General features: G+C 44.3%; 2 protein-coding genes across 2 annotated transcripts in view; one reads left to right on the top strand and one right to left on the bottom strand.

The window, feature by feature from the left end:
- Positions 1-20,603: 20,603 nt before the first annotated feature.
- On the top strand, positions 20,604-56,826 carry JAG1 (jagged canonical Notch ligand 1). The gene is made up of 26 exons (XM_024218341.3): positions 20,604-21,063; positions 21,803-22,108; positions 32,851-32,902; positions 39,099-39,353; positions 40,581-40,641; positions 44,549-44,679; positions 44,943-45,062; positions 45,542-45,655; positions 46,161-46,274; positions 47,127-47,240; positions 47,604-47,650; positions 48,176-48,349; positions 48,766-48,916; positions 49,248-49,412; positions 49,918-50,031; positions 50,807-50,920; positions 51,008-51,121; positions 51,256-51,372; positions 51,880-51,907; positions 52,028-52,113; positions 53,007-53,120; positions 53,317-53,426; positions 53,508-53,741; positions 54,053-54,184; positions 54,602-54,752; positions 55,523-56,826. The coding sequence occupies exons 1-26, from the start codon at positions 20,998-21,000 to the stop codon at positions 55,978-55,980; spliced, it is 3,642 nt and encodes a 1,213-aa protein (XP_024074109.2). The 5' UTR covers positions 20,604-20,997; the 3' UTR covers positions 55,981-56,826.
- Positions 56,827-68,584: 11,758 nt separating this feature from the next.
- Positions 68,585-71,848, bottom strand: part of SLX4IP (SLX4 interacting protein) — a 125,683-nt gene continuing 122,419 nt past the window's right edge. Inside the window, exon 8 of the mRNA XM_026653203.1 lies at positions 68,585-70,440. Coding sequence (XP_026508988.1) covers positions 69,618-70,440 — 823 coding nt within the window. The 3' untranslated portion in view covers positions 68,585-69,617. The remainder of the gene's footprint in view (positions 70,441-71,848) is intronic.

Below are 71,848 nucleotides of genomic sequence, written 5' to 3'. Positions count from 1 at the left end.
GTCAAAATGAAACTAGAGAGTTTCATCCAAAGAAGTGGGTATTCACCCACGAAAGCTCATGCTTCTATACGTCTGTTAGTCTATAAGGTGCCACAGGACTCTTTGCTGCTTTTACAGATCCAGACTAACACGGCTACCCCTTTGATACTAGATAGTTCTCCTATCTTCTCAAGCCCCTGAAGTCTTGTCTTCTCTACTTACAAGCCCTATCTCAAGGCTTCCCTTGCAGGAACCTATACTACCCCTGTAGCATTCTGCCTACTTGTCTGTCTTCATACCCTAACCCTGGGCTTTACTCAGCTAGAATATGCTATCTCCCATATTATCTCTCTCTTCCAAATGAGCTCATTCAGTCTATTTATTATGGCTTAGCTCTGCCCCATCTGGTCAGGAGCCAATTAGCTACTCTCCTCCCCAGATGCAAAGCATTACTAGTTGGGTGCATTTGCTAGCCTCACAGGTGATGGGTGTTAAATCCCATCACACCATCACTCAAGGATTTTTCAGCTTGTTCTGACCTAGTAAAAGGTGCTTTGGGCCTACCTCTGACCTACCAGGTTCAGTGACCTGATCTCCGCAGGTAGAAGGAAAAACACGAAGAGGAGACTTTGCTGGGAAATAAAACAGAACTTGGGAGGGAGGGTGAGGAAGAGGAACCTCAAAGAGAGAAGGAGGAAAAGAGAATTGGAGAGAAGAGGTGAAGAGAAGAGAACTGGACGCAAAGGGAAAAGGAAGGGGAAGCTGGAGAGGTGGAGAGGATAGCATTCCCCTGTTGGCACACCAAGATGGGGGGTAACAGAAGAACTAGCACGTAAGAAGGCAGAAGGGAGACGTAGAGAGGAAACTGGGCAGAATGGAGATCTGATTTCCTCTTGAGTCTTTCAACTCTGTGCATTCAGGCCCCTCCCCCGCAATGCTGTTTCCACTATCCCGCTGACACCACGTCTAAGAGGGGAGCATATGTGGGGTGCTCCTCTTTCCCAAAGATCTTTGGTCATAAGTGCTTCTCCCTCCGTACCTATTTGGAAACAGACCGCAGTTATGCTGCGCCTCTCTAGGAACAGATTGGAAACGTAGGGCTCCTGGTTTTGAGGAGGAAAGGATATTTGTCCCTCTAAAGGATAGCACATAGCTCTTATCCCCAAAATATAATCTAGATGTCTCCTTCAATAGTTTGCTTGTCGAAAGTCCCCTTTCCTCCCCCTAATGTAAAATGTCCTGCTGCCCAGGGGTCTAGTGACAGTAAAGATGGCTGGTTATGTATGTAATTTTCTCCTGTACTGGAAAGTATTACCCTGAGAATAAAGAGAGTTGCAAAAATCCTTCTCTTGTGGTGAGTTTTCCTTAGCAAAGCTAACTTGGGCTGTAGGGGAATCTTCCTTCAACAAAGAAAACATTTTTTGCAACCTGAAGTTACATAAATAAAAACCACATTTAAAAAACCATAAGTCAAATCATTTTCTGAACACACACACACTCTCTTTCTTTTATGCATTGACCCTATCTTGCTAGTCATGGCCTTTTGTTGGGGAGAGACATTGCTATGTTTGACGCAGATAGTTTGAAACAACCTAAAACCATGCTGTGTACCACTTTCCTATGGCTACAAATCTCTCCAATCCCTTCCCATTAATGCCTGCAATGCATTCACAATGCCTACAAAACATCTTAAACACTGTTTCTAAACGAAACACCATGCTTAGAATCACAGTATAGGGGAACTGTCAACACTGATTTCCTTTCTTAATGTTTTAGTTAAATGGTCTAACTTTTTTTTTTACAAGCATCTAACTTGTTAATCGATAGTGTTTATTGGCTATTATTTTTAAGGAAGCCTACTTTGGCCCCAGTACAAATATCCCATTTGCTGGAGGCTTCTCTTTTGTCTCGCAATCTGATATACAGAGTCCATTGACTGGTCCACTGCTCACGCAGAGATGATCTTCTCCAGATACAGAGATCAAACTTTCACTGGACTCCATTCATGCCAAAGGGCTAGTAACCGCTTTGTAAAAGAAATCTCACCCCATCCAACATGCTGGAGAAATTAAAAATCAAAGGGCCACCTCCTCAGCTGGTGCAAATCGGCCTACCTTGATTCAATGGAGCTATACCGGTTTGCACCAGCTAAATATCCGGCCCATTGTGTACTGTAGTCCAATGAAAGACATGGATGAAGTGATGCTGATTTACACCACCTGTGGATCTGCCCCCCAGGTGCAGTTTTTTTTCTTTAAAATACAACAAGGTCATGAAAAAAACCCAATTCTATTGCTATGGAAGACGACGACAAAACTCCTATTGACTTCCGTGGAAGCAGGATCAAGATCTCTGAGGCAAATGATAACTCCAAGCAGTTCATTTGCAGATTGAGTCTGGGAGGTGCTGAGCATCTCCCGAGAGTTACCAGTTACCCTGCAGTCCCACAGGGTTTTGATGGTGAGCAGTACCTTGCAGGATCAGACCCAATGGAAAATGAGGGCATGCAGCATTTCATCCTTGGGTCTTGTGCAAACAGCACACACTGGGCCAGATCCTCAGCTGGTGTAAACAGGTGTGGTTCCCGTGAGGCAAATGGAATGCATAGGGGCCAGTCCATTGAAGTCAATGGAGCTGGACTGATTTCCACCAGCTGAGGATCTTGCCCAGTTTGTGGATACAGCTAACAGCACTAGCCAGCCTTACTCCTTATTTTAATTCCATGTCTATAGTAAACTGTCCTTGGCAAAGTGCAAACAAAGCTATGGGCTTGTGTAATCTTGTGCATAGCCAACGGAAGGCTGGGCAGATGCCTGGCTGAAAATTGACCCCAGGAACTATGTGGACCAGCCCTTTCTGAGATGAGATTGCCGTGGAAAACAATGGGAACTGGTCCAGAGTAAGGACTGCAGGACTGGCCTTTATCCACCTCTCCACTGCAAGAAAAAGGAAAACGGGGCAGAATATCCCCAACCACAGCAGATGGGGGAATGGAGTCAACACAGCACATGTCCCCCCACTTACCTGCCCATGAGCCTGGGGAACCCATTCTGCGCTGACTCCAGTAGGGCTTCGAGGGCATAGGAAGCAGAAGAGACCAGTCGCTCTTCTCTGCATACTCCCCGAGTGGCTGTGCATAAATTAATGCTGCTCAAAGAAGTGTTGACTTCACGTGTGCGCCTCTGTGGGATTGAGAGGCCAACGTGGCAAGGAGCCGAGCCACCTGCTGCAAGGGACAAAGCATCTCCAGTTCCTATTAAAGTCAATGGGTGTTGAAGACACATGGAACTTCCCCCAGAATGCAGGGACAACCGCAGAGCCAATAGCCCTGCTGCATCAGAGCAGGGGCGACAGAGCAGCAAGGAGGCTCTGAGATCCATGGGACAGAACCTGGATAGCCCAGCAGATTCTTCAATGGCTCCTCGGCTGCGCCCCTACCCCCTGCAAAGACCTCTCCCTTATACTAGACTTCTGGGACGTGAAACTCATAGCAGTTCAGGAATCCTTTATCTATGTTTAATCCCTCCCTGCTCATGGGTTTGTTTGTGGGACAGGACATAAAGGTCTTGGCTATGTTTTCATTAGGCTAATGAGTGTAAATCTACTCCAATAATATTTTAATAGAATTGATAGACACATATATATATGTATCAATTCTATTAAAATATATATAATAGTATATATAATATATACTATACTATTCTAATTATTATATACTATTTTATAAGTATCATATATATTAGTGTTGAGTACATAGGCTATTATTATAGCACTATATATACATATATATTTCAAAATATTTAAAATTATTATTGGAGTTTTAAAATTTCTATTTACATTTCTATTTACAAATATTATTGGAATAGATTTATTGTCATTATCCTAATTATATATATAAACACATACTGATTTACACCAGCCAAAAATTGTATTGTCCTGAAAAAAAAAATATATATATATATACACACGCACACACACACATACATACACATACAAACACACCCATTTGACTGTGCTTACATATGAAATACTTTTAATTTTATTTTAATTTCAGAACTAAATTATTAATTCATCTCCCCTGTTTTAACAGAATAAGGCCTTGATGCTGCACCCCATGAGGTCAATGGGAGTTTGGCCATTGCCTTCAATGGATGCAGCATCGGGCAATAAAAGGGGGAAGGAAAATAAGAAGTAAATTGCAAAACGATGAGCAAGTATTAGAGACAGGTTTCAGAGTGGCAGCCGTGTTAGTCTGTATCAGCAAAAAGAACAAGGAGTACTTATGGCACCTTAGAGACTAACAAATTTATTTGGGCATAAGCTTTCATGGGCTAAAACCCACTTCATCAGATGCATGCAGTGGAAGATACAGTAGGAAGATATATATACACAGAGAACATGAAACAATGGGTGTTGCCTTACCAACTCTAACGAGACTAATCAATTAAGGTGGGCTATTATCAGCAGGAGAAAAAAACTTTTGTAGTGATAATCAGAATGGCCCATTTCCAACAGTTGACAAGAAGGTGTGAGTAACAGTAGGGGAAAAATTAGCATGGGGAAATAGTTTTTACTTTGTGTAATAACACATCCACTCCCAGTCTTTATTCAAGCCTAATTTAATGGTGTCCAGTTTGCAAATTAATTCCAATTCTGCAGTTTCTCGTTGGAGTCTGTTTTTGAAGTTTTTTTGTTGGAGAATTGCGACTTTTAGGTCTGTAATCGAGTGACCAGGGAGATTGAAGTGTTCTCCGACTGGTTTTTGAATGTTATAATTCTTGACATCTGATTTGTGTCCATTTATTCTTTTGCGTAGAGACTGTCCGGTTTGGCCAATGTACATGGCAGAGGGGCATTGCTGGCACACGATGGTATATATCACATTGGGAGATGTGTTATTAGAGAGATTTCTTAGCACCGAGGGCATCCTTTGTATGTCACTTTATAAATACAAAAGGGGCATGCAAAAAACAATCACTGAAAAAACCTCTAGCCTCATATGCCCCTCTCATGTATCGTCTTTAGCACTCTTGCATTCAGCGTGAGTGTAATATGAACAGACCTATCCATTTACAAAAGCTCCGCTCTTCCCACCCGCCTTGTTTGTTATTTTATGTGTTTCTGCATCATTTGCAGAGTTTGCTTTGATCTACATTCCTCCTGGATGTGCGGTTTCCTTTTCGGCTACCAAAAGGAAAACCATCGGGTTTGAAAATGTGCTTATTTTGAAGCTTTGCTGGCCCCAAATACCTATAAACGAGCAAAGCTCAATGTTTGCCACTCTCCATCACCGGCTGCCTTCCCTTGAGGGAAGCCCACTTTGAAATAATGAGAGGCCTCTTCATACATCTATAAATGGTGGGGCTAAATTCTCAGCTGTTGTAAATGGGAGCAACTCCACTGACTTTGACTGAGGTTCTCCCTTTTACACCAGTAGAGAATTTGACCCGTGATTTTTATTTAAGCGCAATCCTGAAAAGTCCAGATTTCATTCCAGATACGAAACATTACAATGTATATGTAGTTTATTGCACTAAAACACCAGCAAAATAGGCAAATAACCATTCTCTCAGCATGTCTCTGTTGTAGGCCTGATCTTGCTCCCATTGAAGACAATAGCAAAATTCTTATGAACTCAAATAGGAGAAAGACTGGCCCTATATTTTTTGCAATCTGATCCATAAACCCCTCGGCTCCAATATGTGACAGTCAATATAAAAGCCTGAGCCATTGTAATCCTTACTTCTTTTCTAATAAGTATTGCATGTTATCAACAAACTAGAAATAGTCCATAGACAAAACATAGCTCATAAATAACAGGTAAACAAAATGAGAATAGAAGGCAGGGCACATCCTTGGAGTGACTCTTTGACTGGAAAACAGGATACATTCCATAAGGACCTTGCAGGACTATGGTCTCCAGGGAGAGCAAGAGATTAGACCTTCTTCTCTATGGGTTAGGCAGCAGGAGTCAGCTTGGGAAACTGCTTAGACAAACAAAGAGCTCGCGAGAGGAAGGACAGTAAGAAATTGCCTCGGGGTCTTTAACAGAATCCTGACTTCCTGTCGAGCTTTGCTGCGGGAACTTTGTTTGAAATTGCACATAAACATCAGGCAACATGACAAGATAGTGGCAGTTCAGGAGCAACCCCTCTGATGAGAGTCTATCCGACCACTCTGAATACTCTCAGCCAGAATATCCTTTTGAGGCATGTTCCCGCCAGTGAAAGTGACCAAAACCATGGACATTTCTACACACACACACCTGCAGCTGATCGATAATCCATTTTATCCCAGGCTAGCCCAGATACTGGGGTGGGGGGGAAGCTATCATTTAACAAAAAGCTATCTAGTTTTCTTCTTACGAGGGTGAGGATGATAAAAGTGTCTCCTTGTCAACCTGCAATCAAAGGGGGTGGTGTTCCTTGTTTAAAATAAATTTCTTCCGAGAAACATATTCATATTTTATGTGGAGGAAATGTTGGTCCACGGGGAAAGAATAACCCTTCTGGCAAAATGTCTTTGTGAGAAACTTTCCAAACAAAAGAAGGCAAAGTAGAGTGGCTGGCCACGCAGGCTAAACCCCACTGAAGACCCATTGCTACTAAAATATAGCTTAGTACACTTCCGAAGAGTAACTAGAGAAAAACACAAGTTCTCATGGATCAGTACCTGAATGATAAGTACTGTGTTAGAATAGCTCCCCTTCTCGCAGGGATAAACAGGGCAAAGTAAAACAGAAGTAAATCTATTCAGAAATGCATTCATAGCCACAAAGGGGCTATTTTCATTGCCAAGTAGCTTTGCTTGCCAGAGGATGATATGCATAGGTAGGGCCCAATCCTGAGCTGTTCCGTTATGAACATTTTTCACAAAACGATCACTCTATCTCTGGCCTCTCAGGTCTCGTCCTCAAAGGAAACCTGAACAACACCTTCAAAAAACGAGCCTGGGAACTTACATAGACCTTTGCTAGACACTAAAAATCATGGTCTTAATAAAGACACTGGATTAATGGCTTATTACAACAATCTGTAACCCACTAGCCCCCCTTTTTGGTCCTATGACTGGTGGTGTTATCAGGCCACTTCACCTTGAAGGGTCTCTTAGAATACGTGAGAGGCAAGGGGGAGGGAGGGGGAAGGTAATATATTTTATTGAACCAACTTTTGCTGGTGGAAGAGACAAGCTTTTGAACTTACACAAAGCTCTTCTTCAGGTCTTAGAATACGTGTTAAATTACTTATGCTAAGCAATCTGTCCCACCTTGTATTTAGCTGCGATACTCTGAGTGCGTTTCCCAGACCTGAAGAAGAGCTCTGTGTAGCTTGCAAACTTGCCTCTCTCACCAACCGAAGTTGGTCCAGTAAAAGATATTACCTCATCCACTCATTCTGGGTCTGATCAAAAGGCCACTGAAGTCAATGGAATTTGACTCTAAGGGGCTATGGATCCGATTGTTTCAAATACTGATATATAATAACTTGTGTTTTTTTTGTACTTACTCTTCTAATGTGTATTTAACTATATCTTAAAAAATAAACTTAATAAAGAATATAGATATAGATAGAGATATATAAATACTGATGATGTTCTATGCAAAACATGCTGTGATACAGACATATTTAAAATCCAAAAATATTTCCATTAGTTAAAGCACCATATTATATGTCCTGACGTGACTTGTTCTGCCCTGAAGAGTTGTTACAACTACCCACGAACTGACTGGTAGTCTACCAATTGGATTTGTGAAGCGGCAAAAGCTTTGGTGTTACCATGCAAAGAATGCTGATAAAACTCATCCGTTTCTGCCAGAGCTGTCATTCTTTCTCATATCTACATGATATATGCCATTGGAAAGCACAGGCCTGGAGACTTAGACTGTAAGCTCTTTGGGGCAGGAACCGTCTTTTTGTGCTATGTTTGTACAACATTCAGCTCAACCGATTTGCATCCAGGACTGGAGTACTAGGCACCATGGTGATATAAATAATAAGCTATAGTAATACGGAGGAGCAAGAAGGTTTTAAACACAATGATGGTACTGTAATCAGAGACCATCTGTCACATCCATGCCTCTGGATACTGCTCCATATCAAAACAAGATCTTTATTTGGCCTATTGAAACTGGCTTACCAAAATAAGAGACAATCCTTGCCAGTGGACAGTAACCACTGACCAAGGCTTAGGTGGACCCGTACCTTGCTTCATAAAGACCCTATCTCCTGCAAACTTATTGAAAACTGCTGGGAGGAAAAAAGAACTCTGAAAACCGAGCCCTGAGCTTTGCCAGTTAACCTCAAAGCATTTATGAAATCCCAATATCGTGAACAAATTGGTTTCCCTGGATCATGCCCGCAGCTTCAGGCCCCACTTTATGGATGGTCAGTCCAGCAAGCTTCAGAGTCGTTATAAATAATTTAGAGCTGTTCTCAGACGTTCCTCTGAGAAGGTGCATTTATTTCTCAAAAAACACATGGAGTTTTCAAAACATAGCATGTCCAAATCCCAGGTGAGCCACCCCGATGAACTTACCTATGACAAGGGGCTGGCATCAAATTCAAGTATCATCAGATTTCGTGGACTGAAGCAGAGAGAGCTGTTCAGTTCGGATCTTTCATCTGGACTTTTAAACTCAATTGTTAGTATTATAGTAGTACCTACAGGCTCCAAATTAGGTCCAGGCCCCATTGTGCTAGGCACTATACGAACATATCGTCAAAGACAATCACTGCTCCACAAAGCTTTCAATCTAAATAGACAACACAGACAAAGGGTGTGAGGGGAAGCAAAGATAAAGTGACTCACGGCAAGTCAGTGGCAGGTCCAGGGCCTACTACTGGATCACAGTGACTCTCATACAAAAACATCCCCTCTCCTTTCTCTCTCCCTTTCCCATCCAGTCTTCTGCCTTACTCACATTCTTCCTTCTTGCTTCCCCACATTCACAGGCCCCCACCCTGTTTTCTCACCCTTTCCTTTCCCAGTCTTCTACCCCACACGTTCTCCCTCACAGTCACACCCTATCTTGTTGGATCAGCTCACGCTCTTCAGTCTCTCTCGTGCTTCCCCCCTCTTTGCGGATCCCCTCAGTCTTCAGTGTCTTTCATGCCCCCTCAGGCCTAAAAATACACTCTGTGTAGGCCTTGGAGTTCTCTGGGGGATAAAAAATGGCCAGCCAGTAGAGTTGACCCCAACTGGGCCTACAGTTGGGTTCAAACCTGACAACTAGAATCCTCCACAGATGAGGTAGAGGAGAACCACTGGACAGGAACATTTCAACGGTGTTTTCAGTTGCTCTCATTTGGTAATATTAATTATTATTATTTATCTTGCGGTCACCCACTGAGGCCCTCATCAGGATCAGAGCCTCATTGTCGTAGGCATTGTAAAAACACATAGGGAGCCATAGTCCATGCTCTTCAGATCTAATAGTCTAGGAAGTTGAGGGGATGGTGGGGATCCTGAAAATGCACACGATCGGCGCCCCCTGCCCTGGTCATCTCTCTGAGCCAGTGGTTCTCAACCAGAAATACGTGTACGCCTTGGGGTACTCAGAGGTCTTCCAGGGGGTACATCAACTCATCTAGATACTTGCCTAGTTTTACAACAGGCTACATAAAAAGCACCAGTGCAACCTAAAATGTCACACAATGACTTGTTTATACTGTTCTATACACTATATACTGATATGGAAGTACAACATTTATATTCCAATTGATTTATAATTATATGCTAAAAATGAGAAAATAAGCAATTTTTCAGTAATAGTACTTTTGTATTTTTATGCTTGATTTTGTAAGCAAGTAGTTTTTAAGTGAGGTGAAACTTAGAGGTACGCAAGACAAATCAGACTCCTGAACAGGGTACAGCAGTCTGGAAAGGTTGAGAGCCACTGCTCTAAGTAGTGTTATTTCCCTGGAGCCAAGGCCGGCTCCAGGCACCAGCTTGGCAAGCTGGTGCTTGGGGCGGCCACTCCGGAGAGGGGCGGCAGGTCCAGCGATTCGGCGGCAATTCGGCGGACGGTCCCTCACTCCCGCTCGGAGTGAAGGACCTTACACCGAATTGCCGCAGCAGATCGCGATCGCGGCTTTTTTGTTGTTGTTGTTGTTGGCTGCTTGGGGCGGCCAAAACCCTGGAGCCGGCCCTCCCTGGGGCTGCCCTGTTTCACTCTGGGAGCTCTGCAAATGAACAATGCCACTTCCTTCATGGACTTTATTATTATTATCTGAATTGTGGTAGCCCTTAGCGGCCCCAGTACTGGAACAGGGTCCCATTGTGCTCAGCACTGTACAAATACAGAACGGTCATTGCCCCAAAGAGCCATCTCCTTATATGATCAGGGGAAATTTCTGGTCTCTGGGCAAGAGTTAGGATCTCTTGAATTAAAAAAACAAACAAACAGGGGAGGGAAACATCTCTAAGATAAGGAAGCTGACAGCATGAAACACCATGGGCCACATACATAAAGAGCAGTATCTTCCACCCAGGCCGCACCTACCATCTTCTGCACTCTCAGTACCACAGCGTGAATCATTAAAACGGATCCACTTCAGTGATTAGGCTGATCCAAGGCAAGGGACGGAGGAGCAGGATTTAAAGGGGAAGGGAGGGGAGAAAAGTCTTTTAACACTTTAGAACATATTGGCTTGGCAGAAGGAATTGGTTAGGTCAGGGGATTAGTAATGGAATACTGAGCCCGTCAGCTCTAGGTGACCAGAATGAATACGACCCCAGGTCAGGAGAGATCAAAAGCTGTTGCTATTTGGTGGCCTTTATGCAATAAGTTGGTGGTCTTACTCCAGTTCCAACTAGACAAAGTGTCCAGGCCCCTAAAACTGGCAGTAGCTAGCACCACTTACTAAAGAGGCCAAGGAATGAATGGGTGTAGAAACTGAATGACTTGAGGAAGGATGGCCCAATGCTAGCCTGGGATTTGGGAAACATGGGTTCAATTCCTTGCTCTACCACAGACTTCCTGTCTGAGACGTCACTTACCCTCTTGATGCCTCAATTCCTCATTATCTGTCAAATGGGGAAAGTGCACTTCCCTCACTCAATGGGGTGTTGAGAGGATAAATACCTTTAAGATGGTGAGATGCTCAGTTAGTGCAGTGATGGAGGCCACATAAGTATCCGAGACAGCTCTCCGCCTGGCCCTAGAAGTGGTGCACCAGGTCAGGGTACAGGGTGTGTGTGTGTGTATGTTCTGCGACTGCATGTGGGATACCCCTCCCCAAGGCTGTCCATCCAGCCCCGTTCAAGCGCACTAAATTCACTTAGTAAAACTTATCTTCCACAATGAAAGTTCTGACTCTGTGCTTCAGTGCCGTGGTAACGAGGAGTCAAGCTGCCACCAGCTTTTACATGAACCGTAATGCACACGAACCTCTACGGCCTGTGTTAAGCAACGTGGAACTAGATGATTATAACAGTCCCTCGTGGACTTGACATCCATCAATCTATGAAATCGAAGAGTGAATCGTGAGGTATCGGTCACTGCTGAAGGCAGGATATCAGACAGCACAGCCCAGCGATGGGGCCCGATGTGGAGGAGCAAGAGTAATCCCTATGGTCTTCTACCACATGAGGTTGGGAAATGGACATTTTGCCTTCCTTGTGGCGCCTTCGGGATACGGCGGGAGGTGCAGGTGACTGTAATAGCAAACCCAGTCCACCCTCCGGGCTGCCTCGGAACATTGGTGCTGACGGATGCGAGCGCGTGAAGGATTCAGAAACACTAACGTTTTCAAACTGGATTAAGTCTTTCAAACGCTAATAGGTTTCCAATGAGCCGCAGTGCTGCTGCTGCTGCAGCTGCTCTAATTGGAGAATAAAAGAATGCAGGCTTTGTGCCTAGGGACCTGCTATTGATCCGAGCAGGAGGTGGGGGTGGAGGGTGGGGAGAGAAGGAGGTGGAGGTTATCCCCCTTTGAGCTGGGGGGGGCCCTGCGTTCTTTTCAAAGTCACATTAGCTAGTAGTCACAACAAAGACGACGAGCTGCTCTATACAGGATTGCACTTGTTGAGGACTAAAAGCATCGACAAAAGAAAGTCTCTGTTGCCTTGTGCAACTCGCAGCATTGTGGGCCCGCGAGACTCAACAGATGGGTCTCGAGGCTCCCTGATTGGGAAACAAGTTCCCTCCCCTTGCATCTGGTCCCCGACCCCGCCTTGCGCTCTTTAGCATATCAAGCTCACGGATTCCTTAGCATGTGCTCCCAATAAATATCCTGGGGAGCCACAGACTCGAGTTGCAATAAGAGAGGGTTGTCTGCTAGGCTGATAAAGCCTTCCCACCCACACATCCGCCCCACCCCACTCTCCCCAGGGAGGAGATGGGACAATAAAAGGCAGCCAACCAAAACCACATTTTTTAAAGGGGCAGGTGTGGAATTGCTCCTATGCAAATCGGGGCAGAGACCCATTTGTTCCCCTCTGCCACCGTAAATAAAAATAATCATTATGGTTATCAAATAAAAGCAACACGCCGATTAGAGAGCTGGGAGATTTGGGGGCTTGACGTTTGAGTCCTGAGCCCTGATTCTAATCTCGTGTACATCCATGTAACCCCACTGTCTTCAATGGAGTTACTTCTGATGTAAGCCCTGATTCAGCCGTCCATCACTATTCAGAACAGCAGGCTGTCTTGAATGGGGGTGGACTTAATCATGGGTTTAAATGCTTCCGTAAGTTAGGGCCCTGGGCTAAGCGAGGGGAGAATCAGCTCCCATGTGTTTATAAAGACAAAACGGCCGACAGGGAGGAATGAACACAAAAGGTTCAAGGTGTTGCAGGAAGATCAATTGAAGACTGTCGAACAAACAGACTGGTTGGCACTGTTTTGTCATCTCACCCAACCCTCCCATTTCAGAGGTGAGGTCCTTCCCCTGGTGCCACCAGTCCTTTCTCCCCTTCTCCATTTCCCCTCAGTCATTCTCACACCTCAGCTCTTCTGCTAATGTTCATGCGTATGCCCAGGCACTTTGATCCCAGCAGCCTCCAAAGCAGAGCGAGAAAAGGTGAATAACAGATTATATTGGCATCCAGAAGAACTTTTACGAACTATGCTTTACAAATTCTGGAGCTGCTCCCATCAAATTCAATGGCAAAATTCCCAGTGAGTTCAATGAGAACAGGATGAGGCCCTACTGAATGCAGCTGGCTCTAGGATGGAGTGCAACAGCCAACTAGAACACAGCATTCTGCCTATCAATGGAGGTGGGGGAAGGGAAATGTTAACTAAGGACACTCAGTGAACCCCTCCTGTTATGAGGCCCTGGTGTCCATCCGTATTATGGCATTTTTAATATCCATTCAGAATGGACACAGTTTGGGATTTTAAGCTCCCATTTGAAGGACCCACATCGAGTAAGCTGCATGGAACTCAAGTTATCTACCCGGGAAGGAAAAACGACTGAGGCCAACTCCAATGGGATTTGGCCAGTAGTTCCAGGCGGTCTAAGGATCATTATGCCTGAGGCTGAGACCACTCACATACTCCACTCACTTTGAAGTTTCAGTGCACATTGGAAATGGTACAACCCACTTGTAAATGATTCCCTCTGCAATGACGGGCTTTAGCTGAGTATGACATTCAGAACAAATGCTGGCCTACAGCTGTGGCATGCCGTTTTTCAACTCTTTGCCCAACATTCAAGCGCTGGCCATGCCACTATGGATGCTACGTGCCCTTTGGGGCCAATGCTTTGTTCAAAACATTTAACTCATCCAAAAAGTAGCTTCCGCCAGCCAGCTGCATGCAGCCAATGACGAAGGACTAGGTAACCATATGCCATCATGCCTCTGTGTATGTTTTTAATTTCCTGGGGAAACATTTCCAATGCAGCCTGGCAAGGGCGTTTGTTTGGCAAGAGCGTTTCAGGATCTGGGCCTGGATTACTTAAGCACAGGCCTAACTTTAACTGGGATTACTCTTATGCTTAAATGTTGGCACCAGGGCCTTAGTGATCATATTGTTCTAAATACATCCCTGGGGCAACTCCACGTACATCATTCATGAGGAATAAATGTCACCGGTGTGTAATATTGTATCAGCCACGGGTAGAAATATCCTGGAAAAAAGAGCGTAAGCAACAAAACAAATACTGCATGTAAATTTCAAATTGCTAGCTACAACCCTGTTCTTTATGCTCATTCCCTCAGCGTTGGGAAGCACTCCAATATTGTTCAGGTGAACTGCTCTCAGGATCTTCTGAGATGACGAGAGCACACAACAAATATACCAAAACGCCTCAATCAAACAAAAATTCAACATCAGAAAGAGAGAGAGAGAAAATATGAAAACACTGGAACATTTTCACGCTTCAGTTACGAATACAATGAAACTTGATCTCAACAACTATTGAAAGAACTAGTAGGATTGGCTAATTGAAGTGATCTTCAAATAACAAAGGAGAATTAGAAAACTGGAAAGCCGGAGGTGTCTTAAACCAGGGCACTGCTTATTGGAGATGGTCTTTAGCGCAGGTTTCACTGCCGTCACATTTGCAATGGACCAAGAATAGCTGAGGTTACAGTTTATCAAATGCAAGCGTCATCTTGTCCCTGATAGAGATGCCAGTACTGCTCAGTGTCACGGTCCTTGCACCTCCTGTAGGCTGGTCTGATTTGATAAGATGTACCCCTAACCAGAACTAAGACTTTCACCTCATCTCTTCTTTGTTTTTAGAACACAGAGATTTGTGATGATCCGATCACTGATGTGAAAGAATTCAATTGTGGGTGAAGAATAACATGACAAAGAAATTATTTCACAGGTCAATGTGGAGGCTTCCCTTGCTTAAAGGATTAGCACATAACAGCCATAAAAGCCATTTTTACACACACACAAATACATAAAGGTAAGGGAGAAATTGTATTATTTCCCTTGGGGAAATAACCGTTCGGAATAAGAGTTAATTACAGTTTTAAGGTCGTTTTTAATGCAGCTTTCCTCACAACACCCTGTGAGGTACAGATGGGGAACTGAGGCACACAAAGACTCAATGGACAGATTTTCAAAGTCACAAAATCATTAGTTACTTTTGAAAATCTTGGCCCAAGGCTACAGGTTTAAAATTCTGCGGGGTTTGAAGAATTGCAGAAGTGTGTTATTTAAAAGGATTGCTTGGCCAGTTGGTGAGCAGGATCTTTGTCTCTAAAACCTCAGCAGCTAGCCCAACTTTTAAAATATGGATATTTTCCCCACTCTTCCATTTGTTAAATAGAGTGTAATTAGGGGAGTGGCCTACACATTAAATATTTCCAATTAGTTTCCGACTGTTAAATGATTATGGAAGCGTAATTCCCATTCCACTCAGGTAATGACAAGCTTTAAAGGAATTCAGTCTCACTTTGTAATTAGAGAAATTAGCTTTCTAAGTTTAGATCACTCAACTGTGCAAATGGGTTCATCGGGTGGAATGTGTTGCTCTGAAATGTGTGTCAGCCAGCCATGAAGTGGCCCAGGCACAATCGCTGTATCTGACACTGCCTTGCTTGCCCATCCGGAGGGGTCAATTTCAGGATAATAGGAGGGAAAGAAAGTGTTCAGGGGGCATTTATGGACATGACTTTAGCTAGAAGGCACCCGGGACTCAGTGACGTGGCCCGCATTCTTGCAAAAGGCTGCGTTTTGCAAAGGGAATGCAACCCCAAGATAAACAATTACCTAGCGGGTGACACTTACCTTTCTTTCAACCCCACCCAACAGTGGTTGTAAATGGGTTTGGACAGGAGAAGGTTGGAGGAAGAAAACCACCTCCGAACGTGTGGGTGGGGCTCGGTACTATTCTGTAGCCCCTCTACAGCCGTGCAATAGAGGCTGTGGCTAGTTCACACCCTGCCACGGGAGGTTTTATGACCACTATATCCATGTGATTGTTGACCCAATGGTTAGCCCCTCTCCTGAAAGCCGGTCTATACTGGCCTATGCAGAGCTGGCACAGAACCCAGCCCCCATGATCCTGCGTGGAATTTCACTGATCTGCACCAGACATCAACAGGAGTTTTGCCATTGACTTCAGTGAGAGCAGAATCAAACCCCATCTGAAGAATTTTGAGAAGTACTGTTCTTAGTTTGCCCTTATATTGCATGATTTAAGGCAATCCTGTGGGGTTGTTTTTAGCTGTAATCCAATGAGTCATAGAACTTTAAAAGGAAATTACAACTTCCCTAATGCACAAAAGAATTGATTTCATGACACCAGATCCTTGCAACCCAGACACTCTTTCTGAAGGCCATGATTCTGGCCCTACTGAAGACCTGGGCATACTCGCGGTGACTTCAATGGGAGCAGGATCCAGCCGCTATATTGAGAAACTGATTCAGATATGAAGTGCAGCATTACATGTAACACTGGCCCACAGCCTGCTACATGTTTATAACTGCTAACGTGGCTGTAACCTAATTATGTCAGAATGGGAAGATTAGCAGAAAGTAACTTTGCACAATGCAAAAAGCTCTGAGCCAAACCGTGAAAGGTTCTGAGAACCTGGTAGGCACCCATATCGCCCACTGACCTCCAGGGAAGTTGTGGTGGGTCCAGACCTTTTAGAATTTGGCCCTACGCTAATGTGCCATTATGACTGAGATTTTAAATACACTGTTATGGCTCCCAAAGCAATCACAATTCAGCTCCCTTGGGCACATGTAATATGTGTATATTACGGCGTATGCTGATAAATGTATGTCACAGAAACAGGTAATAGACTGGTGTAAACTGGCTTAGTGTTCTTGACGTCAGTGGAGTTATGCTGATATACACCAGTTGAGGAGCTGGCCCTGTGAGTCTAGTGATCAGAGGTGGGGACTGAGAGTTAGGTCTTCTGGGGTAAAATTCTGACTTCACTAAATGAATGGAAATTTTGCCATTGACTTATGCGGGGCCAGAACTTCACCCCTTCTTTCTATCCACCTCTACCACTGACACACTGCATGACTTTGCCCAAGTCACTGAGGGCTTGTCTTCACTATCCGCCCAGATCGGCGGGTAGAAATCAATCTCTCGGGGATTGATTTATCGCGTCTCGTCGGGACGCGATAATCGATCCCCGAATCGACGCGAGTACTCCACCAGCCCAGGTAGGAGTAAGCGCCGTCGACGGGGGAGCCGCGGCGGTCGATTTGCCACCGTCCTCACAGCGGGGTAAGTCGGATCAGATACATCGAATTCAGCTACACTATTCCCGTAGCTGAATTTGCGTATCTGAAATCGATCCCCCCCGTAGTGTAGACGTAGCCTTAATCTCTCTGTACCTCGATTTACCCATCTGTAAAATGTGTATTCTAATACTGATGTAGAGAGGTTTAATTCATTGATGTTTGCAAAACACTTTGAGTTGCTTAGATAAGCAGTTTTCTCTAAATGCTGTTACATGTGCCAGGTGACTGAGTCATGGATACTGTGGGAACCATAACTTTGCATTTCCTGAGTACTGGAAAGTACTCATCAGGTTGAGTAACCTTTCACTTAAAGCCCAGCCCCGGACATGCCCTTAAGGCACAGTGCATGCTAGCAGGCAGCAGGATAGTTAAAGCCCCAGAATAACGTTGGGTGAATAACATTGGAATTGAATGTGTAATCTAATGAGCACACATTCAGATAAGCACAGAAGTCAGTTCATCCTTCTCCAAAATGCAGCCACTTCGTGGATAAAATACGAGTGTTCACCAGCCCCAGGAACATGACAGAAAACTTTAAGACTGGAAGTGAAGAATAATGCATAAATAAATCTTTAGCATTCAAATCCTTTGTAGCTGTGATAATATTGCTACTATCGTATCAAACTCTTCTACTTGAGCTCACAACTTAATTAAAGGTGATCTGTGTGAAACTGATCCTACAACACTTAAGCATGCGCCTAACTTTAAGCCCATATTTAACATTACATATGTGAGTAGTTCCCTTGACTTCAGTGAGACTACCCACATCTGTAAAGCTAAGTACATGCTCAGTGTTTGCAGGATCAGGGCCTATGTATATTTAAAATGTGGCATTTGCTGTGTCCCGTGCTGAATATTCCAAATAGCAAAGATAAGAAGGAAACTAATTTTACACTTGCCTCTTTCTGGACCCAAGAGCCTTTTAGCAATGACTATCTCTTCAAGTGAGATCCCATTGCGGACTAGGTCCTCATGAGCATGGAGAAGTCCGCTAGGTCCCTCTGTAGAGTAGTTTTGCCAAAGAATGTTGGATATTATTGTAGAGCCTCCTCCAAACTGGAATGCTAAAACATGGACTGAAATAGAAATGGTCCTAGTCCATTCACACTATTTTGAAAGGCTTAGCCATGTTAACATGCATAAGTTCTAAGCAAACACTGATCCTGCAAACACTCGGGCATATACGGAGCTTTATTTATACAAGCAGCCCCAATGAAATCAATGGTACAACTCATACTTGCAGGACTGGGAACTAACAGTGTTTAAAATGAGATTGAACCTTCCCGAACCACCAGTTTTAGATGCACAGAACTTCTCATCACACCAGGTTTATTTTCCAAGAGGGTGATGTATCTGTGTAATAATGTCACAGTCCTATGTGTGAATGGATGTAAAATCACAACATATTGCATGCTACCAAGGCAGTACCAGGGAGAGGTACAATTGCTTTTTGGCTGGCTTTTGTACTAAAACTATTCTCTTGAAAGGGAATCCTCTAATTATTCCTATTTTTCTGGGGACCTTCAGTAGCCCCAAACATGGCATATTTTAGAGCAGGCAAGGCCTGTGTTGAGAACAAAGGTATTATTTCCAAATATGTAATTTGCTTTTGCCCTAGAACTGAAAACAAGGAAAAGAATTTTAGTTCTGAGGTTGGCTTTTGCATTGCTGGAGGAACTGACCAGTGTACAGTACATCCTCTTGAAGCGGGGTTCAATTAGGAGGTATTTCCCCCCTTTCCCCTCTCCCCCCAGCTCCTGCAACCATGTGCTTGTGTCGGAATCTCAGCTTTCACCTAAAAACAAAAAGAAACATTTCTAGCCCTCCTGACTGTGAAGAAAAGCGTGGAAGTGTGGCCAAGTATATGTAAGCCATACAGCGAGGCCTGCCTGAGTCTGCAGACAGCCTGAGACAATAACGGCGTGGACTGCCCCATGCATCTGGAGGGGGTGTTAACGCCAAGACCCTCTGCTTTGGAAAGCCCCGTTGACGCCCCCTCCAGCAGAGCACTGTGTGTTTGGCAGGAGAAGCAGCCTGCCACAATCACCGGCACAAATACTCTCTGGGAAGCGGGGCAAGCACTGGGTACCCCCTGCTTTTCTGGGGCTCCCCATGGAGGATGGGGGGAAGGGTTCACATACCACTGCTTCTCTGGGAGAGGCGGGGGTCCCATAATGCCTAGGGGGGCAGTGAGGGGGGGGTCCCTGGCTGCTTTAATCCAATGTGACTAGGGAATTCCCTCCCTGTCTCTTGCCTTTCCAATGGGGGGGAATGTAGCTCAGACAAGAGCTGGAAGGCCCGCCTTGCTGGCAGCGGTGCCAGCCCATTCCCCGTACAGCCACCCCCTGACAGACCTCTCCCCCTAACTCCGCTCCCGGCCAGGCCCGCTTGGGAGCCGCCTACACTGCAGGGCCCCCAGGGCAGCTTCCGCTCGCCGGGCACCCGACGGCAGCGTCCCGCCCAGGGGATTCAGGCGCTGCCAGCCCGGTGCCTGCTTCTCCTCCCCCACCCCGAGTGGGGCGGGCTGTTCCAGAGACGCCCGGGGGAAGCCGTGTGAACCCAAAGCGGGCGCACCCCGAGCGCCTGGGGCAGACCCAGGGCTGCAGAGGGCGGCCAGGCCAGGGGCTCGCTGCCCTGCCCACGTGGCTAGCAGCAGGTTCTCGGGCCCGGGGGCTGGCGGATCACCTGGGGGTTCCCGCCTCCCTCCTGTGCACGCCCGTGTCCCCCGCGGTGCGATCGGGGAGTGTGAAGGGGGGATTTAGTGGTGGGGTTGCTAGACAAGCCCCCAGAGGCTTTGCACCCTTTTGGGGCTGCTCCTGCTGCAGACACACGCGTGCATCGCTCCGGCCCCTTCCTCCCGCAGTCTGGGCTGGCTCCTTTCCCGGGGTGGGTCGCCTGAAATCACTTTCCTGCCGCTGCCTAGGGCCGGGTGTGCTAAGGTCCCCGGCGGATCCGCTACCTGGCTCCAGCAGGGAGCGGGCTTTGCGAGTCCTCTTCCTCCAGGCGGGGCTCTGCACCCTGGCTGCGGTTTGCATCGGCTTGGGGGGGGCTGGGTGGGACCTAGCCCCCCCGGTGCCCCTGGGCTGCACCCGAAAGGGTTAACAACCCACCCGTTCCCAGCAGCGGCCCCTGGGGCTTTGACTGCCCCCTCCTGCAAGAGGCACCTCGGCTGGCTGCAAGCGCCGTTCACACGGGCGCGCCGCATGCGGCTATTCGTTGTGGCCAGCTAATCCGTATCTCCGCCCCGTACCTGCCTGCCATTGCTCTCACCTGCGGCAAAGCTCCCGCCCCACCCCTGCTGCTGTCACACTCCCCTCCCCCCCCTCCCTCCCTCCAGGGAACCAGGCGGTGCCACTTTCCCCCCCCTTCCCCTCCACCCTCCTCATGCATATTAATAGAGACGCATGCGCTGGCGGCGGCTTCCCCTCCCGCTGCCGCGGGATAGATGAAGCAGGCAGGCAGCGGCGGGGCTCCCAGACGGGCTTCCAGCTCCCTCTCTCTGTGCGCGTCGCATGTGTCCGTGTGTGTGTCTCTCTCTCGGGGGGGGGAGGGGGGCTCATTGTGCTGCCCTGATCGAGCGGTGGCAAGTGATTTGAAAGGAAGAAAAGGCTCCGAGTCATCGCACTAAAAAAAGAAAAGAAAAGAAAGAAAGGCGAGGGCGGCCGAGGCAGAATAAAAGGAGGCTGGGCTGCTTTGCATTGGAGAGCGGGGCGCTATTGAGGAGCCGGTGAAAAGTGGTGTTGTTTTCCACTCGTGCATGCTCCAATCGGTGGAGTATATTAGAGTCGGGAGCAGGCGGCTGGAGCAGCAGCAGCAGTCTCGGCGCGAGCAGCAGCGTGCAAGGAGGCGGCATGCCCTTACCCCGGCGACCCGCCCTCGCCCCTCTCCTCCTCGCCTTGCTATGTCTGCGGGGAAAGGTACGTGAGCGCCAGCGCCCGTGGGGCTGGAGCTGCGGCCGCACGGGCCAGCCCCCCGCTTTCGCCAGGCTTTGCACCGGGGTGGGCAGGGAGGGGGGGTGTCTTCCTCCAGCGGGTTCCCCAGGTCGCCCCGAAACGCGCCCTTTCTGTGCAAACAAACCAACCCACCAACCTAAAAATCCTTAACCAATATGCAAGTGCTGCAGACCAGGTGTTCGGGACTCCTGTAGTGAGATTCAATCCCGGCTTGTGGGGTGGGGGAGCCGGCCTTTAGCAACATGTAATTGCTGCTCATCTCCCCGTTTTGATTAAAGAAAGCCCCTGAATTGGCACAAGTCACCCCTGAAGAGTTGTTGCTTAACCACGTTCATTGCAATCTTTCCTCAAGGCTTCCGTGCCTCCGTGCTGGCTGCGTTTTAAAATCTTAGCGGTGGCACCTGGTTTTGAGGTCCCTATGTTACAGCGCTGATACACCCCCCCACCCCCATTTAATTGGACTCCCACCGACTTTCAAGCCGGTGCTCTGGTTCCCCGAGGGGTTTCCTTTGCAGTGCCCCCGGCAGGCGTTGGCGATGGGGCTCTGGTCTGGAGTATCTGGGAGATGCCAGTGTGGCGCTTCGCAGTGTCCGTAACTCGCTTATACCCCGCTCCGTTTGGGACTGAATCCCCCCCCCGTGCCTGCGCTCCCTTGTCACAACCGGTGACCACTTTCTCTCCCCCCCTGGCTTGGGCTGAACAGGTGACTCGAGCGTCCGGACACTTCGAACTGGAGATCTTATCCATGCAAAACCTCAATGGCGAATTGCAAAACGGGAATTGCTGCGATGGCCCCCGGAACCCCGGAGATAGGAAGTGCACGAAAGACGAGTGTGATACGTATTTTAAAGTTTGCCTGAAGGAGTATCAATCCCGGGTCTCTGCTGGCGGCCCTTGCAGCTTCGGCTCCGGATCTACGCCGGTCATCGGAGGGAATACCTTTAATTTAAAAAACAACCGGAATAACGAAAGGAACCGGATTGTTCTCCCGTTCAGCTTTGCCTGGCCGGTGAGTCAATATCCTGCGGCGGGGGAGGGGTGCTCCAAGGTGCTCTGCATGGGGAAACCTGTTTCTCGGAGTTGTCATACGGGCATGGGGGTCTTGTGAAGTCCGTGTGGGGGCCTAGTGGGGGGAGTGGATCCTGTCTACAAAGAGGAAAGGGAGCCCCCTAACCCGACCCTGTTAGTGCCTTACAAATCAGATCCAGGTCTAGCTGGGTCAAGGGAGCAAACCCAGGCTCTCTGCCCTTTACAGCACCAATAAGGCTCTTAAGAGTTATAAGGTCAGAAGTTCACTCCCCCCCCCCCCCTTTGCCAGTTAAGGCTTGTGCAGCAGCCAAAAGAGTGGCGGGCCGGGGGCTGTCCAGTGATCCCATGTGAACAGTGCGTGTCATGCCTGGCTCCCTTCCCTGGGAGTGTTTGGGGAGGCTACCTGCTTTCCCCAAGGGAATCTCATTGCGGGCCTTGGTGTTGCTATTTGCAAACTAGCTGCCAACTTCCCAGGGAATCTTGTTACGGGCTTCAAGCAAGGCACTTGCAGACTCTGGAAGCTAAATAAAGAAAAGAGCCTGGGCTTAACTTTCCGCCTTGGTTCATTGGACTCTCTTCTCCCCCCTCGCTTCCCCTCCACCGCTGGAGAGTTGGCTCCATGTTCCTGGGTTCCCAGCACCCCTCCCTCCCCCAACAGCTGTGTTTGCAAACTCAGTGGCAGGGCAGAGACCACAAGGAGGTGGGGCCCAGGGCCATGTGCTTTGCTAGAACTGTGCTGTTAGACCTCTGGCAAAGCCTCAGTGCAGAGAGTGGGGAGGGGGCTGACTTCATTTCTGATGGTGCAATGCACATGTTGAAGTGGGTTTGACCACAATAATGTTGGCTCTTACTGGGAAGCTTTAATACGATCAGGGCTTAAATTCTCAGTGTTTCCCAGAGCTCCCCATGAACCCCCCCTTCCCCCCACGCTATGATTCTGAAAACTCCAGGGGGGTTGAAAATACCTACTGGAGCTTTGCTCCGGACAACTCCCGCCGAACTTAAGCCCTGAATATAGTCAGTTCTCCAAATGGGTCATGAAACCACTGCTTGGAGTACAACAGCTGTCTAGACAATACCCTTCCTCTTGCTATGTACCTGTAATGTGTATACTCCAGCTCTGTTAGGGTCTCCTAAACTGGCTAAGATTTTCAAAGCTGGGTGTTTAAATTTAGACTTCTCCACCGCGCCCCCCCCCCCCCCCCCCCCCCCCCCCCCCCCCCCCCCCCCCTCCCCCCCCCCCCCCCCCCCCCCCCCCAGGTGCTGTGAAAGCATAGCTTCACTGGGCCAGCTAAGTGGTAAGCATTGCTCAGTCAGGCCATTCTAACCTAGATGCCTTAATATGGCTTTAGGAGTCTGACCTTGGGCAAGGAAAGAAAGTAAAGTGCTCTTAACTGTCTGCTGGGCCTGGGAGAGGAGGGAGTGTCCTTTCCCATCCCCAACCCCTACCCTTGCTGGTAAGACTGAAGCCTATGTAAGCTTTCCACCCTCTCCCAAGCTTGGCCCTTCCCCATGGGATAAGAACCGAAGGAGTCCCTGGATCACCATCTCAGTCCCTCCCCCTTCTTCCTCCCCCCAATTGTAGTGCAGGCACTGACTCCATAATCTCAAAGCCGGCAGCCAGCCCTGCGTTCTGAAAATGCCTGTGTTGCCTCCTACCTGCCTTTAGTGCAGTGGTTCTCAAACTTTTGTACTGGTGACCCCTTTTACAGAGCAAGCCTTGAGTGTGACCCCCCCCCCTTATAAATTAAAAACACTTGTTTATATATTTAACACCATTATAAATGCTGGATGCAAAGCGGGGTTTAGGGTGGAGGCTGACAGCTTGCAACCCCCCCGTGTAATAACCTTGTGACCCCCCCCCGAGGGGTCCCGAACCCCTGCTTTAGAGAGTGTCAGGTTGGGGATTTTTGTTTCTCTACCAAGAACTGAAGGCTGCAGGGGTAAACCCAAGCCCATGTTTTGAAGCATTACGAAGTACAATAGTATAGTTTGCACAACTGTGGTGGAAGTGTAAGCTCTACTTTTTAAAATAGATAAGTTTTATCTCATTTCAAATATGCCATTGAAAGGATCAAGGGTTTTGTAAAAATCTGTGGTATCTGAAGTACTGCTAGGGGCTGTGGTGCTTCTGCTCTGGGCTCTGATATTTTCACAAAGGTCTGATTCATCTAGGGTGGTTTTTATCTTTTTTTTTAAAAAAAAAAACCACCTCAAATGTGTTGAATTTTTAAGATCATTGGTAACTTGTTCACAGATGTGCAAAAGATGAAGGCGTTAAAAAACAACCAGCACCCTGACTGCATATATTAGCTGGTCTCCACTTAGTGAAAGAATTGCTTCTATTGTCCTGTTAGCTGGATCTAATCAAGCCGGGGAATCCAAGGACAGTAGAAAACCATCTTTGCACCATCTCCTCTCAAAAGTCTTTTCGATGGTGTGAGGTTAGAAGTGCTGACTCCTATGCTAGAACTCTAATGAATTGTTTCAGACCCTCCACAGAAAACAAGCTGTTCTAAGACTGAAGTGATCACCTACTTGTTCACTTATTCAACCTGCTTTCCCTTCCATGGGGAAATGGTGGTTACTACTAGCCATTGTGATTCTTAAAACATTTGAACAAAGGAATACTTAATGTGGCAAAGCTCTTGTTTGGACTAAAATTAGGTATGCAAACTATTTCAAGAGACCCTACATTTTTTTAAGATAGGAACAGAATATTGAATCACTTTTAATGTGGTGCTAATGTGACTCTGAAATGGAAACTTTGGTCCTACTCAATTCAATTACCACATTTATGCTTACTTTAAAACACTATTTTCTCCCTATCTTAAGCGTGAGGACAAAACGTTTGTCTTGTAACAATTTGTCAGATACAGATTTGACTTGTATCCACCAGATTGAGAATTGCATTGATGGTTAACAGAAGGCAGCGCTAAGCGTTAATCATATTGGCAATTCATAGTCGCCTCTGAATATGCATCAGTTCTGTTATCTTTCTGTTTGAGGAAGGGCTTTTCTTGGACATTCCTGCTTTAGTGAGTAACATCAGGAAGCCTTGTTGCCTTGACTACACTTTTTTTGACATCTATTTTTTTTTTCCCATGCCAAACTGCTTCTTTGTGCCTTCTGTTGAAAATAGTTTTAAGACATTTTTAGATCTGTAAAGATTTTTATACACCAGGCAGGGTTTTTAAAAAAAAAAAAAAAAAAAAAAATCCAAGTTTGCGCTGATCACTTTAATTCTTAGACTCCGTTCCTAAAATGAACATAGATCTGAAGTGCTGGAACTCGCCTTCTAAGAACATGGCGCGATTGGCTGTTGTGTAGGTTTTGATCTGTACCCTTGTGAGTAATGGGAGTGAAGATAGTGGGCTGTAAATTCATTTAAGTGATTGGAGGCTTGAATAAGTTGCTAGGCAACAGGGCAATGGACCAGCATGAAGGAAATAAAGAGTACATCCAGAAAGCTGCACCTGCAGCCGTAAGCCAAAGAATGCGCAAATTGTAATTCCTCTTTAAAAATACAACTATACTTTTAGCTAAATGCACAATTCAAGTCCCGGGAACTTCCTTCAGAACTTTGTACATCCATTAAACCTGTAGGGAAGCTTCAAACCCAAACCGTCCATGTTCCTTGCGTTGAAGTTTGTCTTTGCAGGTTATTGAGCATAATTCTGCTGTCATAAATGGTCAGTCAAAATCCAAAAGGATTAACTTAGAATCAGCTATAAGAAGGACTGCAAAATCTCATGGCTTCTCATGCTTTAAAGGAGCCCTGCATTCATTCAGCAAACAAAGTTCCGCACTGATTGTGTTTATGCAAAGAGATACCTTGGGGTTCATTGAGGTTGTAAACATGAGGCAGGTCAAAGTTGGCCTCCTCTATGGTGCCCATAGCTCAGATTTCAAACTGCGTGTTGATCCTGAAAAATTAAATTGTGATCCTTGTAATCATTTAATGTTGGCACAATTGTGTCAAGGCACCAAGAATCTGAGGTGCAAAAACCTCTAAACTGCTTCACTGCAAAACTTAAACAAAAGTTTTGGATTTCCTATGTTTGTTTCACCCTTTGGCTAAGAAAACAGTCTTTTTATCAGCAAAACTTATGCCTGTTCCTGAAGATGTGAAAGAAACTCTCTGGACTGGCATTACATATTTTCTTCTTGTAGCCACTAGCCAGAAATATAAAGACTTTTTTTTTTCTGGTTATAGGTTTTAACAGATGTGTGTAATACCAACATCCCTAATTTTAGGTAGTGCCCCTGTCCAGGGAAGAACATATCCACGTTGGAAAATGTGTACCACTTGAATTATTTGTAAACAGTGCTTTTCCCCCATCTGAGTGCCATGGTTTGAATGGGCACGGTTATCCAAAATGGAGTGTGTGTATTAAATGACATTCTGGAACATAACTGGCATCCAAATTCAAACTTTCCTAGGACTGTAGAGGAGTGATGTGTTTTTTGAAAAAGGTACCTCTTCCACTCCTAATCTATCCCTTCTTTAGGGACTCTTGTGTTCCAATCCAGTTTTGGATTTCACCTTCAATTTGAATCCATTTTATTATAGTGCCTATAGCTGGAGCTGTCCATAAGTAAATCAGTCCCACTAACTATTTTCTGTATGCAGGTTTTTAATTTGTTCTTGATTAAAATAAAGGCTTGTTCTAGCTGACTTCAGTGGGAGCTGAATTGGGCCCAGGGTAGCCCTCCTTAAAGCATATATGGAAGCTTCTTTAGATAGCATACATTCGGCACGGTCATCTCATAACTTGTGTAGCTGGATGTCTGACTTTGTATTGCATAAGACTTGATACCTTTTGGGTTAGCTTTCCTCAGGTTAATTAGACCCTTATGTCCCTTTATTTTATTATGGACTGAAGATTAGAGTGCAAGAACAGTAATTCTTCTTGCTATTAAAACTGATGATGCGGTTCATTACATGAGATGCAGCTATTTTGTGTCTCAACTAGAAATTAGTTTTTAATAAAAACGAGATGCAGTTTTCCCAGGCTCAGGCCTAAAAATCCTATGGCACCTGTGGGATTTAGCTACAGTTCTTTAATACACTTTAAAAAAACCAAACAAACTGGGAACAGCATTGGTCTTAAAAACCCTGAATTCACACTTAGTATAGAATCACTGGCATTGAGGGGCTTTTAGAAAATGCCACTAAACCAGTAACCTACATGCATCTTATAGATGGGGAAAGCTGTCGAAAGAAAACTGAGTGGTGTTAGTGTCTTGTTACTGCATGGAACTCGTGATTCTGTGGTCACTGCTCAACAGCATCAATTACACTCATTACTGTTGTAGTATCCCGAAGAAACTGTAAAATGTGGATAGAGGTGGTTAAAGTGGCTTGTAACTAGTCAAACATTGAGTCCTTTACCAGCTCAGCCCAGTTTTTATGCACTTGGGTAATAAGTAGAAAGGCCTCTTGTTCAGGCTTGCTCTGTGTGAACCTGACTGTTTTGCTTGGCTGGCTACTAGGTATTTTCTCTATTAACCTTGCCACCCTTTTGTAACTGGTGCATTTAATTATCACTGGGATGCTTTAAACAGGTAGGGAGAAGGACAAGAATAGTGGGTAATCTTATTGGGGAGGGTTTAAAGTGACCATTGACATCTTGGCCTACTTACTGGGTCTTTTTGGTGACAAGTGAGAGCTTTGTGAAAAAATAACCTTGTAATCAGATAAGGCACTGATTAAAATGCTATTGTAATATTCTGCCCCCTGCCGCTGAGATTTCCCCCCTGCTGCCCCCCAAACTGAAGTCTGTTAAAATTGAGATGCCATAGTTTTTTAAAGATCTTTTTCTGGCGCATTGTTTGGTTAGTGCATTCTAGTGCTGTGATTAGAATACATTGTAGTCCGGCCACCCAGACGGAGGCATTGCCTGCTAATATTAACCAAGAACAATAGCGTGGCCATACTGACTGCAGTGAGGATTACAGGACATAATGGGGCCTATCCAAAAATAATGCTAATACAGGACAAGCAACAGGAAGCAGCAGTAGACTCAGCGGAGTTCGGCTCCCAGACAAACCATGGACTTACTTCACACAATGGCAACTTCAGCACATTATGTATTCACAGGATACTCATTATTCCAGCAGGCTTGCCAGATCCGAGATCAGCCTGGCTTATTGGATGCAGCACACATAGTTTGGATAGCGGTAATTTTGTGTCCTTCATCGTTTGGCAGGAGGACAGCTGTATCACAGAGAAGTTCTTGACTGGTTTGGCTTGTGCTGTCAGAGAGAGAGGCTCCTGGCAGCTGCTAATGTAGCTACATTTGTTTGTATGGCCCATTCTTAATGTGGCAATCAAGTGTTTTTACCTCTCAGCAGAGAGGAGACGGGGCAAAAAGTTGCTCTATCAAGAGTGAAGTGTGCTATCACATGGGCACATTGTGATTGGTCCTCAGATGTGCTGCCCTGTGTGTGGAGTGTGTTAATGTAACCTTTGAAGTTCTTGAAAGCCATGGCCTATGGGAGGTGAGGTTACTGCCTGTATAAACAAAACCGGAGTGGCATCCAATGCCATCTTGGGTACACAGAGTAAAACTTGTAGGGTTATGTTTTATGTAGGAAGGCCCAGCGAGAAGCTTGCAAGCTACCTTGTGTTCAACAAAGGAGACGAGTCTCTCTCCTCTTCCTTCTCCTGCTGAAGGGGCCATCCAGTAAATATGTCCAAACCAGTAATCTTCAGCTTTGAAGAGCTGCTCTGTCGACAGATGGAGCAGGAACTAACGGGATGGCCCCGATGTGATCAGGTGTTCGTGTGGTGTCGTCTTGACTCCGTGTTGTCATGTGGTGATGTGGCACCACAGTGAGAACCTTGCTGAGCAATCTGAGGAAGTGGTATTGTGGCTAGCTGTAAATCTGTTCTGGGCTCTGTCTGTCTGTCTCGCTCTCCCCCTCCACCCCCTAGAGGTTTTAAAATGTTCCTCATTTCTTTCTTCCCTGCCACGCCCCCTTCTAGCTAATGGGCGGAGTTGCTGCGGCTCTCCGCTCACTGTCTCCTGTTCCAGCGTGGAGTGCGTAGGGACTGGCACGCTGCCTGAGACCCAGGCAGAGCGAGAGGGGAGTTGCAAGTCAGGCTTGTCTTCACATGTGGCTGTCAGGGCACAGGTTGAGCATTGCTGTGGTTAACCTGATTTCCCTGTTTGACAGAAGAGAAGCATGTACAAAAGTCAGATTGGACTTCCCGCTGCTCGTCGCGAAGCATGCGAAACACTGAATCGGCAGGTGTCTTGGGTGGTTAACTCTCTAGGACAGGAGTCGCAACCCCCAAAGGGGGGATATCCCTTCACAAACGACAAGGACGTTCCTCTGCTGCTCTGTCCGGTTGGATCACTATTCTTCATGTGGGGATCAAGATCCCAAAGGGTCTAATGATTTTTTTTGGGGGGGGGAGGGAGCTTTAAAGGAGCTTGCTTCCCCCCCAAACCCCCCGCCAGTCCTCAGCACCTGCCTTCTGAAAATCTGGCCTCTTTAAGCTGTTTCAGTTTTGGCCCTTAAAATTTAGTCCCCTGTGAAAACATTGACACCTATTTCTTCCAAAGATTTCTCTGCTTTTTAAACCCCTCCTGGATTATGCATCCATTCTGGCTGTGACTTAAAACACTGAATAATCTGAAGAGGCAGCGTTATCCTGTCACACCCTCACAAGTGACCACCAATGACAGATTTAAAGGGTCATGAAAGTTCTTCATGGGTTCTGTCCTCTACAGATCAGGAATAAATATGGTGCTTGTTGGCTTAGAACTGCCCTTACAGTTCTCAAAACTCTTTGGTTTCACTTTGCTATCTAACCAACCTCCACAAATGTATTTCGTGCTCCCTATACTACCTACCATAAGCCCAGCTATTTTAACGATCTCCTAGCTTTGGTAAACTCGTTCAGATGTGACCATGATGGTATATTTGTAACATGTTCTTGGTTTTGATTAAACCATGAGTGTGTGAACATTCTGCAAACTAGTGGCTTGAAGTTCCTTTCTAGCATGAGACCAAAGCTGGCTTGAATCTTTGCCTTCTGCTCAAGATCAGATTTATAGTGGCTAATTGGGTGTGACTCCATCATAGTTCACTGCTGATTTGCTGCCTGGTACCTTGCTTTGATGGAATAAGGTGCGTGATGTGGAATTCTTGTGTCTGGATGTATATTTATTCAAAGATGTGCAGAGGTCAGTTGTGGGCATGGGAAAAATTAAACCTCCATGCTGTAAGTAGTCATTCCTGAGATATCTTAACTGTTGATCTGTAAAGTGGGGATGATGGGCACCTTTTAAAATAGTCTAACATCTCAACACTATGTAGTCTTTGCAGAGAAATTCCTTATCATGGGATGGTCAGATTAATGCAATCATCTGATTGCATCTTAGGGGGTTTACTACCTTTGTTTTTTTGAAACTTAAAAAAAAAAATCTAGTTGATAAACTTCCTTGAGCACAAATTTTTCACTTGTCAGGGAGGGCACAACCAAGTGGATGAAATGACATTTCTCTTCCAATCATAAAATATGGCTGTCTTTAGCTAAAAAAATTTCTGTAAAAATACTTGCAAAGGTAGATTTTTATTTATTTATTTATTTTTTTTTGGAGGGAGGAGGTTGCCCTGTTAAGTGTTGTTTTAAATGAAGCCCTGTGGTTTGTTTGAAAATTGGTTACACAGGTATGTGGCAACAGTAGCTCTTAAAGCAGGGATTCTGCCTTTCCTTTCCTCGAGGGTGGATTGTGTTGGTAAACAAGCCTAAGGATTAAGCAGGGACTGTTGCTATGTGTTCAGACGGAACATCTTTCAAAACAATTATGCAAGGCCAAAAGGAAAACATCCTTAACTTTATTGAAATAGTGCAAGTTGTTGTCATAATTTATTCTCAGTTGTAGCATAATATTTTTGCAAGCTTGCTGTAACATGTCACGCTCTCTGTTTTGGGTTTGGCGGTGTTGTAATTAAACAGAGGAGGAGAGGTGACGGTAGCCCTGCCACAAGTGAAATGAAATGCACATTTAATTATGTCTCAGGAATTTTTACCTCTGACTTGTGTGGGAAAGCCTCCTAAAGCTGTTTCAGAGCATTTCCTCCAAGTTGCAAGGCTTTTCCCAGAATAGTAACAAATAATGTGTAACTTTATTGATGAAATATTAACCAAAAATGGTTAGGGCCGATCTATACTTTGCTGGGAAGGTTGGGCACATGTCTTGGCTTGCCCAGCTTTGCTTGCTTTTTCAAAGCATTTTCCCACAGTTATCAGTGAACGAAATGGAATCTGAGTCTGCTTTGAATATGAAACGTATTTAGGCTAGATTCCAAGCTAGTGTCCATCACAAACGAGATTTTTTTTTTTCTTTCTTCATTCAAAGGCTGCATGCTGTGTCCAGTCGTGAGAAATTAGTTGGCTTTGACTTTTTGGGGGGAGGGGAGGCCGGGAGGGGTTTTGAAGTCTGCCTGATGCATACACCTTGCAGCTATAGTCTTTTTTTTTTATAAACGGGGTTTTGTTTCTGGTAACAGTATTTAATTGCTACATGCGACTCTCTTTACAAATGGACTGATATGTACTGCTGGCAAGAATAGAAGTCAGTGTGAGAAAAAAACCCACATGACTCTCAACTTCTCTTGCACAAGATTCTAACTTGTGCATCGTTTTTCACACACCCTCGCTCCAAATGTTTAGACTGACATCTGACTAAATCAAACACACCACCTCTGTTTCCTTTTTTCTAAATTCTTAACCTTTTGACTCTTTAAAAATCTGTATCTAAGCCTAGACACTCGGTAGCATGACCGTATTGGGAAGGACGGGGGATACAGAATCAGGCTAGAACATAGCCTAATAAAGGTGGGGAAAGTTCTAATGACTTTTGTTCCTGAGTCAGGTTTGACGATAAAGGGAGCTTAGCTGTAGGATCTGGCATATTTCTAGGCTGAAGCAGTCTCTTTGGTTAGTGGAGCTGCTGATCGTTATTATGGGAATGCTAGAGACCTGATTGGCAGATTAGTATGTCTATAAATGTGACACATAGGTGCGTACTACTTCTCCCGCTTCCCTAATTCTTCCAAATAGTATGATCCGAGGCTTTGTTTGACAGAGCCTCTCCCTCCCCACCCCCTTCCGAGATTCATCAGTTCTTGCCTTAGTTACCTGATACTTGTGGGAGCAGTGACGGCCTAGTGCAGACAAAGCTTTCAAAGGGGTGCTGAAAAGCAAAGCCCTCTAGAGATTGCACTGCCGAGGCCAAGCAGAATAATCTTTGCAACACCCCTTGCTTTCAGGATGGAAAAAATGTCGGGATCTAAAACAAAATACAAAGCAGAAGTTTTGTAACTAAAACTCTCTTCAAGCAGCTGATTAGTCGTCCCCCCCCCCCCCCCCCCCAACAGTGTGCATTTTTGCCAAACTTGCTAAATTCTAACTTACAGCATCGTGTCAAAAGCTGTACTTCCTGGTTAAGTACATAAGATGCATTAGTGATGACCAAGATGAGCAATTCAAGGTGAAAGGTCTCAAGTCAGACTGGATAAGGTGACTTAAGAGGTTACAAGAGGATCACGTTTGTCTCGAGTATAATCTGTTGCCTATTTAGGTTTTCAATGGATACAGTCTCAAGTGAGAGATGGCGATTTGATTTTTATTTTATTTAAAAATGCTTGCTTTTTTGAAAGCTGCTATTTGAGGTACAGTACTAATATATTTTTGTTTTGCAGCGATCCTATACGTTGCTTGTTGAGGCATGGGATTACAGCAATGACACTGCTAGTAAGTATTCATTCCTTGGTTTACTCATTCAAAACTCCTCAATCAGCTCTCTGCTGAAAGGCTTTTATGTGAACGGGGCTAGTTTATGACCTTATTCTTCCACAAATTGAGGGTGGGACTTCTGCTGGAGCTCTGCTTATAGTTCTAAAGCACCTTGCAGGGATCTGGAGCGCAGACCGCAGAGTCTGGGTCTATGATAAGTGAGGATAAGGTACAGCCTACATCAGTTCTAGGGAGGGGAAAAATCCAAGTAGCAATGAGGGGTACAATTTTTAAAAGCGCTTAAGTCCCCTTTTTAAAAAACTACTTGAGTACCAGGAACCTAAATCCTCTTGACTGTCAATGGGATTTAAGTGTCAGTCACTTAAGCACCCTTGAGAACTTTTTCCTAGGCTACACATCACTTCTAAAAGCCACAGTGAGACTTATTGTAGTCATTATCCAAATGATTTTAGAATGATGAAAGATGAGAAACTGGTGGTAGTACTTGTTTTTCTTGGGCGGGGGGGAGAATAGGTTCTCTATCTAGGGATTTGTATTCAGGAACTGAAAATATGTAGCAGACACCACCTGATAAAGTTGGCTGAAACATGGGGGATGTGTGAGGGGGAAGATCTTCCCCTGGAATGTCTTTGTTTGGTCAATTTCTTTGTCCTTGTGTGGTCAGTTTCGGCTTTACATACTAGTCAGAGGAAGCTATAAACCCCAATGGCTCGTGAGCTGTGCTGCTGATATCCAGCTGTCACTGGGGTGTGTATACCTATAATTAAATGTTAATATTCACTGTATAAACTACACTAAATTTAGAAGTTCAGGCTTTCGCCTCTATTGTAGTTCCTTCTCTGGACTCCCATGCTGCTGTTGTCAGAAGCAAAATTGCTTATTGTGTCAAGGAGTTGGAAATGCTCTGCCAAATGTTGCGAAGAAAATACCAGACCTTCTGTCCACCAACCTGATGTCTGTGCCCCCTTTCCACCCCGCAAAATGCACTGAGCCCTACTTGAACTGTGAAGACAGAAACTACTTAAATCATCCACAGCTTGGGACTGGAATGGGCTCCAGACGCAGCATGGTAGAGGGACCCACAGATGTGTGTGACGTGCTAAAGCCCTACTCTTTCAGTTAAATCTGTAGGGGCAAACCTCTGTGCCAGTGTGGACCCCACAGAGGCTGTGCCTGGGCACAGGGATCCTCTGCACAGATCAGATTTCAGGAACAGGCTTAACTTTCTAAGAAGTCCCACTAGTTCCACAAATTAAGAAGGTCACACGTAACAAAACTCATGAAAACTGCCAATAAGTGACACCCATGCTCTCCCTTCCTGTCTATGGCCTGGTCTATGCTGGGGGATGAGGGGGATTGATCTAAGTTAAGCAACTTCAGCTACGTGAAGAATGTAGCTGAAGTCGGCGTACTTAGATCGACTTACCGTGGTGTCTTCACCACGGTGAGTCGACTGCTGCCGCTCCCCCGTCGATTCTGCCTGCGCCTCTCGCCGAGCTGGAGTACAGGAGTCGACGGGAGAGAGTTCGGGGGTCAATTTATTGTGTCTAGACTAGATGTGATAAATTGACCCCCGCTGGATCAATCGCTGCCCGCCGATCTGGCGGGTAGTGTAGACCTACCCTATGACTAATGACACTCTGATAGAGCGGCATGCATGATTTGAAGTCCAGGATCACTGCTCAGGGAACCTTTCGGCCTTGGTTGCACAAACTTTATTCAAGGGGAAAAATATCTATAGGTGCTTCTATAGTGGCAGTGTCAAATTATAAACGGAAGAGGTCTGCATTTAAAATGAAGGTCTTGTTTACAGTAAGATTGCAGGTTTTTTTTCAGCCTGGATCTCTGCCATTTCTACTATTATTGGAGCTCATCTTTTTTTCATGAAACAGACTTTCCAAAGCTTCACAATGAATCCTTTCTTTGCTCTAATCTTCTGGAAGCAAAATTGTCTTCAGAGAAAACTGCCTCATGGTTCCTCCCCCCCACCCGCCCAAACAGCATGTTTGACCCAGTGCAGACTTGGTCTTGCATGTGTTCCTGATTAAACTCTCTCTCAATAGCTTTACCATTGTATATTTTTAATTGGGTCATCTAAGTGACCCTACTGCACAAACACTGCCTCCTTTCTGGAGTGTCACCACCTTGCTGACAGTAGACTCACCCATCTTTAAAGGAGATCTCCATAGAATTTTTAACAGGGAATGCTAAGCTTTCAATAAAATTCTTTAATAGTTAAAATTCTGTAGGCTTCTACAGCATTTCCTATGCAACCCAAATAGTTTAATTTCATTAAATTCTACTGGACTTTTTTTTTCCTTTAGGGCTGTTGGAAAAAGTAGGACATAGTATCATTGTGTCCTGGACACTGCTCTAACAGGGTTCATTGTTTTAATGGCATATGACAGACCTGATGGAAATTTGGTCATTTAAAAAAAAAAATCTAGACTTGACCTTCTCTTCTCTGTATCCTTGTCTTCCCCACCAGCAGTTTTGCTGTATCCCATGTAGCACTTAAGGTGAAACCGTGGCTCCATTGGGTATGTCTACACTGCAATTAAAAACCTGCAGCTGGCCCGTGCCAGCTGACTCGGCTCACCGGGCTTGGGGCTGTTAATTGTGGTGTAGATGTTCAGGCTCGGGCTGGAGACTGGGCTCTAGGACCTTGCGAGGTGGGAGAGTCCCAGAATGTCTACAGTGCTGCTAAACAGCCTGATCTCAGCAAGCCGGAGTCAGCTGGCATGGACCCGCCATGGGTTTTTAATTGCAGTGTAGACATACCCATTGAAGTCCAAGGGAGTTTGACTTCCATGGGGCCAGAATTTAACCCAGAGGTGTTCTTAGCTTTGTCCTGGATTAGGTTCCAGCTCACTACCATTGTCTGTTGTTGCTTCATCAATAAAATAAATGGAGCTGACAAGGGGTATGGCCAAGTGCTATTGTAGCTTACTAGTATTGGTTGCATGTGAATTCAAGTCAAGCATAAGAGGCTTCAGCATCATGTAAATTAAACCATAGCTGGAAGATGTTTGGAGGCCAAGATTTTAAAAAGTGACCAATTTTGGTGGCCAAAGACACCTTATGGTGCCTACCTTTTCTGAGGGTGGGTGCTCAGCAGTTTCTGAAAATCGGGCCCCTACAAGGCATCTCAAGTTGGATACCCAACATTGCTGGTCACACTTGAAAACTGAATCATAGAATATCAGGGTTGGAAGGGACCTCAGGAGGCCATCCAGTCCAACCCCCTGCTCAAAGCAGGACCAATCCCCAGACAGATTTTTGCCCCAGATCCCTAAATGGCACCCTCAAGGATTGAACTCACAACCCTGGGTTTAGCAGGCCAATGCTCAAACCACTGAGCTATCCCTCTCCCACCCCTCCCAGTTTTTTTTTTTTTTTTTTTTTAGAACTTTAGCTGCACCACCCCAAATCAAAAAGAAATATTAATAGCTCTGCAGCTTGGCCAAACACTGCCTGAACCCTACCAGCTCTCTGGTGCTAAGAGCTTTAATATCGTCAGAAGGCTTCTCTCTTCCACCTCAGCAGTTGCCAATTGGTTAATGTTTCCTCTAACCCCTTTATCAAAGCTTGGGATCCCAAGTCAGAGGTCATCAAGGGAATTATGAAGATCATGTTCTCTAGGCTGGCTGGCTTCATTCTTATTACTTAGTGTGAGCTCCTTATTAATCTGGTGTGGACTGGGAGTAGGACGACTGTGGTGTCCTCTCCTGTGCTTCCAGGTGGGACTAGGGGGAGGGTGGGGAAAGAATACAAGGAAGAACATGGCATACTTGATTATGAAAATGCCTTTGCTCTCTGAGTGATGGCTATTGGCAGGTGTTGATCAGGGTCATGTATGCCCACATGAGCTCTCATCAGGAATGACGTGTGCAGTATTACTGTGACCTGTATCCAAGAAAGATACTTTAATGGTAACCAAAAAAGACCAACTCCAGTCATCTTTATTTCATGGTAAAATTGAATGCACTAAGGGCCTGATCCAAAACCCATTGTATTCATGGGAGTGTTGCCATTGGGTTCAGCAGGCTGTGGCTAAGGGCCTAAAGGACTAAGCAGTTTGAGTGAAACCTGGCAGAGCTACCTATCTGTGCAACAAATACATGCTCCCAAATGATATGGTGGAGGCAAGAAGAGGGGAGCTCTGTACCATTTTTTGAAGGAAACACGGCTTTCTGGTGCCATGGAGTGAAACGGGTGTGAATATGTGAAGGAACAATTCTCAGCTTCAAAAGCCAATCAGTTCTATAATCCTGCTGGTAAGCTGACTCTGCTATCACTAGCCTCTTCCTCACTCAGCATGAACAGATGAAAAGGCACCGGACTGGGATTGGGCAGAGCTGTGCTGCGGACTCAATGCATGCCCTTGGCAAAGTCACTTAGACCCCCAGTTCAGCAAGGTACTTAAGCATGAGTGTATCTTTATCTGTTGAGTAGTCCCACTGAAGACCAACAGATATGTATGGGCTTAAGTACTTTGCTGAACTGGAGACTAATTTTACAGAAATAAGCTCACAAGATATTCCTTGATCCCAACAGAATTGCGTTCAAGCTACAGTGTTGTACTGATGCAACTATACTAGTTTGAAATCAGCATGGTTAAAGCAGTACAAAAACTGTCTGTTCATAAATGGGGGGGGGGGGACCTACATTATAAATTACTCATAGTTCTGAAAAATGAGTTGGAAAGAAAACATTTTTAAAACAAAGTAAATAAGAAGGTGGTGCCATTAACTCTAAACTGTAAAAATGCAATAGACACTGGACTCCTGAACCCAAGAATACCATGACCGTTTAAACCCAGATCAACAGGCTTCTCTGGTGGGATAGCGAATACTTTGATTTATTTGGCTCTCTTTAGCTAGAGATGAATTGTTACTGCTCTGAATAACCATCGTCTTGTTTGGAAGTTCCTTCTGAAAGCTAAAATGGGGCTCTCATGAACACATTTAAAGAGGTTTAGAAAGAAAATAGCCCATGTCTTAATCAGCTTTGCAAAAGTTTTATTCGCCTTCAAGTCTGCGTTATGTAAAGTCCCAAACTTTAAGTGTTGAAAGAACAAGTAAATGTTTTGATTCATTTTAATTCTTAAATGTGATAGTCCTTCAGATAGAGCATTCGAACACACTAGTGGCAAAGGGCCCTTCTAGCTAGAATTTTTCTGACTCTGGATTATGCTCCCATATACAGAAGTCTGGCCTGGTACTTTATTTTTGTTTTTGCACTGGGTTTGCAAGGGTATTTTGGCTATTTTATGATAAACCTTCACTCTGCAGTCAAGTGCTGCTAGCAGCAGGTCGTAAGGCAGTGTCAGATCATTTTGTCACAAGACCTGGACTACAAAGTGAAATACCACAGATATATACAATGTTCCATGCGAATGTGAAATATTATTATTTCAGGCTGTGATTTAGACAGTTATACGTTTCTAACAGCCAGAAAATTTTGCTGGAACTAAATGTCAAGTACAAAGTTTAAAGTCTTTAAGGAGAGAAGGGGAAATCTATACTCCACATATAAAGCAATTTGAGTTATTTGTACAGATCTCCGTTAGGCGAGTGTCAGCTAACATCTAAAGAGCTAATTTTCACAGTATTTCCTGGCCAAAACTGAGTGAGAATCACTTATGCCAGATGTCACTAGATTTCTCATGTAGAAAACTCTTTATACCTGGCTTCCAGAAGCCTGCAAGCCTTTTGCATGTGTCTGTCCAATTTGAAAGGTTACCTTATTAGGCTACAATATTAGGGCTGGAGGCTTTCACAAATACTGTAACAGACAATACAATACTACTTGAACAAGTGGAGCAAAATGCACGATGCACCAAGCTTAGATTCCTATCCCTGTCATAGGTAGGAGTAAATGCAATTCTGTTTTCCTCCTCCATTTGCTAATCTTATGGTTCTTATTGGGAGTCTTAAATGCGAGCTATTCAAAAGGGGCAGTCAGCATTAGCCTAACTGTTCTCACTGTCATCAGTCTGGCTTCTGTTCAGTACACAATACGTGCATGTCCATTAATGGCATATAGGCTTTGGGGCAACTTTTTCTTAATTTTGGAGACCCTATTAAAGCCAGCCTACAGCAGTCTCTCGAAATCCTGTTTGTGAAACTGACTTCTATCCAGTTCAGATGACCAACAAAGCGTTAACCTCCCCTTCACTTCTGACTTCTAGATCCTGATAGCCTTATCGAAAAGGCATCGCACTCTGGTATGATCAATCCGAGCCGTCAGTGGCAGACTCTGAAACAAAACGCAGGCATTGCCCATTTTGAGTACCAGATCCGTGTGGCTTGTGATGAGCATTACTATGGCTTTGGCTGCAACAAGTTTTGTCGACCGAGAGACGACTTCTTCGGCCACCATACCTGTGATCAGAACGGCAACAAGACTTGTCTGGAAGGCTGGATGGGGCCAGAATGCAGCAAAGGTTTGTAACTAGTTTTGAAGGATGTACTGATAATGGTCTTGGATAGTTCAGTGGACATGGAGCACTTAACCTCAAGGTTTCTATTCTGTTGCCTGCTAATGTCAGCCCGATTCCTAGAGGATAACCATCCACACCATTGTAACCCCTCGCTGGTGCCTTTGTTGGTAGCCTTGGCAGAGAGGCCAAGGATTGATTGGGCAAGGACTGTTCTATCCAGTTCAGGGTTAAGGTAGACTGGCTGGACCGCATACTTATTGATGCTTTCTCTGTTTTTGCAGCTACCACGGCTGCCCATGTACCCATTATATAGATAATGGATTTTATTCTATGAGACTTTCTATTTAATGGGCAGAATTTTCAAAAGTGCCTAATGACTTGTTTAAACGTTACCCAGCATCTCTTTTGAGCCCCATATCAATTCAAGACGTATTGGAATATTAGCAGGTGTCCTCTTCAATTGAGTAACATTGATTACCCACATCATAGCCTGGGGGTGAAATCTGGCCTCAATTGAAGCCGGTGGGGGTTTTGCCACTGATTTTTAACGAGACCAAGATTTCCCTTGTGGGACAGAATGTCTTGTGTGGCGCGTCCGAGCGAGCAGGAAGACGAGACCTGTCGTGAAGCTGAATGGGCAAATAAAAACCCCTTTCAGCCGCAGAGTTCCAGGCTGTCTCCTACGTGAGTGGACGTTGCGGAGTGTGTTCTCAATCCCTTAACAGTGTGAACTTGGGCAGGAGAAATGCAGAATCCTGAGCTGGAAGAATGGATTGTCAGCAAAACGTGTTTGATAAAATATATGTGTAGTTTCGATCTAGACCCATTGAAATGGTGTGTGCACACAGGTCTGGGAGAATACAGCTGGTTATTACCAAACCAATTAGCACTGCATTTTTTCGTAAGGTGAGGGAAGCGCTCCTCTCACCTGCAGAAGCAGAAAGAGAAATTCTTGTGGAACAGCATGGGGTGCAAGTTTATTAGGCACAATGGCTTCTCTGGGGTTGACACAAGTTCTGAAAACAGCATCATGTGGGATCCCTATTTACAGTTAGCTGCCTGGATGGATTTGCTGTTGTAAGGCACACCCTACATCTCTTTCCAGTAGAGTTGATATAAGAGACCTGTTAAACCTTGGCTTTGGTAGGATTACAATGCTAGCTAGAGATTAAAACATTCCCATGAGCGGGAAATGGACAGCATACTTATTGATGCTTTTTCTCTTTGCAGCTATTTGCCGTCAGGGTTGTAGTCCCAAGCATGGTTCTTGCAAAACTCCAGGAGAATGCAGGTAAATAAACTGATTTTGCTAACAAATTTGTAACCACTCATGCTGTGAATGCTGGACAAGGGAAGACGTCGAGCTGTCCAGCTATTTCAGGCAACGGCATCTTGTTCATGTCAGTTGCACTGAATAAGCTATAAATGCATCTGAGACTTTAAGGGGGGAAAAAGCAAATGGCAGCATTTATGAATTGAATGGGCTAAAAACAAATTATGGTGAATGCTTCCTAATGAGCAGTAACTAATTGCATCTGTATAAATTGGTGCAACTTGTCTTTTAAAATGGACGGCTGATTATGGGCTTTTCTGCCAGCAGTTCTAAATACAGCATTGCTTTTCTTCCTTACTCTCCCACCCCCCGCCCAGCTTTTCCCATCAATAGGCAAAAGTCAAGCATTCTTTAGAATGGGATTAGTAAAATCTCTTGGTTCTTTGGCTTTTCTGAGCCAGGCTCTGAGTGCTGAGAGGTTAATAGCGGGGATGGAATCTTGTCAGCAGACACTGATGAATGCAGAATTTTGTTGCTGTGCTTTGAAGTCGATTCCGGTCTGGGCAGGAGACAATGAAAAGCAGAGCTTAGACATAACTGAACAATTTAACAATTAGATTTTTGGAATGTCTTGAATTTATTTTTTTGTATTGGTATTTACAATAAGGGGGGAGGGATAGCTCAGTGGTTTGAGCATTGGCCTGCTAAACCCAGGGTTGTGAGTTCAATCCTTGAGGGGGCCATTTGGGGATTTAGTTGGGGATTGATCCTGCTTTGAGCAGGGGGTTGGACTAGATCTCCTGAGGTCCCTTCCAACCCTAATAATCTATGATTCTATGAATGGGGGAGGCTTATTCCCTGATCAGAGTATTGGATATTTCAACGTCGACGCTACTTAGAGACGAACTGTGTTTAGAAATTTTGTTTAACCACTGATGGTGCCCATCTAGCAAGGGAATAAGGCAGGGGTTCTCAAACTGGCGGTCGGGACCCCTCAGGGGGTGCTGAGGTTATTACATGGGGGGTTGCAAGCTGTCAGCCCCCACCCCAGACCCTGCTTTGCATCCAGCATTTATAGTGGTGAGTATATAAAGGGGGTCACGCTCAGAGGCTTGCTATGTGAAAGGGGTCACCAGTACAAAAGTTTGAGAATCACTGGAATAAGGAGCTGTGGTTTTATGTATGAAGTCATTTGGTCCAGTGACAGCATGTTACACACATCCTGCATGGCCATGGCTAAGAATGAAGATTGGCAAAATACAGAAGGTTAAAAGGAACAGAGAGCAGTTTTCATCCCTTCCTAAAGGAAGGTTTAGAAAGCACAAGTAGGAAACAAAACAATGCTACCTGACACTGTGTATTGCCTTTCCCTTGTCTGTCTTTGGGGGGGCGCTAGAGTGAGGCAAAAGAAATGACTCCAGCGGTTCTGATGTTTAACCGCATTGGTGTCAGCTAGTCCAGCTCCAAAACACCAAGCCAAGATGTTTAATTGAGGAGCCTGTTGGAGTAAATCTGATCAGAAGTATCCTTTAGAAGCGGGCCAGCTGCTTGAGGCAGCCTCAGCTGATGTACACCAAGGATTTGTGCTGCTGTCCTTGGAATAAGCAGGCCGGGCAAGGATTGCGGTCTCCTCACCAGGCATTGTTTCCAGATTTTTTTTTTAAAGGTCTTTCTCTTTCTAAGTCTCACCTCCTGCTCACTGCCCAGACATGCACTAGTGCTCTTATTTACTTAAGGTGCAACTTTCCCACACTTCATTTGCACAGTCTTAAAACAATGCTGTCCTTCTGGCGCTCCCAGATAACTTCTGCTTGCCAAGGGAGACTCATAGCTTTTCAAGTGAACACAGAAATAAGATTTGATGGTTTTTTTTTTTTTTTTTTTTCTTCCCCTCTGAAGTTTTGATGAGTCATATAGGCTGGCTGTATGTTGTAAATGCAACCAAATTAAAAAATAATGTCCCAGCACAGGCTTCTCTGGGGTCTGGTGTAACAGATGACTTGCAAACATACTTAAAATATCTTTATCCCCCTTTGAGAGTCAATCTTTTCAACACAGAACTGCCAACAAAACCAAACTTATTCATGAATCATTATCCAAGCAAAGGCACTTCACATTTCTCATGAGAAACTGCTCCATGCCTGTTATTAAATGAGAATAACTTAATGGATTTCTGTTCTGGAATTAATAGAAGATTCTTGTTGCTCTTCTTTGGTGGCTTTGGGCCAGTCCTTCAAAATGGAAGTCAGATCTCTAGCTTCTTTAAAAAGTTCATTACTGTATCTTTTGTTTAACTAAAGCAAGAGTAAAGATTTTCAGTGATTTGCCTCCATTTCCTAGCAGGGAGTGAAAGTCTGGAAAGGATGCAAATGTTTATAAAACTAAGGTGCTCTCTTGCAAATACTTGGATATAAAGTTGCATGCATGCATGCAAGGAGTAGCATTGAATTCAATGGAATTTTGCAGGTTCAGATCCTGAATTTGGTCTTTTTGCATCCTTCTCACTTTCTGTAAATGGAAAGACTTTTTTCCCCCCCCCATGAGTTGTTGGGGAAAGACTGTCTTTCTCCCCCTCCTCCCCCCCCACCCATTTTTGGTGTCCTTTGCTCACAAAGAAACTTCTGCAAGTTAAACTAACACTTTTATTTTTCATTCACATAAGAACATCAGGTGTTTCACATGGGCTTTGACAGGCTGCTGTTGAAATAGCTATGGAAAAAATTAATTAGGAGGATTTTTAGAAGGGGGAGTTAAACTTACCACTAGCTGTGGCTGATGAGCCATCACATGGAGCCCTCTAGCTTTTCCCATGAGATGGATTTAATGGTCAGAGAACAGCTCTTTTGAAAACTGAAAGCCTACCTGATTGCTGCACAAAGTTTATTTTCATAATTTAGTGATGGCTTAGTGAATAATTGCTACTGATCACTTACCGCCAGGCCCCATTAATGAAATACATTACTTTACTTTAATTAGACCCTTGACTTCACACTTAAACCCCTCAATTTCCAATATATTTTAATTCTTATGGAAAAAATAACTGTTTAAAGTCTGAAGTGCACTCACATTAAAGAAAATGTCTGACTTTCGCACAGTAAAGATTTCTTCTTCCTACCCTTTCTAAAATCAAACGAATCTCTGTAGCTTGGTGAAGATTAGTAATACTTATTAAATCCATTCTCTAGACAATAGATAAAAACTAGTTTAGACCTGGATGCAGAGTGACTAGATATTTTTTTTTTTCCCCCCCAAGTATAAACACTAGCTCTGAAGTACATTGAAAGGGAGGTGGTGTTTTTTTGGCCAAACACCAAATTATGGGAGCCTTTTAAAAAATCCCATTATCATGCATGTTACATAACTTTCTATAAAGGCTTCTACCACAGTCTAGCACAGATTAAAGGTAACTTCCTCTAAGGCTGAGATGACTTGCTTAGTGCTTTATGACTTGCCTTGCAATGGGCTCTGAGTTGGTGTTTATGGCTTGGTTTGTTTGTCTTCCTGCACACACAGTTTAGCTCGAATGCCTGGAACCTTGCATTCATGAGGCTCTCCAGATAACCATTGTTTCCCCTGACTTTTTTTAATGTATAATCCATTCTGTCAAAGTCCAGAGATTGATTTGTTGCGCACACCCACCCTCTTTGCCTCGTTTGTATGAGCCTCAGAATAGAGTAGTATTGTGATGAATGGCCCCATGCTGCTTCTCCCAGAACAGTTATTCTTTTGTGAGCAGGCCGGCTTTAGAGACCTTGGCAAAACGGCTAAAATGTTTGTTTACAAGAAACCATGAAACAAACCTTGAATGGCTTCCTCCCCCCCCCTCCACCTCCCCCAGTCTATCTTAAAACCTTGGAGTTCTGCAGTCCCTTGTAGTCTCTGGAAGTAATTCCAAGTTTTGATTCCCTGTTCTGTTTTTATTAAGGTGTCAGTACGGATGGCAAGGCCAGTACTGTGATAAGTGCATTCCGCACCCAGGATGTGTCCATGGCACTTGCATTGAACCATGGCAATGCCTCTGTGAAACCAACTGGGGTGGTCAGCTCTGCGATAAAGGTATGCTAATCTTGTAGATAGCCAAGTGTAAAGCTTGAATTTTAATGCTGTTGGACTTAGTGTCGAGAGACAGCATCCAGAAACGTGGTGGGGATTTTTGTCCTTTCTGTGTTTCTGCCACGCATCAGTTGTTAGCGTACACACTTTGCTTTCCTGTGTCCTGGCCCGCTTTTGTGCGTCGATACGTTCTATAAAGTATCTAGAGTAACGGCACAAACCCCTCGTTGTTCAAGCCTTGTATTCTGGTGCTCATCTTCTTACAGATCTTAACTACTGTGGGACTCACCCGCCTTGTTTGAATGGTGGTACCTGCAGCAACACCGGGCCTGACAAATATCAGTGTTCCTGTCCCGAGGGCTACTCAGGACAGAACTGTGAAATCGGTAAGTGCTTTGGCACAGCTGCAAATGGCAATCGAGCATTTACCCTTCCCTTTGCATTTAGGGGCGATTTTGCACACCTTGTCTGGGAAGTTTAATACTGTTACTAATGTTGGCAAAGGATATCTGATGAGCTCACAGTTGTTCCATGGTGAATGACTGATCTCCTTAATCAGACTCCGTCTAACTTTTGAGGACTTCTGTAGCTCTCTTGTTAGGGAGTGCTGGAGTTGGTAGGAGAGCGAAATTGGCTCTCACCCAAGCAGATATAAGTCACGGTATGTTGATCAGGTCAGCTTAGCATGAAAGATGATTTCCTGCCTGCTTGATACGGTGTAAAACCAAAGGGTGCTAATAAGAATAAGACAGAGTGGTGTCTTGTGTGGTGGTCCAGGCATGGAAATCTGCAGAGGGAGTGGTAGTGGTTACTGGTAATATCTTTGGGCTGTCCCCAAACTGATGTGGTTGTATGTTTGGTGCAGCGGAACACGCCTGCCTTTCTGATCCTTGTCACAATGGAGGAAGCTGCTTAGAAACCTCTACCGGATTTGAGTGTGTGTGCACGCCTGGCTGGGCTGGACCAACGTGCACTCTTAGTAAGTCATTCTTTAGGCATTAAAAAACGTATTGTAGTAAGAGGCTGTTTCTTCCTAAATATTACAAAACTTACTTATAACCACTGCATTTGTCCAGGAAGCAAACCTGTGCTTCCATGAAGCTTGCTAATACCTCTTGCAATTTTTGCATTGGTTTATTTCTTCTGACGTTGTACTGCTATTCGTGGGGCTGTTAATAAATTCAGGAAAATAATTGAAACAAACGGTCTTAAACTCCATGCTTGAGACAACTAATTACTGTTTTAACAGCTTGCCAAAACTTTGCCTCTAGAGCCTACAATAAATTCAATAGAGCAGGCCTGGCTTTCATTTACATTCTGCCCCTTCATGCCGCCCTGATGTAAATTAAAAGGATCTTCATCTAAACGAGAATAAGGCCAGAAAGCTCAGGGAAAGCATACTCTCCTCCTCATGGACAAATCCTAGTGGTGGCTGCTCCAGACGAGTTCTATCAATCCCTCCCATTCCTGCCCTTCATTTGCAGATATTGATGATTGTTCTCCGAATCCCTGTGGTCATGGAGGCACCTGCCAGGATCTCATTGATGGGTTCAAGTGTATTTGCCCACCTCAGTGGACTGGGAAAACGTGCCAGCTAGGTAAATATTGACTTGCTCTATTTCACGCTTTTCTACAAAACTGCTACTGGAGAAACTGCACAACTAGCAGCTCTGATCCTGCACACACTTTGGCACGTGTTTGACTAGAAGTCTGAGTCCATCCGTTGATGTCAGCGGGCTTACTCAGATGCTTAAAGTTCAACCTGTGTAGAGCCGTTTGCAGAATTGGGGCTAGGCCACACTCAACTCAGAATGGCTTCCTTGGTTCATTTTACTATCGATGCACCCTGGTTATTGCAGAAAACAGCTAATGATCACAACTAAGCTAACAAAGCCGTATGTAGGTATTTAAACTGCAGCTGAACCAGGGTTTGTTTTTGGGAGTTTCCGCCCCCGCCTCCTTCTCCTCCCTTTGGCTTTGTGGGAAAGTTGCTGTATCTTTTCAGCCATGTCAACTCCTCCAGACCAAGGAGTTCACAGCTGGATTCCAAAATGTGGGTGATCTCATGAAGAATGAGCTGTCTGCATTCTTTATGCAACATAGTAATCCCAGTGACCAAGCTGCAGTGCTCCTCCAAAATGCTTGATTGAGTCTCTGTTGTCTTTTGTTTTTTTAAGTTTTTCTTAATGAGTGGCTGGGTAACTATCAACTAATTAGTGTAGCCAGCATGCTGTAATTAGAGAGAAATCAAAAGGTACTTCAGAGTCTAATGTTTGATTGCCTTTTATTCCACCTTGTCTCCCTGGTCCACTCTGTACATTAGAAGCTCTTTTTAACTTTGAATGAATTCCTGATTATTGCTATGAAAACAAGATGTAGATTCCTCCCCTCCACCTCCCACATGCACTGTACCTGCAGCTCAACATTTTGATGTTCCAATTGTCTTTCAGATGCAAATGAATGTGAAGGCAAACCTTGTGTCAATGCCAACTCCTGCAGGAACCTGATTGGCAGCTACTATTGTGACTGCATTGCTGGCTGGTCTGGCCAGAATTGTGATATAAGTAAGCATCTGGACATTCTGTGTCCAGTTTCTTGATCTTCTGAAAGTTACTATACAGTCCACTGAATTGATCTTTTCAGAAAGGGAGTAGCTTGTTTGGAATGAAAATACACAGTTTTATCAAACTCATTAGTCTTTTAACATGGCTATGTTCTGATAAGGTGACTAAAACAATGGTGTGAAGTTTCACTAACTGTACTGGAAGAATTGCTGAAGATTCCCACCCATTATAATAACCTTATCACAAGGAAGGCATGCAGGAAATTTGACAAAAGGTTTATGTAGCCAGAGTTTTCGAGTTGCTTGAACTTGTGTCTAGAGTAAATGTGAGTTGCCTTCTAAATGTGTCCTAATTTTATTGCAGATATTAATGACTGTCTTGGACAATGTCAGAATGGAGGATCCTGCCGGGTGAGTTGGTCATATTTAAGCTGGTTATTAAATGTTGAAACCAAAGCAGTTGAGTCTGAATACCAAAGATGTAGGAAAAGTACACGGGGCAAATACACAACAGATGTAAATCAGCGTGTCTCCATAGAAGTCACTGGAGCTAGGTCGTATTACACTAGTTGAGGATTTGGCTCCTGTGTGTGTGTGTGTGTGTGTGTGTGTGTGTGTCCATTTAGGGGAGCAGGGCAGGGGGACTATATAACTGTGTAATAAATGACACATCTTTATCACCAGTGACAGTCTTTGCAATAAACAGACACAGTATTGTTACACATGCACAATAAATGTCTCCTTCTTTTTAAATTTTGGCTTAATGTGTCGTCCTGAGAAACATGCTCTTGCCATGTTTAATTTGCACTAAGGTGTGGTGTTTTTTTTTTTTTTTTTTTTTTTTCTTCTTCTTTTTGGTGATAGTGTTGACATGTTAGGGGTGATATAGTTTGGGCCTTTTTCAAAATAATTTTAAACTTGAATATTCCTTCGCAGGACTTGGTTAATGGTTATCGATGTATCTGTCCGCCTGGCTACGCAGGAGATCACTGTGAGAAAGACATCAATGAATGTGCAAGCAACCCTTGCTTGAATGGGGGTCACTGTCAGGATGAAATCAATGGATTCCAGTGTCTGTGTCCTGCTGGTTTCTCAGGAAACTTCTGTCAGGTGAGCCTGGCTGAAATGCAAGCCCCAGATAACGGGAGTTCCTACCAGCCCTTTCTAGGTCTGCACACATGGAATACCTTGTATCCAGTGAACCATACTGTAGTTGTATAGCAGTCTGCCAAGGAAGTGCTTGTGAAAAATTCATGGCTGCTGAAGATTTTTAGTTAAACAGATTGCAAGTGTTCGCATGTCAAGTTTTGTTGCATGCTCACTGTTAACCTTCAGTGGCTGTTAAGTATCAGAGTGCTGTCTGTTGAAATCACTGCATGTATAACTGTGCATTATGTACAGTTAATAGCGGGAGCAGATAAAAAGGTCAGATTCCACAGTGTCTGCTGCCTGTAGCTCTGACAAGAGTAATAATAAAACCTTTGTTTCACTCACTATCTCCCCACCCCCTTTCCCGCCATTTACAGTTGGACATAGATTATTGTGAGCCCAACCCTTGCCAGAACGGTGCCCAGTGCTTCAATCTTAACACAGATTACTTCTGTAACTGTCCTGAAGATTACGAGGGAAAGAACTGCTCCCACCTGAAAGATCACTGTCGCACTACTCCTTGTGAAGGTATGTGGGGGGTGTGGGTGTGTGTGTGTGTGTGTGTACCCAAAAAACGTTTTCATCTCTTCTCCCAAAATAAGGCTCAGCAAGCCAATTCAGCCTTGGAATAAATGTTTGTAGCTCTACTGAACTCAATGAAGCTGTTTCTTGTACACCAGAGCTGAATTTGGCACTGTCAATGCTTGGATGAAAGATACATTCTTTAAAACCTACTGTGAAGTTCAGTTAGGCTCTGGAAGTAAAACATGGGTAGTAACTTGGAGGAGATGAGAAGCCAGCCTGCTTGGTAACTTGATAGATGTGACTTGATCACTTCCTGTTCTCTGTTCTTCTGCAGTAATTGACAGCTGTACAGTGGCTGTGGCTTCTAACAGCACGCCCGAAGGAGTTCGTTATATTTCTTCAAATGTCTGCGGTCCCCATGGGAAATGCAAGAGCCAAGCAGGTGGAAAATTCACCTGTGAATGCAACAAAGGCTTCACCGGGACCTACTGCCATGAAAGTAAGAACTAAAAAGATGCTTTTGTTCTCTGATCCTGAATCTGCCTGTTGCAAATGACTCCATACCAGTCTGTGAGACCACTAAAGGGTTTGCTCTACCACCGCGAACCCTGGAACTTTGCATATTGCTCTTAGGTGAGGCAGACTGGAATTCCCTAGGCCTATGGGGAAGTCTGTTACAACAAACGCTCTAACCTTGAAATGTAGGCTTACGAGGTCTGAGGTGTTTAATAGCAGATTTCACCTTAGAGTTTATGGGCTACCTTTAAAAGCTCTGTTAAAGTGTATCTTCCTTTTAGAAAAATATTACTGGGGGAACTAATGCTGGCTGTTTGAGTTTATTGGGCTGTTTCAGCTATTTCTTGTAATCTTTATCAGCAAATGGTGTTTCTAGAAAGTGTGTGTGTGTGTGTGTGTGGGGGGGGGGGGGGTGTTCTTTTGGCAAAGCTTAATTATACATAGTCTCCAATAATTGTACTTAGCTAGAGTTTCTTCAATCTGTTCAGATATCAATGACTGTGAAAGCAATCCATGTAAAAATGGTGGCACTTGCATTGACGGCATCAACTCCTACAAATGTATTTGTAGTGATGGATGGGAAGGAATTTATTGTGAAACAAGTAAGTTAAACCCTCAACTCCCACTGAAGACTAGAGATCCTGAAGCAGCATTGGGGAGGAGAGACTCTGAACGTACGGTCTTTATAATGTGCAGGGACCACCTATAGTCTTGAGGCATGATTCAAAGCCCCCTGAAGTCAGTGGGAATCTTTTTTCATTGAGTTTTGGGCTTTGGATTGGGGCTGTTAATGCTTGGGGAGTTTTAGAGCTTCATTACACACTTGTTAGGTAGCCAAGTACAATTGGGGATGAGGATAGGGTAGAACTGAGTCACAAAGGGCTTGCCCAAGTTAGTAGCAGAGTGGAGAATAGAAGTTGGCTCTGGTGCTCTAACCCTCTAGACAGTCTCCAGCAGAAAGCATTCATGTACATAAACACACTTGCTAGAGTAGCAAAACAGTGTTCGTTATCAGCATGTGGCGCTTGCGTTTTGCATGTCTTGGCAGCAGACGGGGTGGGGGGGGGGGAAGAGGCTGTGAACTGCTAGCCTTTGACTGACAGCTAGTGTAATTAGGCCTCTTTGCTTTCAGTAGCACTGGTGGCTTTTATGGTGAGGGACTAGAGAAAGGTTTACTGACATGAAACAAAATGAGCTGGGGGGGACACAGTACAGAGCAAGCATAATAAATCAGTGATGGGGATTATCTGCTTGCAGATCTTAATGCAGACAGAGATTTGGGGCCAAATCCAGGGCTAGAACATACTTCATGCCTGACAGCAGCATCTCCGAAGATGCTATGCACTTCTTGCTCATTTTCTCTTTCAATACTTCCAGATATTAATGACTGCAGTAAAAACCCTTGCCACAATGGGGGGACGTGCCGAGATTTGGTCAATGACTTCTTCTGTGAATGTAAAAACGGCTGGAAAGGAAAAACTTGCCACTCCCGTAAGTCTTAGCATCTAACGAGTCTTCATCCACTTGCTGTCCTGCATTGCGAGAGCACTGGAACTAAGGCTGGTTTGGTCTTCCTAGGTGATAGCCAGTGCGATGAGGCTACATGCAATAATGGAGGAACGTGCTATGATGAGGGGGACACTTTCAAGTGCATGTGTCCTGCAGGATGGGAAGGAGCCACTTGTAATATAGGTAAGTGTGCTTTGTAACCTCCAGGGAGCAGATGGAACTCTTAGTCTGGGACTCAGCGCTCCCTCCGTCCCTCCCTCCCTCTGCACTTAAGTTGATGGCTTTTAAATCCTTATCAACTCTCCTTTCTGTTGCAGCGAGAAACAGCAGCTGCTTGCCAAATCCCTGTCATAATGGTGGTACCTGTGTTGTCAGTGGGGATTCTTTTACTTGTGTCTGCAAAGAGGGCTGGGAAGGACCTACTTGCACTCAGAGTAAGTCTCTCTGCTTGAGCTCTTCCAAAGTGTTGCCTGATGAGAACATTCGCTCATCCTGTCGCCCTCTGAGATTTGAGATGGAAACCAGAAGGGAGAACTGTTTGATGTAGGCTTTAGCATCACCTGAATCTTTGTTTTTAATGACATTCTATGATAGAGCCTTGACCTGGGCATGAGAAAGTTGCACATGAGCTAAGTGGAGACAGATGTTGGCTTGTTTCCTCCTGCATTCTTTTTCTACCAGCAGCCCTGTCTGCTTCCACTCATTTCTTCCTGTTAGATTCTTTACAAGGATTTCTTCCTGTGTACATGTGTTCACCAGCATAGTTAACAAATTTTGTGGTGGGAGCCTGGAATCAATTTAGCAGAGAATTTCAGCATATTTTTGTAAAAGTTAAACTAACTACATGTAGCTCAGGAACTGGAAATTCAGCACATCGTCACTGACGGCAACACTATTAGCCGATGACTTTTATATTCATGTCTGTCATTTTCTCTTTGCAGATACAAATGATTGCAGTCCTCACCCTTGGTAAGTTATATGAGCTGTCTTTCACTTCATCTTTTTGTGTTAAACTGTTGATTTGTTTTTATTACTCCTAGTAACTTGAATATTGGTGAACTGAGATCTCCTGTCTGACTCTTCTTTTAGTTACAACAGTGGAACTTGTGTTGATGGGGACAACTGGTACCGCTGTGAATGTGCTCCAGGCTTTGCTGGTCCAGACTGCAGGATAAGTAAGTGTTACTATAATTCTTGCTGATCGGACTAATGCTTATTTAAAATGTGCTGCACAATCAAAAGTTCTAACTCTGCTTTGCAAATCAGTCCAGCTGCAACACTTGTCCCATCTGGCATTTATGATTAGAGTCCTGCAAATCCACAGATATCTATGGACCATTTTTGCAGCTCGGATGCTGATACAAAATTTGTATCTGCACAGGGTTCTATGATCTCTAGTTGGTGGGTGGTGGTAGAATTCCCTTGAAAACCATTTGGGTTAAGTATATGCCTAATGCTTCCAAGGATGTCTTGGTTGAGCAGAGGGGTTAGATTGTCCTTCAGCACGATCTTCCCAGTTAGAACGTGTTTATGCTGCAGTGTTTTCTATGTTTGAGGAGGAAGCATGCTAATTAAAACACTTGTCAATTAATAATCCACTTACAGACCCTGAGGTGGTATATGTACTTACCTGTAATTATTAAATTACAGGGAAGAGGACACGGACATATTTTAATAACATAGCCATGAAAATAGACTTATTCATAGCACTAATGAAAACTGGAAGGGGTTTAAAGTTGTCATCAGCCAAAGTATTTAGTATGTGGGCTAACCTGCACTGTGTCAGAGGAAAAAGTGAGCAGGTTTGTTTATGTAACAAAGAATGTGTCCTTGCCCTTAAAGAGCTTAAAGTAGCCATGCAGGGCCAGGTGCTGATCTTTGTTAGAATAGTGTAAATCTAGTGTAATGCCAGTGACTTTAGAGGAGTTACTCCAGAACTGAACTGGGGTAATGGAGATCAGAATCCAGCTCCCTGGGAACTGTGGAAAAACAGACTTTCACTATAGCTGACTGTCTTTCTCACATACCTGTGTGTGTATAAATATATATAACTTCCCCTCCCCCACAGATATCAACGAATGCCAGTCATCACCCTGTGCCTTTGGAGCTACGTGCGTGGATGAAATTAATGGGTACCGTTGCATTTGCCCACCTGGTCGCAGTGGCCCAAGATGCCAAGAAGGTATTCCAGGCAGCATGTGACTGGCAACAGTATCCGATCCAGTTGACTTACATATTAGCAATTTTTATAGGAGTAGCATGTTTAAGAGTGTGAAAGTTCATAAATACTAGTTGTTGGGCACAGAGATTAGAAAATCCAATGGGACAAGGTCTTGGGTTTTTAAAAATGCTTAACTGTATTTGATCTCTGTTCTCAGTTACAGGAAGGCCTTGTATTAACAATGGGCGAGTGATGTCTGATGGAGCTAAATGGGATGATGATTGCAATACCTGTCAGTGTTGGAATGGAAAGGTCGCATGCTCTAAGGTACATTTTTACTGTATCTGGGTTGCATTGTTTTCAGCTATAGAGCAAACAGCTGTGCTATAAAAATTCATTCTCTTCTAGGTTTGGTGTGGTCCTAGACCTTGCCTGATGCATGCCAAAGGTCACGAGTGCCCAGCTGGCCACACCTGTGTCCCTATTAAGGATGACCACTGCTTTACACATCCCTGTTCTGGAGTGGGTGTATGCTGGCCTTCAAATCAACAACCGATAAAGACCAAATGCAATTCGGACTCTTACTATCAGGACAATTGTGCCAACATCACTTTTACCTTCAACAAAGAGCTGATGGTCTCAGTAAGTGAACAACGTTTATATTTCTAGGTTAAACTACTGAAAGCAAGCTACCATGTGGTACTGCACAAATCAAATGATTTGATTTTGTGCAAGTCAGATGTTGTGGAGAGCTTCTAACTTTTCAGTGGAAATCTGCAGTATAGATCCCGTTCCTTGCCTGTCCCCAACCCAGATTTTCAGCTCTGCCATATCTAGGTATCTTTGCTAATTCTGGCTTTCTGGATACGGTGCTTCTTCGGAAGATGTGTTACTTGAAGCCCCTCCAGTCCAAATTCTCACTGGTATTTTTGGGGGTTTTTTTGTATTTTCAGGGTCTTACCACTGAGCACATTTGCAGTGACTTGAGGAATCTGAAAATTTTGAAGAATGTTTCTGTTGAATATTCTATCTACATTACCTGTGAGCCTTCACACTTAGCACACAATGAAATCCATGTTGCTATTGTAAGTATACTTCATATACCCTGTCTGTTTAACAGGTTGTCGATATATGTAACACATGGATTTAATGAAAACCATAATTCTAGGCTTTATCAGTACTTCCCATGGCTTCAAGTGCAATTTCTTCTGAGATTGGTAGGGGTATCATTGCTTTAGATGTAACATAATGTGCTTGAAAGTTAACGTCTGATAGTTTAAGGTAGCAAAACAGTTACAATTAGAAGTCATCCTAGTCACTTTTTCATGTCTTCTGAAAAAGATAAGGGCTTATACTTTCTGATTGATCTCTGCCCCTAGATGAACTTTGTTTTGAATCTTTTCTGGAAAACTCTCAACTGACTGCAAAGGCTTGCTCGGGGTGGTTGGTTATGCATGTTACCATTCTGGTATCCAATATTTACTATACTCCTTCTGTCTTAGTCTGCTGAAGATATAGGAAAGGATGAAAACCCCGTCAAAGAAATCACAGATAAAATTATTGACCTGGTTAGTAAGCGTGACGGAAACAACACACTAATTGCTGCCGTTGCAGAAGTCAGGGTACAGCGGCGACCAATTAAAAATAAAACAGGTAAGTTTTAAATTGAGACTCCAAAACTTCATCTCTTGTAAAGAGGCAGCTTCCAGCTTCATCTTACAGCACGACTTGCACTGGTTTTAGTGGGCCAAGTATTTCAAACGATTTAACTTTCTAAACTAAGCTAATATACTTGACTCTTGGCCTTCCGTTGTGCCAAACTGTTCTAAAAGAGATTTAACTTTTCCTCTAAAATAGTGCCATTAAAGTCATCCCCTTGTCATCTTTTTACCCTCTTTCCCCAAATGGCCTGCCCCTGGCGAAAGAAGGAAAAAATACCAAGATGCCATTTGCTGGCTTTTGATAGTGACAAGTGTGGCTATGTGATGGCTGTTACTGGCCCCACATGAAATGAATTGGGTAGTCTAGTCAAGATCCTAGTGGACAGTCCTCCATGACACACAACCCGTCAGAAATTTGGCATTCTTGTTGACAGCCTTAAGCAGACACCCCAAGGATTTGAATGGGTATGGAGCCAATTACCCTCAGGCCAAGAGATGTTCCCTCCAGGCTAGGGTCTTTGGCTGGGCAGTGCAGGGAAGCTTGCATTACCACTGTCTGTCCTGTGGATAAAAAGGCTATTCGTCAGCACTCTTAAGTGAATTTAGTACTCACTAAGAACTCTTAACGTTTGTTTTTAAGATTGTCCCCAGCCACCCTCCTTGTATAAAGAAGGCTTATGAATAGAGGGCTCTTTTGGGAGGGAGAGTCTCAACTGAAACCCTTTATTGGCAAGGTTAATTGGTCTCACGCCTGTCTTCCAGATTTCTTGGTGCCCTTATTGAGCTCCGTTTTAACAGTGGCTTGGCTCTGTTGCCTGGTAACTGCCTTCTTCTGGTGCATTCGGAAACGCAGAAAGCAGAGCAGCCACACTCGTACGGCGTCCGACGACAACACCACAAATAACGTGCGGGAGCAGCTGAATCAGATCAAGAACCCCATTGAGAAACCTGGCGCAACCACCGTCCCCATCAAAGACTATGAAAACAAGAACTCCAAAATCGCCAAAATAAGGACACACAACTCGGAAGTGGAGGAAGACGACATGGACAAGCACCAGCAGAAGAGCCGCTTTGTCAAACAGCCAGCGTATACACTGGTAGACAGAGATGAAAAGCCCCCCAATAGCACGCCGACAAAACACCCGAACTGGACAAACAAACAAGACAACAGAGACTTGGAAAGTGCACAAAGTTTAAATCGGATGGAGTACATTGTATAGCAGACAGTGGGTGCTGCCTTACAGAGCCTTTAGATATCATTATAAAGGCACTCAGAGCTTGTAGTTCTTAAACTGTTGTGTAATATTTGAGTCTAAGGCTATTATTTACTTAGAATCCCTGTGTTAATTTAAGTTTTGACAAGCTGGCTTACACTGGCAATGATAGTTGCTGTGGTTGGCTGGAATACCAAGTGCTGCATTTCACATCTATGCAAAACTAGTCAAAAGTGCCCTAATGTAAATTCAGCTGTAGCTGATACATCATGGAAATGTTTCATACGGTATTGCATAGCCTTATTAGGTCCTCTTTAGTGTCAACTTTTTTTGCCAGATGTGTCCTGATTTATACATTTATAGAAAATACATTTTATTTATATTTATTGAATCTGAGTTTTTTGTATATTGGTTTTATGGTGACGTACAACTAGTTCTGTATTTGAAAGTGCCTTTGCAGCTCAGAACCACAGCAACTATCAAAAAATAAGTTTATTTATTTTTTTATTGTATTTTTGTTGGGGCGGGAGGGGACTTGATGTCAGCAGTTGCTGGTAAATGAAGAATTTAAAGAGGAAAATGTGTTAAAAGTAGAAGTTTGTATAGATATGTAAATAATTTTTTTTATTAATCACTGTGTATATTTGATTTATTAACTTAATAATCAAGAGCCTTAAATATCATTCCTTTTTATTTATATGTCTGTTTAGAGTTGAAGGTTTTTGATAGCATTGTAAGCTTGTGGCTTCTTTATTTTGAATTTATTTTCTTGTTACATGTTGCCTATATGCCAAAATTAAGGTGTTCTAAAAATAGTTTATTTTTAACAATAGGACAGGCTTTCATGCCTTGATACTGTTTTTTTTTTTTTTTTTTTTTTTTTTTTAATTTTTTTAACACTTTTTATATTATCTCTTTAAGACTATTTGTTTGTACTGACTGAGGCAGTTTATATTAGAACCATTTTTTTTTTTTTATTTTTTTGCTGCTTTAGACTTGAAAAAGAGTGACAGGCAGATAATCTGCTACAAAGCAGTTTAAGGGAACAAAAATGAGCTATAACTCTTATGTAGATGAAATGTGAGTGGTTGCATGTAATTAAAATATCAAATTAGCGTGTGAAGTTGGAAGCACAGCAATCTCATTTTGTAAATTCTGATTTTTTTTCACCATGAATATTGTAATACTGAACCACTTGTAGATTTGATTTTTTTTTGTACTCTACTGCATTTAGGGAGTATTCTAATAAGCTAGTTGTTGAATACTTGAACAGTAGAATGTCCAGTAAGATCACTGTGTAGATTTGCCATAGGTTACGCTGCCCGCCTTAACAAGTGAGGAAATCAAAGTGCTATTACAAAGTTAAGATCAAAAAGGCTTATAAACATATTAGTCTCATTGGTTAACCAGTGAGATCATGAAGATACCTTGTGATATTAGTGTTATATGAACATGAAAATGCATCTTCGATGTGTTTTGTTCCTGGCAATAAATCTTAAAAAGTAATATTTATTAAACTTTTTGTATGAAAACATGAAACAGCGTGGAGGTTATTAAGCTGCAGTGAGGCACTTCCAGCTAGCTTTGTCACCCTAAAGGTTTATTAGTCAATAGCTATGGCTGGTGGTAAGCTAGTGAGAGAAAAGATAGATGAGCTATGTACTCAAGGGCCTGATCCAAACACTATTGAAGTCTCTAGAAAGACTCCCATTGGTTTTCAGTGGGATTTAAATCAGGCCTAGGCTGCTTAAGTGTACTGTGTTGTAAGCTTTCACATGCCCCAGTTCTGAGACTCCCTGGAGGGGTGAAGAGAGGTATGCCCATCATAGCCTTGGGGGCTCTCGGGTGTTGGCCATGGCGGGTTGTGATTTAAGCAGTTGGGTTTGCACCATGAGCTCACTTCACTTAGGCCACCGAACAGCTCAGCCAGATTCAAACCTGGCCAGGAAAAGCTCCACAAACAATTTTAATCTTCCTCCTTCATTTCTAGCAAGGGGCTTGCAAAGCACCACACCTGTATGCTTTTTTTTTTTTTTAGTACAAGTACTCTAAGGATTTACAGTTGCATATGTGTGACCTTGGGCAGTTATAGCAGTGGGTGTCCTTAAATGCAGCAGCCTTGCTTGTATTACTCCTGTTTGACTGGCTCCACTGCTGATGGAATTAATCCCGTTTTATGCCACCAAAATAACTGAATTACTTGAATTTTTATGCTGGTGTAGCAGTAGGAGCGGTATCTGGGGACCATTTTTTTTCCCCCCTGATATTTACCATGGAGACTTTGTGGTAATGTTGAGCCTGATTTTTCCCTGGCCTAGTGTAGTCACACAGAGCAAAGGTGTAAGACCTTGCAACCCTCACCTTGCTAGTGTTCGACCTAGTCTGCACTGGTGTAAAGTGCAGGTGCTGCACAAGCAGGCTCATTATCTTTCTAATGCTACCTTCTCAGATAAGAAATCCCTCTTGTATTGTAAGGGACAATTCTGTATAAGAACAGTAAAAGTCTAGTGTTAGACAAGGAATTTCTAAGAGGATCTCATTGCAACAAAAGGAATATCTAGAAACACTGGCAACGCGCAAAACTCAACTCTGCCTTAGATGAGGATTCAAACGACAATCTTTTTCCATTCACCCAGTAAACTTTCTAGCTTGTCCTTGTACAACCAACTTGGAAGTGCTCTGGTCTTCACAATCACATGCCACATTACTGACTCACTGCAGCACCAGAGAATTGTCAATTTACTACTGACCGAATGGAAGTCAATAAGATGAGCTATGGAGCAGCATGTCACCACCTCTGCAAAGCTTGTGGTGAGTTTCCAGCAGCACTGAAAAAAGCAGAAGATTTAGTGCAATTCATTTGTCTAGGCCACATCCTACTTCCACTTCCATAAACAGACCTCTTTTTAAAACTCCTTAAAGGGAACTAGCAGCCCTCAGGTTCAGATTGCTGTGCAAGAGTAACTAAGTACTTTTAGCTAGGATTTTTTTTTTTTAAAGTTAGCTAACCCCATTAAGCATACAGGCATGGTTATCTTACTGCAAAGCAGCATCACTGAAGTTTCTGTACCCAAGGTAAGCCAGGAACTTGCCTTTACTAATTTAGCAACTACAATTAAATGTTTGCCTCACGGGAGTAGGCCAGTAGACTCCTGGTGTGACTAAGAATAGCAGTTGTAACCCCATTTTCTCCTTTTTAAACCAAAAAGTGGGTTAACACTTTACATTAGGTTCTGCCTCTGCTAGTCTCAAATAATATCCATTCAATGGCCATGTCTATAGGTTCAAACTATTTCATAAGTGGTAACAAGTACCTTAAGATCTAGCCTGAGCAAAATCTCAATGAACCATAAGGAAAGATTCCACGCTTAATGAGTATCAGTCAAGTGTTTTGCACTGAGATTCTGGTATGAAACCTCCCATATAACTAAAGAGTGAAAGTTTTACACTGTCTAGGTGGGGTATTTGCTAAACAAGGGGCCCATTTTTCAGTCTCTAATATAAAAGACTGGACTTCATGTATATGTAATAGCATCTCTGAGCTGAGGATGCTTCTTGTTCATAACCAGCTAATCAAATTCTGGGATGTCACCATGGAGAAACCTTGCACTATATGGTCATTGTGACTAAGTGGTAGCTGCAAAATTTACACTGGTGAATTCAGATCATGATACCGCCAGCAGGGTGGGAGCTGGTCTTTTCTATTGTAAAAATAAATAGGGATGCAAAAGCTCAAGGTTTTCACATGGCAAAAGTAAAGCCCACATTTATTTATTTTTTTGTGGAAGTTACTTTGCCAGTTTACTGGGCTGGGAAAATACATAGTTTGGTCAGGAGCAACCGCCTGCTGCTGGTGTTATGTTTTATGCTTATTCAGCTCAGCATTGGAGCAAGTCTGCTGCCTGAGTTACTTTTTAAAATACAAACTTTACAAAACCCATTATTCTCCGTTGCTCCCCATCAGCAGAACTGTAGCTACAACCAGATGAACCTTTCAAAAACTGGTTTGTTTAAACTTGCACTGAATACAGCAAAGTCACTGCCCCTTAATATGGAAAATACTGTCCAGCTTATGTAGAAGCAGGCATTTATAAAACCAGTCAATATATTAAATAACCTTTAATTCTAAGATTCTTGACTCCAAGGCCTGGGAAAGGTACTTTCTTTTGTGAGCAATTATCTCCCCACTGTTAATGCATGCAAATTGCATCAGACGCTTGTAAACTTATAGCAATACCATTGTCTAGCACCTCTAAGGCGCATAAACAGGCTCAGTGGCAACTCGCAAACCCCTTCAGTGGGGCGATGCGTATCTTCCTTCGCTAGCCCGTGTACCAGCAGCACTTGCTCTTGTACTTACAGAAGCCTATGAAGGGCAAGAGCTAGTATTTGCTCATGAAGCAGCTCTCTGCCACGCCAGAGACACTACAGGGTAACTCTACCCACTACTCCTTGGAGATAGTGGCATGCAGCTTCTCACCTGTCACCCAATCAAGCCCTTAGCACAGCTCCCCCTCTCCATCATGGAAAGGTGCTTCCCCTCCCACGGCAGCCTCAGAGGGGAGCTGGCAGCTGCTCTTTCCCCCTGCAGACCACCACGCTAGAGCCCTGCCATGCGCACCTAGTCTCACAGGCAGAGCCTCTGCTCTACTCCTGTACCACAGGGAGCCCTGTGGGACCAGGTCACGGGCATGGCCTAAAGCGTTTATTTATGCCACAAAGCCTGGACATTTTCATGTAGTTGAATGAGGACAGGTCTCCCCCCATCCTGTGAACAAGGCTCGTCCACATCCACCCCTTTCTCCCTCTGAAGATGGAACAGGCCATATAGGCTCTTCCCCCCCCTAAAATGAGGAGCAGGATTCTCCCAAACATAGATTGATAGTCAAGGTTCCCTGACATTGCTGGGGATGGGGGCAGAATCTCTTCCTCCTCCTCAATCTCTGATCTAGGTCAGGGAAGACTAACAGCATGGACCTTCCTCATTATGATCTACCTCCCCACGACAGAATTTTCCAAATTCGGAGGTGGACAAAGCCATCAGTTCCAAAAAGCAATTCCCTTATGGAAAAAAGTAAGTCCAACAAGGTGTTCGCCTTTTCCCTGGGAAAAATCACAGATTCTGAGTGGCCTCACCCAGAATGCTGGAGGTCCGTCAAATAAATGAGCCAAGCTGCTAAAGGCTTAAAGGCACTTGCCAGAATCCAGGGTCCACTGGAGAATGCACTGGACTGGATTCTGCTCCCATTTCTAACACTGAATTGCTCTGTCATCTTGGGCAAGTCACTTCGCTCCTGTATTCAATGGAAAAACTGATCTTTGTCCTCCTCTGTAAAGTTCTTTCTGATCACCACAAAAAAAAAAAAAATCTATCCTTTTACATACTATTCTTACTTCAGAACATAAGAACAGCCATACTAGGTCAGACCAAAGGTCCATCTAGCCCAGTATCCTGTCTTCCGACAGTGGCCTATGCCAGGTGCCCCAGAGGAAACGAACAGAACAGGTAATCAACAAGTGATCCATCCCCTGCCGCCTGTTCCCAGCTTTTGGCAATCAGAGGCTAGGGACACCATCCCTGCCCATCCTGGCTAATAGCCATTGATGGACCTATCCTCCATGAGCTTACCTAGTTCTTTTTTGACTTCCCCTAGAAACACAAAAAAACCCCAACCAACCCACCCCAACCCCTTTGTCCTATTCAGCTGGATGTGTCATATGCCATTCAAAAGCCCATGAGATGTAGACATCAAAAATCTGCTAGCCCTCTAACCGACATACAGATTTCTTACTGGGAAGGCAACTTACTTGAGGAGTCACTCTTACTGGGCAGTTTACTTTGCACAGTTCACTTGAGCAAAAGTTTCCTTAGCAGAGTCACAGATAGTGACAAGTGGAGTTTTCTGCCGATTCTGTTCTTTTGGTGGAAACAAAATAAATGATTTTCTTGCAGTTACTATGAGCCAAGAAAAACAACTGAAATGGGTGCTGTACAATTACAAACACACACAAATACATAGTCAGTCTGATCCTTGATATACAGAAATGTGACTTCTGACATGTAGACTAACCAGAACTAGCACATGATTTATTACTCCTATGATAAGACCTCTGATAGCTGTATAATATTCCTGGAGATTACCACTGGGCAAAAGTGAACTTATTTTAACAGCTTTCTCTTCATACATAAAACTTGTAAAGGCCAAGCCAGCCTTTGATCTAAGACATTTACTAAGCTTAAAATTTTAACAGATTTAATGTTAAAAACACAAAAAGGATAGTTTTCAGACATTACAGATTACCCAGCTTTGAAAGAACTGCTTCATTATATGTGTATTCAAGAAATCACAGCAGTTAAAAGTTTCCTAGATGATACATTTTTAGGGCAAGGAGGTCTCATTCTTTACAACAAATACATATTTTAAAGCATGATTTTTGCATTTCCTGGGGTTGGCCAGTCAGTTTCTCACAACCTTAACCTTTCCCTGGACCTCTCTTGACAGATCTCTGCCAGCTGTGCTGACAGTAGAATTTCTAGCAAATTATGCCCTTCAATTTTTTCAGTTCTCACAGTGATTTGAAGTCCCACTTTAAAAAAGAGGGTAGGCTCCCATATCACAGAAAGTATTCATTATTTCATGCAAAGGGCTTCATCATCACTTCAGAATACAACTGAGTCCGTCGATGTACACGGGCTGAAATTGTGGAAAAGCAGCATCACTTGCCCCATAACCTCAGCCGTGCAGAACACAACAACATCCACAGCCTCAAGAACAACTCTTGACATCATAATCTAAAAGGCTGACAAAGGAGGTGCGGTCATCATCATGAATAGGTCGGAATATGAACGAGAGGCAGCTAGGCAGCTCTCTAACACCACATTCTCCAGGCCATTACCCTCTGATCCCACTGAGGGTTACCAAAAGAAACTACACCATTTGCTCAAGAAACTCCCTGAAAAAGCACAGGAACAAATCTGCACAGACACACCCCTAGAACCCCGACCAGGGGTATTCTATCTGCTACCCAAGATCCATAAACCTGGAAATCCTGGATGCCCCATCATCTCAGGCATTGGCACCCTGACAGCAGGATTGTCTGGCTATGTGGACTCTCTCCTCAGGCCCTACGCTACCAGCACTCCAAGCTATCTTCGAGACACCACTGACTTCCTGAGGAAACTACAATGCATTGGTGATCTTCCAGAAAACACCATCCTGGCCACTATGGATGTAGAAGCCCTCTACACCAATATTCCACACAAAGATGTTCTACAAGCCGTTAGGAACAGTATCCACGATAACGTCATAGCAAACCTGGTGGATGAACTTTGTGACTTTGTCCTCACCCACAACTATTTCACATTTGGGGATAGTGTATACCTTCAAGTCAGCGGCATTGCTATGGGTAACCGCATGGCCCCATAGTATGCCAACATTTTTATGGCTGACTTAGAACAACGCTTCCTCAACTCTCATCCCCTAACGCCCCTACTCTACTTGTGCTACATTGATTACATCTTCATCATCTGGACCCATGGCAAAGAAGGCCTTGAGGAATTCCACCATGATTTCAACAATTTCCATCCAACCATCAACCTCAGCCTGGACCAGTCCACACAAGAGATCCACTTCCTGGACACTACAGTGCTAGTAAGCAATGGTCACCTAAACACCACCCTATACCGAAAACCTACTGACCGCTATACTTACCTACATGCCTCCAGCTTTCATCCAGACCACATCACACGATCCATTGTCTAGAGCAGTGTTTCCCAAACTTGGGAGGCCGCTTGTGTAGGGAAAGCCCCTGGTGGGCCGGGCTGGTTTGTTTACCTGCCGCGTCCGCAGGTTCAGCCGATCACGGCTCCCACTGTCTGCGGTTCACTGCTCCAGGCCAATGGGAGCTGCTGGAAGCAGCGTGGGCCAAGGGTCGTACTGGCCGCCGCTTCCAGCAGCTCCCATTGGCCTGAAGCAGTGAACCGCGGCCAGTGGGAGCTGCGATCGGCCGGACCTATGGACAGGGCAGGTAAACAAACCGGCCCGGCCCGCCAGGGGCTCTCTCTACACAAGCGGCGTCCCAAGTTTGGGAAACACTGGTCTAGAGCCAAGCTCTAAGATACAACCGCATTTGTTCCAATCCCTCAGACAGAAACAAACACCTACAAGATCTCTATCAGGCGTTCTTAAAACTACAATACCCACCTGCTGAAGTGAAGAAACAGATTGACAGAGCCAGAAGAATACCCAGTAGTCACCTACTCCAGGACAGGCCCAACAAAGAAAGTAACAGAACGCCACTAGCCGTCACCTTCAGCCCCCAACTAAAACCTCTCCAGCGCATCATCAAGGATCTACAACCTATCCTGAAGGACGATCCCTCACTCTCACAGATCTTGGGAGACAGGCCAGTCCTCTCTTACCGACAGCCCCCCAACCTGAAGCAATACTCACCAGCCACCACACACCACACAACAAAAACACTAATCCAGAAACCTATCCTTGCAACAAAGCTCATTGACAACTCTGTCCACATATCTATTCAAGGAACACCATCATAGGACCTAATCACATCAGCCACACCATCAGAGGCTCGTTCACCTGCACATCTACCAGTGTGATATATGCCATCGTGCCAGCAATGCCCCTCTGCCATATACATTGGCCAAACCGGACAGTCTCTACGCAAAAGAATAAATGGACACAAATCAGATGTCAAGAATTATAACATTCAAAAACCAGTCGGAGAACACTTCAACCTCCCTGGTCACTCAATTACTGACCTAAAAGTCACAATTCTCCAACAAAAAAATCTTCAAAAACAGACTCCAACGAGAAACTGCAGAATTGCAATTAATTTGCAAAGTGGACACCATTAAATTAGAATTGAATAAAGACTGGGAGTGGATGGGTCATTACACAAAATAAAAACTATTTCCCCATGCTAATTCCCCCCCTACAGTTACTCACATCTTCTTGTCAGCTGTTGAAATGGGCCATCCTGATTATCACTACAAAAGTGTTTTTTTTCCTGCTGATAATAGCCCACCTTAATTGATTAATCTCGTTATAGCTGGTATGGCAACACCCATTTTTTCATGTTCTCTATGTATATATATCTTCCTACTGTATTTTCCACTGCATGCATCCGATGAAGTGGGTTTTAGCCCATGAAAGCTTATGGCCAAATACATTTGTTAGTTTCTAAGGTGCCACAAGTACTTCTTGTTCTTAATATTCCCTTTACCTGGAAGTATACTAATCATGTTCTGAAGCAAATTTTCTAGAAGATTAGGGTCCCAATCATCCAAACTGCTAGCTCACAATCCATTGACCACAAAAAACATTTCTTACGTTTTTCTGTTCCTAAGCCTAGCTCAGGATATCAGTCAACACCATTGACCAGCATGATCCTGGACCATAACCTTTTCTCAATGAGCTGTATGTGGTTGGATAGTGCATCAGAAAAACTTAAAGACCCGGGACAGCCAAGATCAGAAGGGCAAAGGTAATAAGCGTGTATGGCAACAGATGGTCACAAAGGCATGAAAAACTTCAGCAAGATCTGCCCACGCCTGAGTGAAACGTTAATGGTAGTCTTACCTTACACAGATGGAAAATGGTGATTATGCAGAGCAGTGCCAGCTGAGGCTCCAGGAGTAATTGGGGATTATGCTGTAGCAAGGTGCTTTGGAAAGTCTCACCGCTGGATAACTTCTTGCCTGAATAACTGCTTTAGAAGTATATGTATTCTATCTTATTCAATTAAGATGAAAACGAAATTAAAGGGAGTTTCAACTGAAAATGTAACTATACCCTTGAACTGTAATACAGACTAATAATACATGATGATACACACTGTATGCGGTCAGATTTTGCTTTCCAGAACTGCTTGAATTAATTGACTTTATGCTTCCCCCCCCTTTGTGAAAGAAGGCTTTAAAGCATTTAAGAAAATATAACAATGGGAAATTTGAGCCCTGCTTGCTCAAACATGTTAGTGTTTATTACAGCTGTAGTCAATGAGTTTGCCAGTCTTGATGAACCATGCATAGGATCTCTTAATAGGCAGAAAGGGATAAACTGGAAAGAAGAAATTCAAGTGATTTTCCATACTCAAGTCAATGCATGTTAACAGATTATCATCTGAATGTCTCCTGTTGCTAACACCCTAATTGTGCTACAACCTAGAATGTATTGGAAAGCTCACAGCAAAAGGGATCCAGGCACAAGCAAACTGGAAATAATGGAAATTGAGAACTCAGGTGGAACACATGCTTATAATCTTTCCTTGTCTCAGTCTCTATACTACTAAACTAATTCACTTAGACCAGTGTTTCCCAAACTCGGGACACCGCTTGTGTAGGGAAAACCCCTGGTGCGCCGGGCCGGTTTGTTTACCTGCCGCGTCCGCAGGTTCGGCCAATCACGGCTCCCACTCGCTGCGGTTCACTGCTCCAGGCCAATGGGAGCTGCTGGAAGCAGCGCGGGCCAAGGGACGTACTGGCCGCTGCTTCCAGCAGCTCCCATTGGCCTGAAGCAGTGAACCGCGGCCAGTGGGAGCTGCGATCGGCCGGACCTGCGGACAGGGCAGGCAGGGGTGGCTCTAGCTTTTTTGCTGCCCCAAGCACGGCAGGCAGGCTGCTTTCGGCGGCATGCCTGCAGGAGGTCCACCGGTCCCGTGGCTTCGGTGTACCCGCCGCCGAATTGACGCCGAATCCGCGGGACCGGCAGACCTCCTGCAGGCATGCCGCCGAAGGCTGCCTGACTGCCACCCTCGCAGGGACCAGCAGGGCACCCCCCACGGCTTGCCGCCCCAGGCACGCGCTTGGAGTGCTGGTGCCTGGAGCCGCCGCTGGGGGCAGGTAAACAAACCGGCCCGGCCCACCAGGGGCTTTCCCTACACAAGCGGCGTCCCAAGTTTGGGAAACACTGACTTAGACCATGCATGCAGCAATATATTAAATGTCTAAAATATTTGTATTGATACTTTAATTCCACTGTTAATGAAATTTTTTTTTTAAAATCAGCTTTCTGACAGAGCACCTTTTAAATAATGCCCTGATACTTCATTTAAATCACTTAATAAATATGCAAATGATTACTGTTTCCCTCCTGATATCTAAAATGACCTTGTGGGATGGCACTAAACATGTCCACCCTTCCTCCATGTACACTTCTGCCTGATACCTCTTCACTTTCAGCTTTGCTGCTCCTGTTACTCGTAAATGTCCTCTTGCATAGACTGGGGACGGGTGAGCATCAACTGGCATGCTATGAAACGGACTAATCAGAGGGGTTACTTCTAACAACTGTGGGTAGAGTCCTGCGTGGATACAAATTTATATCTGCAGATGCAAATAACCGCAGATATAAATCGGTATCTGCGGAACCGCAGGGCTCTCCTGGGAACTGCAGTGGTGAAAGGAGCAGAACATGGAGCCGCCGCTCCCAGGAGCCAGTGCCCCATGCCAGCAGCTCCTCCGGCATGGCTGTACCACCCCTAGCCCCGCTCACTGGGGCAGGCACCAGGCTCACCAGCAGCTGTCCCTGGTCATGCTCTTGCGTTCAAGCAGCGCGCATGCCCCCAGAGAGGAGACGCAGACAGCTGCATGGAAGGGATGGGGTCAGGGGCGGGGGCGGGGTTGCGGGCAGTACAGCCGCACTGGAGGAACTGCCATCGGCAGGGCTCTGGCTCCTGTGATTCTGCGGATACCGATTTATAGTCGCACATATCTGCATCCGCGGATATAAAATGGTATCTGCGCAGGGCTCTAACTGTGGGCACAAAAGTGCTGTTTAAGTTGACAGTGTCCTACTCTCAACTGTTAAGATGATTGCTATCATCTAAGGCCCGACCTGCCGAAACTTATTACTGAGTGCAACACTTGAAGCCACATATATTCAAACAGAAGTACATGGGGGCACTCGTATTAGTAAGCTCTGTGCCAAGTAGCAAGAGTTTGTGGGATTGGCTCCATATACTGTAGTTTCGGTGGTCATATTGATTTTCAGACTGATCAAAAATGAAATTTCTTGCAATTTCATTGTATCCATTTTAGGAAGAAGACAATGAAATAATGAGTTAATTGGCACACAAAATGAAGTACACCCCAGAGGTGAAAGTAAGCCGGTACGGTCTGGTACAGCGTACTGGCAAGAGCCGGTATGCCGTGCTGGACTGGACCGGCTTCTCTATCGATGATTGAAAGGGCCCGGGGCTCCAGCCGCTGCGGGGAGCCCCGGGCCCTTTAAAGTGCTGCCCGAGCCCTGCTGCCGGAGCTCCGGCGGCGCTTTAAAGGGCCCCGGGCTCCCCGCAGCGGTCGGAGCCCCGGGCCCTTTAAAGTGCCGCCAGAGCCCTGTCGCCGCTGGAGTAGCAGTGGCGGCAGGGCTCCAGCAGCTATTTAAAGGGCCCGCAGCTCTGCGGTGGCCGGAGCCCCGGGCCCTTTAATTTGCCCCTGAGCCCTGGGGCTCCCAGCCGCCTCTGCAGCTGGTAGCTCCAGGGTGATTTACAGGCCATGGGGCTCCCAGCCACAGCTGGAGATCCAGGGCCTTTAAATCATGAAAGGTCATGCCTCTTCCGGTTGAGGCCACGCCCCTGCTCAGGACTCCAGCATACCGGTAAGTCTTTTAAGTTACTTTCACCCCTGGTACACAAGTCATAAAAGCAATATTAAAAAAGATGTGACATTAGGAACTAACTCCAATGCCATATCGATAATAGTCAAATACTACAGATTTAGCTTAAACCCAAATACACAAAAGGAAGCTTTAGTAAGTGGCCCTCAAGTACAAATAATGTTTGATTTTTAATGTGTGTGCATGCACTTTCTCCTGCACATGAAGGTGATGGGCTTTGCACATACAAACTTCATTTCTCTCAATGAGGTACGTATGTGAAAATTTTACCACCTGTGTGCATAGCTAGCGCTAGAAAAGTGTGTGCATTTATGTTGAGTCCCTGCTGGAAAATCCAGCCCTAAATGACTGTTGCACATATCAGTTTTTAATCTGGCTAAAGTGTTACTTGAAAATACTTTAGATGAGAGCACTATACTAGGGTACTTTTTCATTAGTATTTATTTGCTTTAAAAGGTTCCAAAGATCAGATGAATTAACCAAGTATTTCCCCCCCTAAAAGCCTAAATGATGAGCTTTTACCAATAAATAAAATGTTGAGTTTAGTAGTCTGCAGAAAAATGGAGAATCTGTCTGTACCAGTTAGCTGACAATAGTGGAAGTTACTTTAGCATTTTTTGTCATCAGATCTCCAGATGCTGATTTATTAGTAGTATCAAAACACATCCCTATAGAATGTCGAGCTTTAAATATTAACATTTTATGTATGGAATATTCATTCATTGTCTAACACTACATCCTTGTTTTGCTAAATATTTAAATATCTTAATGTTGACAGGGTAAAATCAAGTGTGCTTTTGTTAAACTTCCAAATGATTAAGGCATTTAATGAATCAGTTTCATCATTAGAAAGTTTAGCAACATAGACACTACGTTTAACATTCAGTATTTTGATCACTTCTTTTTATTCTGAACTGCTTCCTAAAAACTCACCAAATATGTCTGTCTATTGAATACAGGTTTGGTTGCATAACTGATTTCACCTTGGTAATATTTAATACATCATTACTTCTTAAGTCTCCGTAGTTTTAACTTTCTGGGCCCATCTTCTCCCTCTTTCTTTCTTTTTTGGATAAGTTTCTCTGAAGGCTTGAAGTTAAATTTTAAATAAGAGGATAGCGGCATTAGGGATAATTCTTCAGTGGTTGTGGCTGGCTCATTTTGGTTTGCCTGTATTACTGGTATATTATTTTTTATGAAAACAGGTCTTGGGGGAATTTTTCCTAAAGTAAGTGACTCTTCATCAGACATGGCTTTTGCCAAGTCTTGCTTAGAAAATAACTTGGGATTCAGTAGGGACTTCTCCTCCGAAGATGGTTCTAAACAATCAGAGTTGCTCTTTTTCCTTTCTACATCTCTGGGGATTAAGTGACCCTGTTCAGAAGATACTTTCTTGCAATGGTCTAACTCTTCCCCTGAACCACAACTCTTTTGTTGATTCTGTGTTTTAGTCACTCTTTGACTTTCTTTTGGATCTGGCAGTGCTGACTCACAGCTACATGGAGGGTTACTGCTTAGAAGTCTCATCTTTAACCACTCTGCAGAGTGAAGTTTTTGCTGGCTGCTAGCATCATCTGGCTGTCTCTGATTAACATGATTTTCCAGTTCTAAGGCAGGAAGCTCCAAGTTGCTCTCAGCTGTATTTATGCAATCCTTTGGTTGTCCTATACTCCTACATTTTACTTCAGACTGAGGATCGGAAGGAGCTTGATGTTCCTTCTTCCTGCTCCCTGTCTCCGAGTCCCCTGAGCCAAGATACACTTGCATTGTGTCCTTGCTGGTTTGAGGTTTGCTCATGTTACTGTTCCTTGTTTCTGTCCTTTTCACACTGTAATAAAAAGGTATTTTGTTTTTAATAATAAAGAATTGTTACTGATATTTACAGCCCTTTTTACAAATTCTGAAAGATGACTAGGGCAACCACATTCTGAATTTGGAAAAAGATGGCCTGTATATCATCTTGACAATAACGTTTGTCTAGTGTGGATAGTATCAAGCACTATCCATCTGATTTTCCACTGCATTAGGGGAATCCTAATTATTAATGACTAAGCTGAAGGAGTTCAAATTTTATTCCAACAGGCAGAACTAGATTCATTACAGATGTTAGGGGTCAATACTGCATAAGTATTTTGAATTCCTTCCCAAACTGGCTAGATAAAGAAGTGCTTCAAAATGTGCCTATATGGTTTCAAACCATACACATATATACGTATGCACAACATGCAGAGAAAGAGGGAGAGTTAGTTCTAATCTAATTTAGGACATTTCTCCTGGTACATTTCAAAGTATTACTAAAATTTAACCACTACCCAGCTGATATTAAGCCTGTTCATCTGGAGAAGGACTTAGGTAAGATAAGTGGATGATATTCCAAAAAGTATTAAAGGAAAATGGAATTACAAGAGACTTGATTGGAGTGTCAGTACATAAACACTGTTCAGCTGCACATGTTACACACAAATCTAAACTCCACATAGGCTGGAAGATTAACATGATGCAGAAGTACAGAAGCTGCATATGTAGGATTTAAAGTCTAAGATCTCAGCACAGCTTCTCCCTTGCTGAAACTGCTTTCTGCTGATGCAAACCAGCTCTAAAGCCAGTATATCCTGCCGTGGGAGAAGCAATTCAGAAATGGGGAACCTTCCAGTGATGTAGAGCCACCAAAGTGGCTCCCATCCTAATCCCCTGTCTGTAGCCAGCACAGGGGATGTGACTAGGGCTAAAGAGGGTATTGCCAGCACTCACTGCAATCCATTGATCCCCAGATGCTGTAATAACCCTTTAGGGCCATTGGCTTCTCTGACTTGCACCGGGGACAGTCTGACACACAGCTGGCCCAGGATTGGGGGAGCACAAAGCAGGCTTAAATAAACTTTTACCAGGACCCTCTTCCCCATCTGTATATTGCAGACTCACACACAGAAGGGGAGGAGGTGAATCTTTTAAAAAAATGTTTTTCACCAGATTCAAACATCACATGTATTTGTTTTGGCTCAAATTTTCTTTAGAGGAAGCATGTTGGTTCTGCCTGTTGCTACGAGGGATATAAGTGGGTTGTAATGGCCATATCTGGTATTCTATAAAATGAGAATGGGTGTTTTTATATGCTTATTCATAGTCAGTTGCCTGTCTATGTTTACTAGCCTATAGTAATCCTATATATACAGAAAAGGGTGCACATTACTTGACATTTCACTATGTACGCCAGACTGCATTACTCATTGTCAAAT

The sequence above is a fragment of the Terrapene carolina genome, unplaced genomic scaffold, assembly GCF_002925995.2.
Source record: "Terrapene carolina triunguis isolate 2854851 unplaced genomic scaffold, T_m_triunguis-2.0 Scaffold132, whole genome shotgun sequence".
Taxonomy (NCBI): domain Eukaryota; kingdom Metazoa; phylum Chordata; order Testudines; family Emydidae; genus Terrapene; species Terrapene triunguis.
This window is presented reverse-complemented; position numbering and strand designations above follow the sequence as displayed.

What these genes read in the sequence shown, in the direction of transcription:
- JAG1 (XM_024218341.3), top strand. Translation starts at nt 20,998, where the DNA reads ATGCCCTTACCCCGGCGACCCGCCCTCGCCCCTCTCCTCCTCGCCTTG. An exon ending in CGTTCAGCTTTGCCTGGCCG is followed by an intron (nt 22,109 to 32,850) that starts GTGAGTCAATAT and finishes TTTGTTTTGCAG; the next exon opens with CGATCCTATACGTTGCTTGT. An exon ending in AGGAGCCACTTGTAATATAG is followed by an intron (nt 51,122 to 51,255) that starts GTAAGTGTGCTT and finishes TTTCTGTTGCAG; the next exon opens with CGAGAAACAGCAGCTGCTTG.